This window comes from Cavia porcellus, unplaced genomic scaffold, assembly GCF_034190915.1.
Source record: "Cavia porcellus strain 051 isolate PalLab524CR breed Dunkin Hartley unplaced genomic scaffold, mCavPor4.1 scaffold_30, whole genome shotgun sequence".
In the NCBI taxonomy this organism is placed as follows: Eukaryota; Metazoa; Chordata; class Mammalia; order Rodentia; family Caviidae; genus Cavia; species Cavia porcellus.
Window position 1 is genome coordinate 20,323,349 of NW_026947513.1, and position 72,089 is coordinate 20,395,437.

Here is a 72,089-nt window from a genome sequence, read left to right on the forward strand (position 1 = left end):
CCAAGGACCTTGCTGACCACTTGGTTTTTAAACGTGCATACCCACGAACATCCTATCCCTTTCTCAGCTTCATTTACCTCATCAGTAATTAGCACATTGTAATTTACATCACTAGATGAATTAAATTTCTTTTCCTAGTGGATGTAAATCAGAGGGCAAGTTAGTTTTTTTTTAAGAGTAGGAAAAATTATTGGATAGCAGGAAAGAGGAATGAGGAATAGGAATACTCCTGAGAGGCAGGAGGGGCCTGCATGGGCTGCCTGAGAAGGCCACTTTTGTTTTTGTTGTCCACAGCGGTCTCCCTGGCATAGTATTCACTGAGCAGCATAGCAAGTTGCTGGATGAAAGAAAAGGACCGGTCCTTAATGATCTTAGTGTTTGCAGTGTGCTGAGCCAAGGGCCTTATGAGGCATTTCTGAAGATTCGGTGGTGCCCTGACTGTGCGTGAGGAATCCTAACAGCAGAACTTAAACACGTCTGGATCCTTGTAACTCACTAAGACAGTAAGCACACAGCATCACTTCCACCAGAATTTGGGCCCTGGCAGTGCTTCTCAGATCTTGCAATTTACTCCTTATTTAAAGAGACAGTAAAGGTGTAGAGGGAAAATACCCCTAAAGGCAAACATTCTTACCCAGAAATGGCAATCATAGCCCCATAGCCGCCATGTGCTGTGTTTTAAGTACTATACTGTGTGTGTGTGTGGTACTGGGGATCAAACCCATAGTGCACTGCCACTGAATGACTTTCCCAGCCCTTTATTTTTATTTTTATTCTGAGACAGACTCTTAAGTTGCACAGGTGAGCCTTGAACTTGCAGTCCTGCTGCCTCAGCCTCCCAGAGTGCCGGCATGACGGTTGTGAACCACCGCCCCGGCTCTGTTTTGTTCTTGACCCAGGGTGTTGTTTTGTGATCCAGGTTGACCCTGAGCGTACTATACAATCCTGGATGGCCACAAACTCATGATCCTCCTGTTTCATTCCCTGGAGTGCTGAGGTTATAGGTCTGGACTATCCCCCAGATTTTTTTTTAAATTAAAGTTCCTCCAAGGCAGATAATATACCGGTACTTATTTGGCAGATGGGATGATCAGGGCCTTGTTCTTAGTAGTAAGTAGAGCTGGAATTTGAATCTTGCTTTGTCTCAATCCAAACTTAAACTTTCTCCAAAATTTCAGCTTGCCTTTGTGTATAAGCTTTACTGGCTCCCTCCAGAATTATGTAGATCTTTTCGAAAAGATTGGGAAGTTAACCCTCCGCCTGCTCTGCCTTATAACCGAAATGTTTTTAACGCCTGCTCTGAGCAGATGTGCCAGGGTGCAGTTACCCTGTGAAGTCTGTGCTCAAACTGAAGATCCCTATCAAGGCAACGAGTAAACCCTAAGTGTGACAAGTACCAGCGGTGATCCTCTTCATCCTCTTTTCTTTTAAACAAACCAGACTGCCTGTATCGTGCAAGTGTTGTGCACTTGACTGTAGTGTGCAGGAATTCAAGCGCTTGGTGCAAAAATGCTGCTCTTACTAACCTCAGATCGCAAACTCCTCGTCTGGATTTTCTCTCAGGGCCTGCAGTACTTTCTTTGCAAATCTCCCCAGTGATAACGAATCTCTGTCCTCGTGGTGTGGATTTGATTTTAAGAGAGGCATTTGGAGCTGGTGAGTGAGGTGGGTGAACAGTTGGGTAAGATTTTGAATCCAGTGTAATTTAAGAGTTGAATGCAGGGATGCTAGCTTTGCTTCTGTAGTTTAACTGTCTCAGACAGAAGGTCTCTAAAGAAGGTTCTAGAAATGCTTTGATCAATGTCTGCAGTGGTGGAAAAGTACATCAAGTTTTCAGGGACTGTTTTGGAGGGTGATGGTCATTTGAGCATATTGCTTTGTCTGACGAAGGAATTGAACTGTAACCCGAGAGCCCTGGCTTGACTGAGCACTTTGGGTGCTATCATCTTTCGAAACCAGACCCTGCATTGTTGTGAATTATAGCTCTGCAATAAAAAGAACCAGGATGTGAACATTTACTCAACAAACACTGTTATACAAGGCAAACGAGGCAGCATGAAACAGCCGCCGGGGATCTGAGAACCTAATATTCATGGAAACGAAAAGCAATATGCTGTGTTACACTAAAAACTTAAGGCGAAAGTACATGGTGAGAATAACAGCAGGGGAAATGATGTTTTTATGGTTATGGCTATAGGAGGGGGGTTAGGAGAGTCAAAATGATATTCTTATCTGGCCAGAGAGCTCATGCTTGTCATGAATTAGAATGTACAGGAAGGAAGTCATTTCTGGTATTCCTAAGCTATTTTAATATTATAACTTTAAAGTGCATTTTATCTTTCTCTTTTTTAAAGTATATTTTATGTGGACATATTTTTACACTGGAAGTGACACATCAAAATTAAGATACTTCTCTTCGAAAAAGCTAACATTTTATAATCTCATCGTGAAATCTCTCAATCAGAAGGAATGGGTATTCTGTTTTAATTCAGTCATTTGTCATTTAGTGTGGAGCTGGGTAAGAATCATTACAATGTGATTAATGACCTGGGTTTAAAACCAAAAGCATTTAGACAAGATTTCAGTACAGATTACCCAGCTCCACAAGCCACTAAAATATTTTATTAGATAGTATATCACACAGGAGGGTCTGTGTAAACATTAAAAGCTACCCAATAAATCTAAATCATTTTGGTTAATATGAAAACACATAGTAGAGGAGGGAGCCATTGTAGTAAGTGATTCCTATCTCAAAGTTTTCAAAATTTATCATTCATTACAAATTACAGTGTCCATGAGAGTTCTCTTTAGTATAAATTTGCAGTGAGCAGGGGTAGTGTAGGGCTTAAGCATGAATTCAGATATAGACAGTTGTCATATTATTTAAAAACCCTCCATAAAAGAGGTCCTTGATCTTAGACTATTAAAGAGTAAATAAGCTCTTTTTTTTGCTCTATCAGAGAACATTTCAAACTTTTTTGTTGTTGCTATTTGAGACAGGATGACCTTGAATTATCTATGTAACTCAAACTGACCTCAATCTTGAAATCTGTTTTGCAACCCTCCTGCCTCTCTCTGCCTCTGAGTGCTGGGATTAAAAGGGTGCACCACTCACCTGGCTCAAAGGGTACTTTTGAGAAATGTGTGTGAACATTAAAATCTGGACATGTTGGTTGTATTTGCTTGAGAATCTGAAACAAGAACCCCAGGCTGCAGAAGGCAGACCTGAGGTGCTGGGGTGCAGACTGCCTTTCCCTCCTGGCCAGAGCCCAGCTCTTTGGGGGTGAGAAGGCAGAGCAGATAGATTGAGACAATCTTGGTTCCGCTTTTCATGGGCCTTATGGTTTCATGCAAATCATTCAACCAGTTGAGGTCTCTGTTTCCTTGGCTGTTAAAATAGGTTTTAAAATGTTTACCACTTTTTGCTCCTTATTTGCGTGTATGTATTTTGAGTGTCTCATCTACGAGAAACCAGGTACTACTGAAGCTTGTGTGTCTGACTTATCTCACTTAACATTATGTTCTCAAGTTGCATCCATTTGCCTCAGAATTCAAGTTTTTCTTTCTTGAGGATAATAATACACAGTGTATTAACTTTTTTATTACTTTGTAATAAAAAATAAAATGTTCACTGTTTGGGGCAGCTGGGAGGATTAGATGGGAAAGCCAGTCTGTTGGTCCACCTAGTGTTTCCTGAGTGACTGTTCATGCCCGGGTGAGCTCAGTGAGCAAGATCAGGCCTGGGGCCCCGTCCGAGCGAGGGACACTGCAGCGTTGAGGGCTGAGAGCGTGATTTCTAAGGGGGTTTGATTCCCACCAGGGACGCCATGCCCATAACTTCCTTCCTGTCTGCACCTCGAGGTGCCCAGCACTTCCCTGCCCGAGCTGTGAGACCCAGCCCAGGGGCACACTGGGGACTGTGTGCGTGCGTGTGTGCGTGTTTCTTAGCATGTGAATTTTTTTTCTCAAGATGAAAAGAGGGAGAACTTTTACTTTGTTTTGTTTTATTATTTAAAAGAGAAAAATAAAATTTCAAAACAAGATAATAGGATAACAATGGTTACTACATCTTTGTTATCTTTAAATTAGCTACTCAGAGTATAACATATAGACATTTAATTGTCCAAACAATATTAGCACAAACCTTTCTTTTCAATGAACTAAGAGAAATTAGTACTATAACTATCTTAACTATCATATATATTCATATATATATATTTTTTTTTCCCTCTTCCTTCTTTTTTATTCCTTCATCCCAGTTTCTCTGGCCTTTTGAAATTTCTTCGCATTTTACAATATCTATTGTACATTTGGGATCTCACTTATGCTTTCAGCTTCTCATACTAGGGAACAATACAATGTGTACACATGTGTGTCTGATTTATTTCACTTAGTGTGGTCTGGAGTTGCATCTTTTTATATATAAACCTCAAATTTGTCATTCTTTATGGTTGAGTAGTACTCCATTGTATAAAAAGACCACCTCTCTCTCTCTCTCTCTCTCTCTCTCTCTCTCTCTCTCTTAGAATTGAACTGAGGACCTTGTATTCTCCAGGCATCCATTCTTCAGTTGATGGGCATTTAAGTTGTTTCCAAGATCTAGCTATTACAAATTGTGTTGTTACAAGCATAGATGCCCATATATCACTGTGGTACGATGTTTTTAGTTCTTTTAGGAAGATACCAAGAAGGGGACTAGCAGCTCAAATGGGACTTCCAAGCCTCGTTTTCTGAGGAAGCCCCACACTGATTTCCACAGTGGCTGCACCAGGCTACACTCCCACTCACAGTGGAGAAGGGTTCCTTTTCCCCCACAGCCCCTCCAGCATTTGTTATTACTTGATTTCTTGATAATAGCCATTGTTTCTGGAGTGAGAGGGAATCTTGGTGTTGTTTTAATTTACATCTCTCAAATGACAAATGATGTTGAATTTTTAAAATATATTTATCTGCTGTTTGTAATTCTTCATCTGAGCAGTGTGGATTCATCTCAGATGCCCATTTTTGGCTTGGGTCTTTAAATCTGGGAGGACTAATTTTTTTTTTAGTTCTTTATATGTTCTCAATAGTAATCTTTTGTTGGAGGTACAGCTGGCAGACATTTTCTCCCACACTGTGTGTGATGTCTGTTCACTCTGTTGGTGGTTTCTCTTATATGCTGAAGCTTTTTAATAAGATGAGAACCCAGTTGTTGATTCTTTGGGACAGTTCCTGTGTGATCAGGGTTTTATTCATGAAGTCTTTGCCTGCCAGCATTTTCAGGAGTTTTGTTACTTACTCTGTCTTCCAGCATATTTAATGTTTCTGTTTTAATCTCTGATCCATTTCAAATTTAGTTTAGTGTGTGGTGCAAGATATGGGTCCAATTTTAATTTTTGGCATGTGCAGAGCCAGTTTTTCCAGTACTATTTTTTAAAGAGGCTATCTTACTGAATTTTTTTTTTTTTTTGTACCAGGGATTGAACTCAGAACCTTGTATCTGTGAGGTAGGTGCTTGTGCCACTGAACTATATCCCCAGCCCTTTAAAGAGGTTATCTTTCTTCCAGTGAATGTGTTTGGCCTCTTTGTCAAAGATAAGGTGACTAGTATGTCTGGAGATTTTTCTGCATTTTTAAATCTGTTTCACTGATCTTTGGATCTGGGTTTTTTTTTTCCCCCCTGTATCATGCTGTTTTTATTATAGTAGATTTATAGTATAATTTCAACTCAAGATTGTGATGCCCCCTGCCTTGCCTTTGTTGCTCAGAATTGCCTTTGCTATTCTAGGTCTTTTCTGGTTACAAATGAATTTTAGGATTGTTTTCTTTAATTCTGTGAGATGTGCTATTGGAATTTTGATCAAAATTGCATTAAATTTGTATAACAGTTTTGGAAGTATGTCCATTTTCACTGTATTGGTTCTTCCTACCCAAGAGCAGGACTGTCTTGGCATTTTCTGATACCTTCTTTCATCTCCTTTTTCAGAGTACTATAGTTTTCAATGCAGAGTTTGTTTACATCCTTCATTAGATTGATTCCTAGCTATTTCATTTTTGATGCTAATGTGAAAGCTGCTGTTTCCTTAATTTCTCTCTCCGTGAGTTCGTTATTTGTGTACAGGAAGGCTGTTGACTTTTGAGTGTTGACTTTGTATCCAGCGATGCTACTGAATTTGCTCATTAAATCTAACAGTTTTTCAGTGGAGTTTTTGGCGTCTTCTACGTACAGTATCATGTCATCTGCAAATAATAATAATTTAATTTGTTCCTTTCCTTTTCCTTTTCTCATCTAATTGCTCTGGTTAAAATTTCCAGGACTATGTTGAGTAAGAGTGGAGACAGTGGACATCCTTGTCTTGTTCCTGGTTTTAGAGAGAAAGCTTTCGGTTTTTGTCCATTTAGTATGATGTTGGCTGTTGGTTTGTTATAGATGGCCTGTATCAGAGTGAGATAAAGACCATCTGTTTCAATTTTCTGTAGGGTTTTTATCATGAAGGGGTGCTGGACTTTGTCAAACGCTTTTCTGCATCTGTGAATGTATTTTAGGTCATTTGCTTCCTCTCCCCTTACTAGCCCTCCTTGCTACCCGTTTTAACTCTGTTTAAAGAATAAGAGGCAGGGAGGGGGTGAAGGAGAGAGAGCTAGTGAGAGCAACCAGCCACCAAAAAGAGACATTTCCAAGAAAGGAAGACAGATAGCTGTTCCTTCCTCTCCCCTCCTAAGTAAACCCCCTCTGAGATTCAACCCTCTGCGAAGAGCAGAAGTTTTCAGCTGGGCGCTGGAGGAGGCCCAGCCTGGCTCCTGGTTCTGCATGCAGAGAAAGTGCCCTGCTGAGGGCAGGTTGGCTGCGAACCCAAGCAGCGGGAAAGAAAGGTGTCACAGCTGAGCATGGCAGTCCCCACCCGGGCCTTTCCAGGTGGGGGTGGAAAAGCCAGGCCCTGTGGACACCCCAGTCCACCCTAGAGTCACCGACCCTCTGCACAAAATGTGTGGTGACTGAGGCCCTGCCTGAGCTCGCAGATCAGGCTGTGGCCCTCTGGCCCTCGGCCTCTGCTGGAGGCGGAATCGTCCTTACCTGACTCTGATGCTTTTCTAAAAAGTGACAGAGGCTTTTGCCGAAGGTGCCACCCCTTTTGAACTCTTTGCCACCCCAAATTTTCTGGAAGCCTGAGTCAGAAAAGTCTTTCATCCTTAATTTGCCAGGCACATCTGAAGTCAGTCTTCACGCTGGATGAAACTGGCCCAGGACAGCTGGCCAGGTGCCCGTGGGCTCTTTCGTGAGAGCAAGACAGCCTGACCTTGAGGGGCGACGTACGAGGGAGCACCTCACAAAATTGTTCTGGCTGCATTTGGCCTAAGGACTGTGTTTCGCTTTGGCCTGCCGTGTCCTTTCTGGGACAATCCAGGGCAGTTTCTCTCAGTGTCACACCAGAGGCCCGGGAGGCTCTCTCATCTTCAGCTAGGTTCGTTTTTATCCAGTGAGCACTGAATTTTCTGGTTTGCTTTTTGCTTTGTGCCATTTGCCAAACAGCTTGAACCACAGAGCAGACATCTTTTCTGTTAACCCTCCTCCTTATTTTGACATAATTTTTTACCTTCGTTTTTCTTGACCTATTTTAAAATCTTACTTTAACTCGTTTTGTCTGGCTAAGGTGTACCCACCATTATAAGCTAGTCTAATCTCTCTCTCTCTTTTTCCCCCAGTAATGGAGATTGAATCCAGGCCTCACGCTTGCTAGGCACGCTGTCCCCCATTGAGCTACACACCCCAGTCCTGGTCTAGATCCTTTGATAAACAAAAATGGAGGTAAATGAAGTATCCAAAAGGCCATAGGTTCTGCTTACCTAATAACAACACAATGGTGATTTAGCTTTCCGCAGAGTATTTTATGGAAGATAATACATCCATCTGAGAGCTCAGGCATCTTAGCTGGCAGAAGTTTCTACTGTATTTTAATTAGTTGATAGTTGAGTTCATGTAAGACTCTCTTGTGAGCTTGGTAACTTAAGTCCATCGATGAGACGATCATCTTCACACCATTTATTCTCCTGTCACTGTGCTCCAGACACATGAATATCTTTTGATTTCTTTGAACATGCCAACCTGTTTTCCCCTCAGGGCCTTTGCACACACTGTTTGTCTCTGTCTGGGATGTTTTCCCCTTAATCTCCCCAGGCTGTCTCCTTCTTATTTATTACAACAGTAAGGATACAGCATCAGTGGGGAGTTTAGAATAATAGTGACACCCAGGCCTCAATGTAGGCCAATTAAGTTAGAATCTTTATGGGGAGGGGTCCAGGTGCTGATACTTTTTAAAAGGGTCTCAGACAATACTAATTTTTAGCCAGGGCTTAGCGACACACTTAAGTCTTGGCTTGAATGTCAGGTGCTCAGAGAAGCCCTTGTCGGTCACCCCCAGGATGTAGATGTTGTTGAGCTGTGGGGCTCAGCTGCTTCCTCGGTCCTTCATAATACTTGCCATAATCTAGAGTTTCTGCATTTATTTGAATGTTGTTGCTTCTGTTCCTCCCCCTCCCTAGAGCTGGATGCTGGAAGGACAGGAAGCCGGCAGTGTTAATCTTTGGGCTTTTAGCCCATGTACAGTATTAGCTAGAACAGGATTCTGAGTTGAGTGTGGCCCCACCCTGCCCAAGCACTGAACACTCGGTCACAGCACACAGGAGCCCTGTAACGTTTGCTCACCTGAATAGCAGTGACTTTATTCTTATGGCCCACAGGCATCTGGACCAAGGTGTCACCCTGGCAGAAGCATTAACGACTACCCGAACATTCAGACACAGGTGGTGGTGACGACACCTGGAAAGGTGCAGGCAGTTTGGCCGTCTTCTAGATAACTGCAGATGGGCTCCACACCTGGACCGTGGAGGGGCAAGACAAACTAATTGTGTTTTCAGGCAAATAATGAAACTCCGTGGAGTCTGAAAACAACTCAGAGTCCAGTACCTCCCTACACAGGTGCAGGGCGGCTGCTCAGGATCTCACTGTGGTTGAGCTCATTTTTTCCAAATTATTGTCTGGTAATTACTAACAGAGAAAAGTCACACCAAGGTCCCACCCTGCCGCCTTCCCTCACAGCTCCCCGTTCACCACGCTGATGTGCAAGCTCCCAGGAGCCTTCCCCAAGCTTCATCAAGACCATCAGTGCAGCGCACCCCCAACTTCTTCTTAATTTTATTTTCTTAAGGAATCTTCCTCATTTTTCACTTTCTGTTCCCAGAGTGTACACAGGAGATTTGCTGGGGGAAAGTGGGGGTACGGGGAGAGAAATGATCCGTGGGTGGGAAGGGAGAGATACATGAAACACAAACGCAGCCATGCAGCAAGGGTCTCATTCTGCCTCTTAGCTGGCTAGGTTTCTTGTTCTCATGGGGGGAAATGCACGTGTACACTCCCTCCCCGCAAACCCACACAAAATGAAACCCCCTCTTCAGAGAAGCCAGCTACAGGAAATTGACTGATGCACAGGAACTTGCTAATCGCTTTTGTCACATTCGGATTGTTCCTGCTGTCTCGGTCACTTCGCACAGGCTAAGCCCAGCTGCCTCTGGTTGGCTTTTCCACTGGTGCAACTTCGTGGTTTTAGCTCTTCCAACGTGAATCAGTCCTGTCTTGGATGGACAGATCAGCACACTCGCCACACTGAGGAGGCGCGGGCTGTGTTTGTGTTTGCCTACCTGCATCAAGCGAACTCGACTTCCGGAGTCAGGCATTTTGGTGGCAAGACGTTTTTGGGGGGCATTCTACAACTGGTAAGATTTTTCACCTTTTACAAATATTTCTTCAGTGTCAAAAGGAACCTTTCTAATTGTGTTTAGATTTTATTTTAGGCCCAAAATGGTAATTACTGTGTTCCACCTTCTGTGAAGTAGGGAACCAACTTAAAGAAGGAGTAGGAGTCCTTTGCCCTCCACCCGGTTCCCTGGAGTCTGAACAAGACATACATAGGTTTCTGAAACATTAAAAATGATAATAGCTGGCTTTAAGATGGTTTTCTAGATGTCTTGCTAGAGAATGCATGGGGTTGTAATTGACTGTCACTGAGTTGAACTCTATGGATAGTTTAAAATTTAAACTTTAAATATTATCCAATATATGATGAGTAAATCTAAACATCCTTTAATGTGTGCAGACATCACTTTAAAAATATTCAGGAGAGACAGAAACAAGAATCAAAGTCATGTAGATTTGCGTCTTGAATTCCTAGCGTGATTGTTGTACGTATTGCCAATCACACTTTTTAAAAGTAGCCTATGATATATGTTGGGAAATTACATTTCATTTTTTGAGGTGGTTTGATTTGGAGACATTCAGTGGCCTTGATTGTAACTAAGTAAATTTGGGGAAATTGGTGGTTTTTAGTGCTTTGCTAAATTAAAACTGCCACTGAGGTATTCAAGCAAGCAGCAGATAGACGATGACCCAAGTATTGATTCTGAGTTGGTACTGTTAGAGCATGTAAGACAAATATAAAGAAAACTCTACTTAGAAGGAATTTAGAAGCTAGTGGTTGTGTGAGAAGTATAATCAAGTGTAATCATGATGGGACTTGGTGATGATGGGGTGGCAGGGGTTTAGGGCTTCTGAGAGTTCCAGGACAGGCACCTGTGGGAGGGAGCTGGCGTGGTCCAAAAGAAGAGAGCCTTGGAAGGGAATAAAGCTGGAGCACACAGAGAAGGGCAAAGTTACTTCAGACTGAGCTCTGTGTGGCCTTTGACCAAGGTGAGCCTGGCTTGATGGTGTGACCAGCCTGAAGAGAGAAGCAGGTTTGTTTTACACATTGCCATAAATAGGATTAGGAAGTTAGCGGTGGACAGATTAAAGGAGTCTGAGGGATGATGGTGGAGAATGGACTCTTGGCAGTAGCTTTCTGCTCTGATGTCATTAGGTTCTTCCTTATTGGCGGCTTCAGCCCTCACTGAGTTCTGTTTGAGGGGAGCTCAGCAATCTTTATCTCTTTATCTTTGGGGTTGTTGTCTGCATTCCCAAGTTGGTCCACACTCTCTTCTTTGTTCTTTAGTGTCTTCCCTTCGTGCACCATTTATGCAGAGAAAGGCGTGTGTGGCTCGGAGTACGTAGAAAACTGTGCTTCTGGTTTCTGTGCAATCATCCTGTAATGAATGTGGCCTTCCTCTTGGGAGGATGAGCTGGCTGGTGGGTCAACAAGTCTGCGTTCCTCAAAAGCCAGTCCTAAATCCCACGGAGCAGGTGTTACTTCCCTTGGACGTCTGAATGAGGTGTTACGGATATACTCTTCTGTCCCTGGACGTCGCTGTAGGTCGTGAGCCTGTCGCAGCGGTTCCTGGACTGTGAAGTATCGGAGTCCACATAATACAAACATACAGAAGGGGAGACAGCTTGCCGCGTGTTGTTGAATCAGTCCTCTTTCAGCGGTGGAAGCCTGAACGAGTCATTTACATTCTTCAATGTTTAGATTTTTTAAAAATATCTGTAACATATCTCTAATGACAGTCATACTAACTGAAAATACTAACCTTAGTAGGTTGCTGTAGAGATAAAATGAGATAAAAACACGTGAAGCACTTAGCTCAGTGCTTGGCATAAAAGAAAATCTCAAATATGTGATTCTCAATATTGTGATGCTTTTAAAAATTTTATCAGTATGTGTTTGCAGTACGTGATGCTTACATGGATCTTGGGGAGGGGGTACATGTGCATAATAAGCCTTGATTCTTTTTTACTCACCTTCCCTCCCCACTCGCCTCCCTCCCTCCAACACTAAATTCCTTTTCCTTTTTCATTATTATTAGTACTTTTACTTGGTGCAACAACACATAATGTTTATATTCCTTGAGGACATTTGGTAAAGACTTGGCGATGGTCACAAATGAAGACAGCCTGATCCCCAACTAGCCACACTTTCAGTGCCAATCTTCCTTTCAAAGAAAACTGGAGATGACAGGTAGAGCCTGGGTATTAACATTTTTTCAGCTCCCAGTATGAACTAGACACAAGAGTGGGTATTTATAATGATAGCACTTTTTTTGTTTTTAAAAAGTCAGATTTTCCATAGCAGTTGCCCAGCTCCTAATGGAACTGTTCTGTGTATCTGCTGCATTATGTGTGGGCCCCTGTGCTTTGAGTGGAATCCTAAAGGTGCTTGGAGTCATGGACAGAGAGAGTGACAGTATTTTTCTGGGATAATTGCAATTGTATTGTTTGCTTTGGGAATATTTTGATTTTAGTCCTAGCAAGGCACAGGAGAAATGCATTCATATTGCGGAGTGGAACCATTTTGATTGCTCAGAAAGCTTATTTTGGTTCTGGATGCTTGGGTCTGGGTGAAAGCCAGGATTAAAAAGCATCTCATTTCCCCTTCCGCTCTCTAGATTAGAAAGGCCCCCTTTAAAAATGCAAGCACAGCTGGTACCTTAATTATTGCAGGAGATTCTTAATATTGTGTGCAGATTACTTTAATCAAATGGCACTATATTTTTGTTCCTGGAGACTCCCTGAGAACATAAGCAAGGGGATTTGGGCCTCTGTGAGTGCGGATGGCTTCACATGAGTTACAGCAGGTGTTCAGTGGGACTGGAAGGCGTCAGTATTGGGGTTGGCTGCACGGTGAGGGAAGAGGTCTAGCGAGAATCGGGGTGTGCCAGAAACACACGGGCCCTGCATGGTGATTTGGTCATTGGACTCCAGCAGCTGCTTCAATTCCTGAATAACTTCTTGGTAACTTGCATAGGGAAATTGTCATGTATTCACCAGATGTGGACAGTAATTCAGAGGTGATGTTAACTGATCCAGTTCTAGTCTGGAAAAGTGTATCCTAAAGTTGGACGGATGTTAAAAGCACCACTTGAGGGTTTTTTGAGAATTAGGAATTCTCATGACTATTACCCTGGGAGGGGACCCAGGAATCTGTGTGGCAGAGAATACAAGCCCTCAAGCTGGAGCCGTGATTTTACAGGTGGGGTGTGGGAGCCATTTATCTAGGGGAACTCTCCTACGAGCACCTAAGATGCTACACTGAGTAAGCTCAGAGACAGGCAGCTCGCTCGCTGGGTTATGGTGGTTGAATCTTCACACAGAAAGTGTTTTGTGTTGTTCTGAATCTCTCCCTTGGGATGAGCTGCTGGGAGCAGCATGCCTTGGTCAGCGGCGTGAGCTGCTGTAGCTCAGTTGTTCTTACGTCTTAACTTGCAAACATAAGGTGCTCCTTCTTTAAAAGCCCAAAGAAAGAACTGTGCTCTCAAGAGAGAAGGTGCCAAACCACTTCCCATCCTTCTTTTCCTGTACAGTAGCCTACTAATGAATTACTTTTGGAAGAAATTTTCAGAGTATCGCTGAATACCCAGGGGCTTCTTAAAGCGTAACTTGGAGCCTTGTCTCTGCAGTTATTTCTCGTAAGACCGAAATCAGCAGTGACCTCTTCCCCATTTCGTAGAAAAGAAAACCAAGGAAGGCAGTGAAGTAACATCCAGTGTGGCTCTCATCACACTTCTCATGAGAACCATCCGTAACAGTCACCCATTCAGTTTATTTTCAAAGTAAGTGTTTGAGTAGTGTGTATACATGACCTCATGGAAAACACTCTGTAAACTACGTGTGTGGATGAATGGGCACACACAGGAGGCAAACAACTCCTGTGCCTTCTGTACTGTGTATTACATTTTATTCATTATTTGTGTAACCTGCTGACCTAAAAACATGGTCATAATTTGTTAAATAGGGATATTTTCACTGGGCTTCAATAAAAAAATGCTCTTAAAATATCAAATGAAATGTTTATAGTCATTTTCTATTACCACTCTGCACTTGCTTGCAAGAGCAGATTGTAATATTTCCAGAAATTTTGGAAGTCTGTAGAGTTATTTACTTCTATTTTTCTGCGTGATGGAAATAATAATATGCCACTACTGAATAATATATGCTATGGGACTGTCTCTTTGTTCAGTGATATCAGGTTGGTAGCTAAAAATGCACCAGAATGGGAGTATTTATGCCACAGAAACCAGCAAACCCAAATCAAGCCTCAGAACTTTTTTCTTGAGAGCCTGTTCCTAACCACTTTGAAGCAAAGAACTGTGTGAAATACAAATACAGCAATTTGCCAATAAGTAGCAATGCCATTAAAATATTCATACACTTGGCCAACCCATTTCATCTCTGGAAATTTATCCTAAATAAATAATTCAATGAGGGAAGCAATAATATGCATGAACATATTCATTGTATTATCATTTATATAACAGCAAAATCTGAAAATAATATAAATGCTAAGCAATAGGAGTTCTCAAAGTACTAACTCCACAAAATATTCTGTAGTGATTAGAAGCCATAATTATGATAATTAAGGGAAATATATTTGATATGATATTAAGTTTGGAAAGCAGGATTAAATTTTTCATTACACTTTGATTTTATGATGAGTAAGAAATATGACCCATAAGAAGTGCAAGTATTGTAACTGGCATATTAGAATGGCGAGATGTAGAATTTGGTTCATTTATTGTGGTAGTGGTGTGTATTCATTTAAAACCTTTGGAGAAGGCCTCTGAATTAGTGATCTGAAGCTGGGCGTGGTGGTGCACTCCTGTAATTCCAGCACTCAGGAGGCTGAGGCAGGTGGATCATTGCAAATTTGAGACCAGCCTGGGCTGCAAAGTGAGCCCAAGGCCAGCCTGAACCTCATAGCGAGACCCTGTCTCAAAAAGACATTAAAAAAAAAGAAGTGATTTGAACTGTTTTATAAGGGAGCTCAGAGGGGTTTTGTGGGCCAGGTGAGGTTTGGAAGGAACAGGGGCATGCAGGCTGTGACCCCCTGGGCAGTCTGGGCATCTGGAGCTGTTGGTGCGAAGGGCCCTTAGAGCAGCAGAGCAAGGGGGTGACGGCCGGGCTCCGAGGTCTTGCTCATGGAGATTGTAGGAACTACTGTTGTCCTACACTAAAGCCCCGGACATTTTCTGAACTCAACTCTTGGATATGTAGACTGAAAAATATCACAGGGAAAAGCTAGCGCCAAAGTGGCGGGGAGGAGGAGAGAGAACGTTTCTGAGGAAGAGACACCGATCTCAGAGGGGAACAAGACGCATGTGAAAACAGCTCCATTTTGATTTGTTTTTTTTTTAAAGCTAGTCAAATTTATCAGTGTGTGGGGGGGTATACCAACTTTAGTGACACTAATGTTAATAAGTTCTGATAACCCACTGCCATCGGACCAGCCCATTTTGATTTTTAAAGTAAGGGCTGACACAAGGAAGGCTGTAGTCTTCTAAGCCGTGAGCTTCAAGTTTATTTAAAAATCACCAGTATACATGCTAACAAACACAGCGCCCTGGGTCCTACCTCACGCTTTCTGGTACAAAGACTGGTTTGGGGTTGGCAGACATAGGTCAGGTCCAACAAGTCCTCCCACCCTAAAAAACTCTCATGCGGACGATGTGTGCACTTTGAGAAACACTAAAAGATTAAAAGAGTAATGATTTGGCTTGGTCCATGGACTCTGAGCGTGTGTGTATGTACATGCGTGTAGTGTGTGTGTGAGGCTGTTACTTGGCTCCATATCTACACATTTCTAATGTAAAGCTGGTGTGATAACAGAAGGGCAAGAAGGGACAAGTTATTTATCTTGGAAGTAAACTAAAAACAGAGCCCGGCCTTGTGCTACTCCACTGAAGGAATATAGTTTGTACCACAAAATTCCCTCCCACAGTTAAATAACTTTCATCAGGTACTTGAACCAGCTGAAAGTAGCCATGAACAAGAAAGCCACAAACACAGAGCGAAGTGGTCATGGGTAAAGATGAGGACCGTAAGCATTTTATTTCAAACTGTTAGCCGGTGGTAATTAAGAATAAACCTATAGTAGAATGTGGAGGAGTTATGGCCAGGAGACATTTGGGGCTTTGGTGCATAATGACATAGCAATAAAGAAGGATAGAAACAATAATTTTTATGAAAATGTAGAGTGCTATATACATACACAGAGTTTAGCACTCCAGCTGAAATAACTGTTAGACAGATATATGCCATACCGATATTGGGTCATGAAATAAACATATTGAAAGTAAGTGACATTGTAGCAGAAACCATCATCTGCTTTGCCTGGCTTGAGAAGTTCTCACATGGCTTTTCATGTCTTGTGTTCTTATTCTGAACACGATCACTTTGTTCATGTTTCCTGTTACAGAGTCTTCATCTTCTTGGGACATAGCTTGACAGACAAGGAGAGGCCCAAGGCCCATCTTTACGTTGGAGGCCGAGTTGAGGGTGCACCGGGAGGGCGAGGGTCTGACACCTGGAGTCAGATCTACACGGGCCCCTGCCAGCCATCCTAGTCCCCACCTGGGTTTTTTGTGGTTGGCTCACACTGCTGCGATATTTCCCAGTCACAAATTCCTTTAAGATCTGAGGAGAGCTGATGCTTTTCTTTGAGAGAAAGCACGTATATAGGAATACAGACATTTGCTGTACACTTCCAGGGGATTTTTAGGCCCTCTAAAACCCATCCATGGACTTCAGGGGTCCAGAGGTTTCATGTCTAGAACTCTTGCCTCCAAGCTGTCAGTACAGTAAAGGAAGCATTGCAGAGGGTGAGAAAATCAAGCTGTGGTTGTGAACGTCACATTAGACAGCAGCCCTAACTCTCCAACTGAAAGGAAGGCAAGATGGCAGATATAATTTTACCACCTCAGATTCTCAAGCTGAGTCATCTATAGGGCTAGAGTTTTAGGGAACATATGGTTAACGCTTTAAGTTCTTAGCATAGAATTCTCTTTCGGGGCTATTTCCACTTTTAGTGTTTTTCTTACTGTCACACGTGGCGTCGGACAGCGTAGCAATGCTGGCAGATCATAAATACTGGGCTGGCCAACTCTAGAGGGTAGTGAGAGAATGGCCATGGGTCATCTGACACGTTTCAGCTGTTGACACCGAGCCAGCCCACTTCAGGGGTGAAGGCATTGGCCGTTATATCATGTGCTTGCTTCTGAGTGCAAGAGTCACTCCGTGAAGCTGAGTGTCTGATGACTTTGGTGACAAGCCTCGCTGTGTAGACCTCTGCCCACGGCAGCCCAGCTGGCCTTAGTCAGTCAGTGGGCACCTGACTGATAATGTGGGAAACTGTATTTTTGATTGAAAGTTCACATCTTTTGTAACCTCTTTGTCCACCTGGCCTGAGATGCCAGGCAGGGCATGGAGACTGAGCCCAGGCCCACCCCTTTTAACTGGTCAGAAGGCGATGAGACCGTGGGGTTATGTCATGGACAGAGAGTGGCTAGATAGGGCAGGGAGGGGAACTGAATCCATCTTCAAACCTCCAGAGAACAAATATTGAAATTGGCTAATAAACTGAGAAATATGAGTCAAGATTCTCTTTGCGGATAGCATGAGAATTGTACCTCTGTGTTTGAGGTAGAAAATGAAAATCTTAAGCAGGCATTCATGTAATAAGTGCAACTCATCTTCGATTACCATTTTGGTTAATATACACCCGTGATTAGTTTTCCTGCCACTTTCAATATATATTTTAATAATAACGTACCACATAACCTCCAGCCATAGTCCTCAAAGCACAAATACGGAAGGCAGGCCCTGATTTATGTCACTGGCCTTGATGAATTTTCAACTCTGTTATGGTGGGTGCCACACAATACACAGCCATTCTGTTTTTTACTCTCAGTACAATACTCAATAAGTTACGTGATATATTCAACACTTTCTTATGATATAAATATCATGTTACATATTTTTTCCCAGCCACAGGCTAAAGTTCGTGTTCTGATGTTTAAGATAGGCTCTGCTTAGCTGTGACATTCAGTAGGTTAGGTGAACAAAATGCATTTTCAACTTGACGATATTTTCAGTTTAGGATATAACACCTTTATGAGGAACATCTGCTTAGCACATCCACTAACAGCCAGCAGCAACTCCTCGTCCAGACACGGCTTCCCCGTGTGACTAGCAGCCTGCTGCTGCTGTGGGGAGCCAGTCCTCACAGTCCTCCTCCATGTTTCTTGTTTCGTTCAGGTAGGAACCTACTTTCCGTCCACCTCGCCCCGCTTCTGGTCCAGCTATCATCCTTGTGGCACCTCTAAACACACATCTGTCACCATGGACTTTTTTTCCTTCTATCTTGTGCTTTGTTTTCAGTTGGCACAAAAGTTTCTACCAGGGTTGGGGATTTAGCTCAGTGGCATAAGCGCCTGCCTGGCAAGTACGAGATCAGGAGTTCGACTGCCAGTACCAAGAAAAAAATTTCTACCCGTGTCCATTCCAGCTGTGAACTGAAAATGATCCTGGCCGTGGTGGGGAAGTGTAAGGGTGGCCTGTGATAATTCCTTCTAGCAGAAAGAAAAGCCACAGATGTGGATTCATCTTTAAATGATGAAAAGCCATCGCCATCATCTACAAAAATCCACCTGGTGTCTTGGTTGTACATGCTTGATGAATCCTGATTTGCCACTCTCTTTTGGAGTGGCTGGTTGAAATTTGTATCAGTAGTTTTTCTTCCTCTGGTTGTCATGAGGGAGGAGAGGTGTGTTGGAGGTAAATACAGGAAATAGGAGGCGAACAGCTAGCAAAATTTTACATATTAGCAGTACCACAATTTCCTATAGCTGCTACAACAATATTGTTAGTTCATTCCTATAGGCAGACTAGTTGGCAGTGTCAGAGAAGTAGAGTAATAATGTTAATTTTTAAAATATAACAGTAAGTAGGTGTATAATGGTAATGTATATTCATTGTAGCAAAAATAATGTATATCTTATATATTTTATTTGTAAATTTTATGCATTAAAATTGCCACCATCCCAGTGTTTTCCCTCCGAATAAATAAAATCTATCTTAAAAGGCTTCAGTATTACTTCTTTGTATAATAGAAATATAGCTAATGGGTAAAAATCATTTGAATTAATGAAGGGCATCTATAGGAATCTTTTGCAGGTCTCTGGCTATCTTTTCTTTCTTTTTATCCTCTACATTTCAGAAAAAGCATTAAAATATAATTGTGTCAATGTTTCTGCTAAACTCTAGAAACATGAGAATACATGGATGGTTTTCACATGGCCACAGAGGGGTCCTATACAAAACTTGATCAAAGATTAAAATCAAACTAAGAGTTTTGGATTTTTACAATGGCTGCCCATTTGACAGGGTATATAGCAAAGACCCATCACACACATATGTATAAGGGAAGAAAAATTAAAGTTTCTCTTCTAGTAGGGGTTAGATGTCTATAGTTTCAGTTTAAAAACTAATTTGTACAAGTATATTTAAGGACAAAAAGTCAATGTTTTCAGCTTAAGTTCATGTTTATTTATTTATTTTTTTGATCTGTGACCAGCCCAGTTCACGGAGTTATATTATCATAAGTCTTCCACCACTTAACCGTCCTTTTCTTTGGAGAACTGAAATAATCTACTTTAAAGCTTTTCCTACATTCATCTGTGCAGTCGGAGTTTAAACATTAGTGCTCTTTCCTTTAAAATTTGGTCATAATTGATTTTATTTCTCCACAGGTATGTAGTTTGTTATTTTATCAATTATAATTATTTTTTGTCTCCTTTGCAAATTTTGAGAGTGCTTAATGATTCTTAATTATTCAAATGATTAATGATCAGGGTGAAATACAGAATAAATACCAAGTTTAGTTGTCCTTAAAGTTGGATTTGAAACCTTTAGATTTTATAATATTTTTTCGTTTCCTATAAAATATTGGCCAAAAATAGAATTTATAAATAATATCACCAGCCAGTCAGAGAAGAGGGCCAAATTGTTCTGCTTGATATGCTCTGTTCTGAACTGTGATTTTGAATTCTTTTAGATAGCTTCAGAAGACTTCAGAAAAATAACTAATAGTTGCGCAGTATGAACAAATAGCCTGTAAATATTAATAGCTTTTTATTACTTCTGAGAATTATTCCTAAGTGAACAGCATAAGTTGTTTTGCAATAAAGGCAGATCTTTTTCACATGATTTTTATCATAGAGAAACTTAAAATGAACCTAAAAAATGCTCAACAGAAATCAGTGATTAAACAAGCTATCTTTCATCCTATTTAATTTTAATTGTGATATTTTTGAAGAATATTTAATAACAAGTGAAAAAAACTGAAATTATAAAAATCATACATGCTTATATATAAAAGGCTTATATATGTGTTTTTATTTATGAGTTCTGAATATGGAGGCAAACAAAGCAGTATATTACGTGATTTTTTGGTGTGTGATAAAGTTACATATGATTTTAAGATGTTCTTCATTTTTTCCACCTTTTTAATAGCTAGCATGTATTATTTTTATATAAAAAGGCCAGTAACTTCATTAAAAGAAAACCAATTTTTGGTGAAAGGTTAACAATAAAACTGACATGAACATTATTTAACATTTTGAAGGAAACTGAATACTTTGAAAGCTCTAAGTCTATCCTTATATGTTTTAAAATTTAGAGGAATGTTAGATTTAGAACAGTTTCAGGTTTCTTGGGTCTTTAACCTTAATAAGCACAGAAATTTTGTTTCTATTCCCATGCTGGGAATTGAACCCAGTGTCCTTGGGCCTGCCAGGCAAGCGCTCTCTTTCTGAGATACTCTCCTAAGAGGAGAAAATGATTTTTAATGAAAAATATTGGAGTTACTAAATATGCATATGAATGGCTTATGTTTTTTAATATGGGAGAATTAGCTTCATAACTACTTTCAGAATTTAAGCAAAATATAAAACTTTAAAGTGACGAATACAGATGAGTATTTCTGAATTTTTAACATGTAAGGGGGTCCCCAAGGGATCTTTTAAGAAGTACATTTTCCTTATGTATCTTAAATAGTCAATTTAGGAATAATTGACTTTCAAATATTTCAAAACACATGCCTGCTAGATAAATCATAAATATATTTATTTTGGTGTGAAGTAGGAGAATTACCTTACGTTTCCTTTCATGGACATTTTTCAACACAGCAATAGCAAATATCTAAAAGATTGTTCATGTTAAGTGCCAAATGCTGAGATGTTATAAAATTCTTTGAAAAGCTGGTTAGTTTAACAACAAAAAAAGTTTCCCGTTTCAACATGAATGCAATCTCCTGTTTGATTTGTGTGGTATTCTTGATTACTTTGTTTTTTCAACTCAAGACCTTTTGTTTGCCGGGCAGGTGCTTATGCCACTGAGCTATATCGCCAGCCCTCCTGATTACATTTTTTCTTTAGGCATGCTCCTTTCTGGCTTTGGTTTAAAAACTCATGGTCATGTTAGGACCGTTGTTTCTGAGAATACAGTGTCTGACCAACACTTTCACTTGCAAAGTTGTACAGTACCCTGGATTCAGGGTTCTGTGTAACGAGAAGCCTGAGGCTTATGTCTGTGTGTTTGGCCCGGGACTCAGTCAGACGGTCTACAGTCTTGTCGTTCCTTATCCTGGTAGATGCAAGGTAAGAGCTGTGGCTTTTAGTTCTTCAGTCTTTTTTTTTTTTTTTTTTTTTTTCCATTCTGGAGCATGAGAATTGAGAAAGGAAGGTGAGTTCGCTGTGGCTGTCTCTTTTTCCAGGAAAAGTAGAATTTTCCCAGAGATTTCCTAACAGTGACATTACCTTCTGTGTCACTGACTGGATTGCATTATCTAGCTTGAGGAAGATGAAGAAACAGAAAGTGAATTGTAATTCCCCTTTACAACATTTTTTTTTTTTTTGGTGGTGCTGGTGGTGGTACTGGATCAAATCTAGAGTCTTTGCACTGAGCTAAATCTACAGTCCTTCAGTCCTTTTAAAATTTAACTTATTTTTTTAATTTTAAGACAGGGTTTCACTAATTTGCTAAATTGATAAATTGGGCTTGGATTTGTGAACTTCCTTACTCAGCCGCCCAGAGCACTGGGATTATAGGTTAGCATCACTAGCGTAACTAGACCATGAATTCTTAAAGATAAAGTATAAAGAATGAAAGGAGTGAGGGGTGGAGGTGTGGGGCTTGGGGTGCAGATGGGAGCTGGAAGGTCCTGCTGATGTCATCTCCAACGGGAAGAATATTCTTTTGTAGAATAAAAAAGGCAGGGAAAGAACTTTGTTTTTACCCTTAGACAACATAAAGTACAGATATATCTAATAGCACATAAACAGATATTTAGTATATCTATGATATGCAATTAAAATTGTGATAACTTAAAGGAATGATAATGAAAAAATGTTGGGAAACATTGATTTAGATGAAATGTGACCTGCTGTCCAAGGCTTTGCATCTTGTCTTACAAACAAAACTTGATTCTATTACTAAGGACAAAGAGAGGCTCAGATAGTGGATAAACAGCTAATAAAGCCTGAGGTAGATCATGTCACAAACTAACTTAAAGGACAGGTAACAGGCCCTTGTAGGTGTTAGTCCTCTCTTATTGGACAATAAGCATCATCACAGGAACTTACCTCCTTTGACATCTGTCTTTATACATTAGCACACCAGGCCCTCAATGTGTGTGCTTTATAGGGCAAATGAAACAATTTCCCCTAATATACATTTTGCAGCTTGACCAATCACCTAATATCGATTTTCACGTATTTCTGTCCTTGGAAACCTCTTCAGCAGCCTGTTAGTCACTTTTCAGTTTATTGAGACAAAATACCCAACACACAAAGTTAGAGGAGAAAAAGTTTATTGTAGGTTTCAGTCCCTAGTGTGCTGGCTCCCAGGCAAGGCGGCGTGGCAGAGGGGCGCTCAGAGGAGAAACAGCTCAGGGTGGGCAGAAGTCAGCAAGACAGCAAAGTGGTGAAGAAGCAGAAGCAACAACAGTGACCTCAGCAGCGCGCTTTCTGTCTCTTGTCTTCTCTCCGGGCTACATGCCCTTGGGGTGGGCGCAGCACTAAGATCAAGGTTGGACTTCCCATTATCCACACTCAGAATTATGCCAGACTGATCAGTGGGCCAATTTAGTAAGCACACACCCAGCACCACACACTCTAATCCAGCCAGCTCTGAAAAGTACCACCCATGACTACATGAGGCTTTGGGGGACATCTAGACACAGCTGTAACAAGCAGCTTCTAGTACCATGCAGACACCAGGTCCAAGACCCTCCTTTCCTATCACATTCTTAGGTGCAGCCTGTGTCACGACATGCTGATTCCTCTGCCCCTGGATTTAGTCCTCTGTGCCTTTGCACCATGCCATTTTCCTATTTTTGTCTTGTCAAACTTCCTTCCTCTCTAAACGCCACTTGGTGTCACCTCTTCTGAGGCTTAGGTGCATCCAACCATCCAGAATACTCTTCTTTGTCTCCAGCCTTTTCGAATCTTCCCTTCATTGCCTGTGTTAAATCCTGCTTCCTCCACCAGGTCTTTGCAGTAACCCCAACCCTGGCACATCTCCACTGTCTCTAAATCCTACTTGTTTAATGTATCCAAAGTCTCCACCTGTTATTTACCTGGTCCCAGCATCTGTATTTGTATCTTGTCTCCACAATAGGTTGAAGTCTTACATTGCCCAGCTCAGTGCTGTGTGAATAGAAAACAATTAATAAAAGTTGGCTGACTAACAGATAAAAATGAATTTTAAATGTCAATAGATAAAATGAGCGACAGTAAGTTGATGAAAATTGTTTTCCTGGCAGTTCTAAAATCCATTGTATCCATATTTTAACATAGATATACCCAGCACCATGGGGATTCACTCACAAGAGAAAAACCTAAAGCCTGATTTAGAAGCCAGAACCGTCCACCTGCCCTTCTGGGTCTACCAGTTCCTGCCCCTTGCTGCACGAGAGGGCTGGAGAGGTGATCCCAGGGCTTTGGAGCCAGCCCTGCATGCAAGTCAGCGGTGGCTCTGCTACAACTAACTGTAAGCACAGGATGTGTTGTCTTTTCCTTGGTGCTCTGTCACCAGGTCTGTGAAATGGGGAACTTCTCTATCGTGCTGCTGTGAGGGTGCAACCAGGTCATGTATGAAAGCACTTGCATCACGGCCTGGTACCCCACTGGCGCTCCGGAAATGGTGCACGGTGGTTTGGCTTATCTGCCTGATGTTTTGAGAGCAGAATTCTTTTATTTTCTGAGTTTGCTTCACAAGATTCCTGTGAAGAAAGGAGGTCTCTTGTGTGAAGGGTGAGACGTGTCATTAGAGATAGACAGAAGGTCCGAGAAATGCATCCCAGGCAACTCTGTCACTGTGTGGCCTCATGAGGATGCTCACACCAACCAAGACATCTGTGGTCATAGGTGACATAATCTTACAGAACCCCTGTCACCTGTGTGTCCCTCATTGACAGAAACATGACCATTCAGTGTGCTATTCTGCCTGTATCTCAGGAGCTGGAATAAGAGTCATATTCACATTTCATAGTATTTTGAGCTGGAATGAAGCCTCTTGTTTTATGAATAATGAAACTAACGCCCAAAGAAGATGAAAAATTTGTTCCTGGTTACAAAGTAAGGGACAAAAAGGAAAACTTTAACCTACTTCTCCTTACTCTTGACTAGAGCTTAAGAAAAAATCTTGCTTGATCTCATAAATGAAAATAACAGATGCCAGCTAAATGTTGAATTTCAAATAAGCAAATAAATTTAGTTTAAAAGAAAGAAAGACTTTGTTTGGAGAATAAATTAGAAAAAAAATAGATGTGTAGGGGATACTGGATATGTGTTTATGCTCGGGCTTGCTGTTTCAAAAGGCATCGAGAATGTGCCTTTAAGAGGGAAAAGATGTCTAGGCATCCTGCCCTCTGCTGAGACAGGAAGACTGCAAGTTTGAGCTCAGCAGGAACTTTTTAGTGACTCAGCAAGACCTTTTCTCCAAAATAAATTGGAGAAGGGGCTGGAGACACAGCTCAGTGCAAAGGTCCCCGTTCAATCAGTTCAATCTCCCGTACTGTGAAGACAGTAAAAAGGTAGGGGGTTCCCTTTGGGGAAGCTAGGACATTGATTGTTTTAAAAGTTACTTTACTTAAAAAGATTTTGAACACACCCAGAAAAAAAAATAGTAAAATGGATCCCTAAATGCCCAACACTCAGATTTAGCAATTGCCGGAGTAATTTTGAGGATCAAATTTGGGGAGCATGGGCTTCTGTCTGAGGCTGTGAATAACACTCCAAGGGCCATGAGGTGGGAAGAAATGCAGTGCATAAATTGCCAAATGCTTCCTTGCATCTCACTTAATTTTGTGTGTGGGGGGTTACTGGGGATTGAACTCACAATCTCGTGCCTGTCAGGCAGGCGCTTAATGCCACTGAGCCAAATCCCTGGCTCCTCGCCCCCCACGTCTGATCAGTGCTGTGAGCCAGCTGGTCCTGGCCCGTACCCTGGTCTCTGGATCGCAGTTCCTCAGCTTGCTCCAGTTCCCATTACAGCATCTGCGCTCTGCCACTGTGTCACTGAGATGCAATGCTTGGTTGGAGGTTGGATTGCATCATTGCTGTTACTGAGAGTTCTGATGAATAACACGATCAATCCAGAAGCTGTAGGAAACTGGTGACTACTGCAGTTCAGGAGGGTCCCAGACTTAAATGAGGCTGGCACAGAGAATGGGATTAATACCCCCAAAATTTCTTTTCCAATGCCTCACTTTTGTATATGGATGTGTTTTGTTTAATTTTGAAACTTCCTCTTCCTCTAATCAAAAATGGCTTTGAGAGAACAAGACTAGAAACATATTCACATAAATGTGGAAAGTAGTTTTTTCTTTTTTTAAAGGCTTGACCTTTCAAGGATAATTTGCATTTCAACAAATGTGGAGAAAGGAGGGACCCGCTCCCTGGTGAATGACTCTGGTTGGGAGAGGCTTTTTATTTCCCTTGCTGCCACCACAGGTGGAAGGGTTCCTTCTGCAAGGCTGTCCCCTGCCAGACCTCTGTTGTGCCTACTGGCTCCAAACTCTAAGGATTGGACTTCCTTGGTTCTTATCCAGGAACGGCGACAGCTGCTAGACTGGGAAGCTGATGCCAGGGAGCTGCTTCCTTGCCACCTCCCTGTTGGGGTGGGCTCCCTCAGTCTGGGCCTCTGGATTCCAGATCACGGAAAGTGCTGTGAGGGTCTTGACAGGTTTCTAATCTGCAGTTCTGAAAAACGAGGGATTCAGAAGACTCTTTCACGCATAAAGAGAAATGATGACTCAGTTGAGAAGACACTGGAATTCAGCCAGGAGAAAATCATTAGATGGAGAAAAAGAGATAATGCACTTTCCATGTGATGCAGAAAGGCAGCTCTGTACAGCATCACGTGCAGGGAGGAGGGTGTTTTTTTACCCACAGACAGTTAATTCCATAGTTGCAAAGTGTCTTCGGACCTTGAAAAATACTAAGTTGTGAGTCTTATTCTTCTAGTTTCTGAAATTATAACACACACACAGACACACACACACACACACACACACACAGACACACACACTCACACACTCATTTTGCACCAGGCTAGCAAAATTTGGGAAATGAAACACTCACTGAAGAGAGAAGAGGTAAGAATAGTTGCTCTCAACTATGTAATCCTGGGACAACCGCCTCTTGGTTGTAGTGTTCTTGCCTTTGGTTCTCTTGTTTTAAAAGTCTAGATGCACAAAACACAGAGCACTGTGAGCTTTTGCTGGGTGCCATGCAATTCTTTGGTCTCCTGATTGAACTTTGGTCAGTGGGTGGGGCTAGGGGTGGTACTTTGACGGTGGTGTATTAGTCTGTTTTCTGGTTTTGCAACAAAATACCCGGGGCTGGATACCTATAAAGGTGGAAACTGCCTGGTAAGATGACCCATTTCCTTCCAAACTGCAGTGTGCATAGTCACTGGGGTTCCTTTCATTAGGCAATGGAATTTTCAGGCGTGGGGGTCTGGCTGGAATCCTGAGGGTGGTGGAGGAGGAGACTACTGATTCTGAACACCAAAGCAATCTCCCTTCCACCCTGGTCACTCCTGCTTTAGGTGGTAACATGTACCGTAAGATGAGAAAAATAGTGGCTTTGTGGGCTCTGTAGTGTCCTTGACAGTTTTTGCATGGGCTTCAGGTACTCAGGTGCACCAGCATCTTTCAAGTACAGCTTTCCTCCCTCTCCAATAAGGCCTCTCCAGTTCTTTGGGGTGGGGAAGAAGTGGGCTTGCTTCTCCCTCTCATCACCCTGGTGGTGTGCCCCACAAGGTCCCAGTTAAGGTGCATAAGTTGGGCACTGTTCGCTTCTCTACCCTGGGCAAACTGCACTTCGACGTTACCATTCTTGGCCAGGAAGCCATCAGAACAGTAATTTATTTATTTTTTTCATGTTTCATCCCTGTTACTTCTAGCTTACAAATGTCACTTGTCTCACTGAGTTCTTTTGTCATAGCCTGATAGTTCTTTGCTATGTTTTTAGCTTTCTTGACATTTTTAAAAGGATAGCTTTTAAAAGTATATTTGAAATATTTTTTTTTTCCTTCAGAAGGAAGGTTGGGGTGGAAAACACAGCCTGCTGTAAGTGGATATTACCACATGATCATAGAAAATGTAGCTTTTTTCCTCGCTAGACCAAAGCTGATTACTTGGAATCTCAAATATTAAAAACTTTTAGATGTTCTTTAAATTTGACTTTGAATGGTCAAAAGATGAATTTAGAGTAGTTTTGTTTACTAGGTAACGGTCTAATTTTTTGCTATCAAAATAGCAGTGAAGTAAAATTACTTGGTATTTTTTGTAAAATAAGAGGGAAAATGTCCATGAGCTTTGTTTATGGAATTTTAAGTGATTGATGAGATGGATCATTGCATGTTTTTTCAGTAAGGCTTTTATTTGTTTCAACAATAGATAATATTAAATTGGCAGTGGCAGTAGAGTATGACAGAGCTTTATTTTGGCAAAACAATATACCAAGGACCACAAAACAGAATGCTGCCTTTATGCAATAATGATTCATTGCTACTACATCTTGGTATCAAGAGATGATCATCAAACCTCATGTTTTGCCTCCATCAACACATGAGAGCAGCATTAGCCTACCTCAAGAATTATTTGTCTACTTACTGACACTCAAGCTGAATATTTTGTGGAAAGACCAGTAAACAAAAGAGTGAAAGTGGAACAAATTAAACCAAAGGAGACAGAAGGCCTTCCCAAATGCATCTGAGTCTTTAGGGAACAGGCTTGTTTCTCTGGGTGTCAGTTTTCTGTTCTGGAAACTCGAAGATTGGATTAGACCTCTATTTCTTAAGCACAATATATATCAATGGTGATAGGCAAGACTTTTTTAGGGCAAACATTTAAAAAGCACTAGATTTTAAATTATTACATCTTTTTTTAGTGGCTTCAGAAAAAAAATGAAAAAAATCTACGATTTCATTCATTTGATTGCTTAGAATAAGCTGTGTGAGTTCATTTAAGATTGATTTTTTTTTTTTTTTTGGTCATTTTTCTTCTTTTTGTCGGTACCGGGGATCGAACTCACGACTGCCTGCTAGCCGCTGAGCTAAATCCCCAGCCCCAAGATTGATTTTTTAAATCAAGTAAATAAGAGTTTGTTAGTTTGGAGATGTGGCAAAAGTGACTAATCTGGTGGTCAAGCGACAGAAATCTGGGGGCAGAGTTAGGTGATCTTTAAGACTGCAACCAACATGATTGTTTTAGTTCTCACTGACAAGACGGGAAAAGTTTTCATAATCAAGCCCAATTGTTTCCTAACAAAGGGCTTAATTTCTATTCCATAAGAGACCACTTTTGTTGGAATTTTTCTAGCACACTGTACAGTTTGATCAGCGCACAATTCAAACTGTGTGTCTCTGTTTTAAATTGTTGTGGGTTTTTTTTTCTGTTTTTAAAAATTTTGAATGTTGAAAGAGCTTCACTGGTTAGCTTAGTAGCACATTGCCTGCCTGGGAAACACAGGTCCTGAGTTCAATTCACAAAACAAACAAACACACACCCAACTCTGCTGGGAAGATTCCCAGATTAAGAAGGAGCTTTCCAGACCCTGTGAGACCCGCTCACCTTACAGATGAGGAGACTGCAGTGGGGCGGGGGAGGTCCTGGACTTACTTGTTCAAGGTCACGTCATCAATCAGGGTCCATCCTGACCTCCTGCTCCATTCTCTCAGAAATGACTGTCTCCCCCCCCCCCCGCCCTAGCGTATGTTTCTTCTTTCCAGGATGCAGCTACAGGATGAATTTATATTTTCTTTTACAGAAGATCACAAGATTTTATTTTCATAATTTTTTGTTATAGAAATACTATATATTTACGAAGGAAATTTAGAGACTATAGACAGGCATAACAGAAAAGGCTTTCCTATCAGTAGGAGAGTGGTCAGCACCTTGTCGATCTGTTTTCTTCTCTATTTTTATTAAGAAATCAGGATCATATTATTTTGAACTTGCTCTCTTTTGTAGCGCTTGCCCCTCCAAATTTTTTTTTCCTGTGAGATTTAACTGAGAGGGGCTGGGGATTTAGCTCAGCGGCATAAGCGCCTGCCTTGCAAGCAGGCAGTCGTGAGTTCGATCCCCGGTACCGATAAAAATGAAAAAGACATGCACACACATACACACACACACACACACACACACACACACACACACAAAAGAGATTTAACTGAGAGCAAGGTAATTGATCTATGGAATGTTGTTTTTCTCTAATTTCGGATTTTATTCTGTGAGGTCTCTGCTGTGCGGGGTTTTATTATGATGAAGTTCTACAGTGCACCACTGTGTTTCCATGTGGTCTTTACTTTACTTTGCCCCATAATATGGTTTCTTTTATAGAGAAAACACTGAGTTCCAAATTTTGAAAAATTGTTCAAAAGCCTCAAAACTTAGTCTAAGCTGTATGAAGATTTTGTTTAGTATCTTTTGTCTCATCAGGCTTTTAAAAAGTAGGATTCGTTTAAAGCCAATTAAAGGTGTATAGTCTGTCATTTTTCCAGACTTCTATGAATTTGTAATTTACTGTTTAATCTGCTTAGGGTACATGTAGGCTGACCCTAATTCTTTTTAGTACTATATTAGTCTCTGTCAATGAATGGAGCATAATTAACTTAAACCACTGCCTCTTAATGGTCCTTTCAGTTATTTCTAGTTCCTTCTTTGCTGTTATGACCTTTGCAGTAGTGGTACATCTTGACTGCTTGTGTGTTAGGACAATATGTTCCAAGAATTGGAATTGTTGATTGAAAGACACGCGCATTTAAGATTTTGGTAGATAATGGTTGGGCATAAAAGTTGGGGTGGTACCTGACAATAAGGGAATAATATCACTTGTAAAGAATTTTAAAACAATAGCAAAACCAACATGTATCTGTTTTGCATTATTACCATGCACTGGTAGAGGTAAAGTGAGAGCTGAGTTCTAACTGGTATGTTTAGATTCCATGACAACTTTGGGGGCAGTTTACGTCTCAGCCCTAAGACCCTACACATCCTGAGTTGTACGCTCAGTTAGAAAGGGATAATGGCACCACAAAGTCCCTGGACACCACGGAACAGAACTCAAGTTTCTCTAATACTGTTGTTCTGTGTGACAGCTTAGGGTTTTGTATTTCAACAGTGAAGCAAATATAGACTGAAAGGTATAATTATTTGAAACCAGCAAATGCAAACTTCAGTTCATACATGAAGTATTTTTATTAATTTGAATAATACTTTTAAATTTAAGATTTGTCTTATAAATTGTCACTTGCTAAAGATTGAATCAGGAAAATAAGGATTGTTCCTGAAAATATTTTTATCATACAGACAAAAGAGGTTTAAAAGTAACCAGCTCCTGCTTTCAAAAACATGCCACTGGATTCTGTGGAGTCACTCTCTACCCAGAGAGAGATCTTTTACACATCTACCACTGGTGTATGCAAGTGTTCCAGGAAGAAGTCTTCCAAATGCTGTTAGAAATCAGCTATGTTGTAACAAAGACATCACAGAGATCACCTGTCAGATGAAAAATGTCTCCTTCCCTCGTGCCTTTATTTTTGAAGTGCTTAGTTTTATCGAGATTAAAGGGCAGGCTGGCTTTCTCAAGAGAGGATGGGGCAGGAGGGAAGGGGCTAATGGTGAGTTCTGACCCCATCTTGTCATAGCACGCAACTTCTTTGTGCCTTCAATTCTGCAGCCATTCAATGAAACAGGAGTGGTGCCGACCATGTAGTGTGGTCATGATGCAATGAGATCATCTTCACACAGCATTTAAAGCAATATCTGGCAAAGGCAGTGTTTACTGGTGCCCTTACCCACACATCCTGCGGATTGTAAATCACTGTGCCCACTTTGCCGCTCCAGTTCCGTGACTTGCCAGGGTTGTATTGCTGGTTAGTGAGGAAGATGAGGGTCTCTCCCCCGTCCAGCTCTGACTCCCTCTCAGGGCTCTTTACCAATCAGCAGTCTTGCTTGCTGAGACCAGCGCGAAATCTTCTCGCTCCATTCATTGCTCTGGGTGACGTCTACAGAACAAAACACCTTGACTGCTTCTTATCATTTGAACAAGTTATAAGCTGCAGGTTTACCCTAATTCCAGAGAATGTTGGCCCGCTTAATGGCTGCTCCTGAAGAGATGGTCTCTCTGGAAGAAAGCAATGTGAAATGGAACCGTTGTTTGAAGAACACAGATACGTGAAAGCCAGGGCCTGCAAAACTGATTGCTATGCCGTGGTAATCTGGGAGATCTGCTCGTAGGGATGCGGGCTTTGTGCTGCCAGTCTTGCAGAGATGAAGTGTAGGCTGTCACAGGGAGAAGTGCACGCCTCGGAGAAGATCCTGTGGGGACGGAAAGTGTGCTGACTCAGCGGCTTCCATTTCTGGGCCTCCAGTTGGCCCGCGCAGGGAAACCACTTCTCTCTAGCTTTTGGTTTCCTCACGGGGAAATGAGTGGGCTGGGTTAGATGACCTTTCAACATCTTCACAAACTGAGTTTCTTTCCACAGCCGGGACAGCTGCTTTACAGATTGTTTTGGGGGTTGCTCTGAGGTAGGGGAGTGCCAGGAATATGGGGGATTCCCAGAACACATGGGCAATAAATAAATACTAAAAATTTCTGAAACACATTCAACCCCAAAAAGATTAACATCCTTAATCTCTATTTTTAATTAGGCCTTGTTTTTGTTTTTTTTTGAGACAGGGTCTCTCTAGGTATTTCAGGCTGGCCTTGAACTCACTATGGAGCCCAGACTGGCCCTAGATCTTGCAATGATCCTCCTGTCTCTGCCTCCCCAGTGTTAGGATTACAGTGTATATTATCATGCCCGGCTTGATCTTTAAGCTCTAAAAAGATTTTTAAAAATCATTAGATTATGATGGCCATCTTGTGAGAAAAGTAGGTAAAACAGATGAGTTGCAAAAGAAAAAAAGTAATACCTGATAAAGAAAGAGAAGAGATAATTTGAATTTTTACCAGTTGTAAATGAAAACAAATCAAATTGGCAAATATTATATCCAGTAATAGTTGATAAATGAATGTGATGAAATGATAAAGTCACATGCAATTTAAATACATTGGTCCAATGTTTCTTCTCTTTTCATCTAGTAATTGCATTCATATCTATTTATTCTTGAGAAATAGTTATTACAAAATCAAATGGAAGCTTTTCATTTAATGTTATAGTAAAATTAAGAAAAATTAAAGTGCCCAGTGTTAGGCATTTGGTTAACTATATGGTATTGCATTCATATAATAAAATGTTATGTAATCAGGAAAATTATGTTGGAGGAATTTTGATACAGGAAATGTTTACAATACAAACACTAAATGAAAAAAGCAAGAAACTGCACTTACATGAGGTGTGGTTTAGTTTTGGAGAAAAGTCAAGTACTGGAAAAAAAAACCCAACAGGAAAAAGCACATTAATATTTAGTGTTTGGTAGTAGGTGGCTTTTGCCTTCTCCTTTAGACTACTATGTTTTTGAGATGTTTTGTAGTGGGGATGTACCATTCTTACATCAGGAAATAAGGTTTGAAGAGAGGGTTCAGGAAAAACAAGCAGAGTGGTTAATTATCCGGAATGGGGAGGTCACGTTCCGTGTGATCAGCCAGCAAATGAGAGGGAGGCCCTGTCCCCACCCAGGGCTCCCCGAGTGATAAGTGAGGGAGTGGGCTCTGGGGAGGGGCCGGGGAACCCCTAACTGTGGTTTTTGCTGTCATAAATGGTGCTTTAGAGCTGGGAGGCATCGTGGACTCGTGGCGATCAGTCCAGGCCTCAGACAGATTTCATGTTTACATACCAAGATCAGGCAAGAAGCCACTTTTAGTCTAAGGGAAAACATTAAATCCTAAAACAAAAACTCCCCATTCCCCACACCTTTTCAGAAAAAAAGAGATTACCACCCCCACCCCCCAGGCAGAGGGTCTCCTCACTATTGGAGGTACTTTGGGTTGAGAGCTAGTTTCGCGTGGTTAATACTACATTTTCACTTTTGAGTTCCTTTCCTTTTCTTTTTATTTTCATTATGACTTTTTGCTCTTTTGCAAACAGCTAATTGTGCAGAATTAGAGCAGAGGGCCAAGGCAAGTTGGTGAAGCTAAAGGCACCATCAGGAAAGAGTTTAGGTAATTGCAAAGTAATTGAAGAGCATCCTTGGACAGGAACTTGTTGTACAGGTGGCCGTTCCTTTTCGGGAGTAGACACCACGTCTTACTGAGGTGCAGGAGACTCGGCGACTACAGCACAGTTGCTCCTTTGTGATCCTTACCCAGGCTGAGGCTTGTCTTTTCCAGGCAGGCTCTATTCTTCGTTTGTTACTATTTGTTTGCTTGAGATAAGGTCCCATTAGGTAGTTCAGGCTGGCCTTGAACTTGCTTATGTAGCCCAGGCTGACCTTGAACTCACAGTGATCCTCCTGCCTCAGCTTCTCCATCCTGAGATCCCCTTCCTAAATCTACATAATCTGCATAAAAATGTCAGATTTTGGATCATCTTAGATTCGGATTTTGGATTTTTCAATTAGTATTTAACCAGTGTCCACAAAGTGATTGTCACCTAACATAATTCGCAATAGTTTCTTAATGTCGTTTAATGCCCATGATGTATTCCAATTTTTTGAATATTTAAGAAAATATAAAACACACTTAAAAAAAACTCTTGTATGAGAAAGAAAAAGAAAGAAAAGGGGTGTTAGAGCTGAAGATAACTGTGTTCACCTTCACAGGAGGCAAACTTATCAGCTTTGCCTGTTTCTTTTCCAAAGAGGAGAGGGTGAAATGAATTTTAAAAAATGAACTGAATGTGTTAGTGCATGCCTGTAATCCCAATACTCTGGAAGGCTGAGGCAGGAGGATTGCAAGCTGCTTGGGTAGTTTAACAACTTGGTGAGACCCTGTCTCAAAATTTAAAACAGATAAAAAAAAAAAAAAACAACTGAGAATATAACTCGGTCTGAAGGCCTGGAGTTCAGTCCTACAACTAAGAAAACCAACTGATAAACCAACTAACCAACCACCAACTGCAGAAAATGCTATGAATTTTAAATGAACGCAACTTATCAGGACAGAAAATTTTGTCAAAAATCCCTATGTGTTTTCACAGAAATCCTCTGCAGCTTCAAGGGACCTCCTCAACCATCTCCTTTTTTTTTTTTTTTTTTTCTAAACCAAACAAAACGCAGCATGCTTGTTGTAGACATCTTCTTAAATGCACATAAGCAAGGTGAAGAAAATAAGAATCCGCGGGACCCAGGGACAAGCCACCTCTGCATGTCGGTGTAGCTTGCTAGGCTTCTGCATCTGCGGAGTTCTGCGGTATGCACCGCACCCTGGGAAACCTGCTGCCCCACTTAGCCCAGGAAACCCTTTCCTGTTTCAGTTAACAGATTCCTGTGCTGTTTTTTTAAAAAAGGATTTTGATCAGAATCACAGTTGATATATGCAGTACCTATTCTTAGCTTTTGTCATAACTTAGAAAAGGACACATTTCCAGCTAAATATTCCATGGTAAAGCTCATGAAAGAGGAAGACAGTCCTTACTGCCATCTGTCTGCCACCCCCACTCCTTGGGGAAGGGATGACCTTGTCATAAGGTAACCTCCCCTTTGGCACACCTGAACTCTGCCTGGCTCTTCTGCCAGCACCATGGGAAATACCCAGCTCCTCAGGGGTCTTGCTCAGGTCTGGGCTCCTGATGAACAGAGGGGAAGGTTCCTGTCTAGGGGAAGCTTTGAGGTTTGGAAGGCTGAGATCAGGGAGGCCTCAGAGTTTACTGAGTGATGCTCTATTTTAATTCAACCATGATAGGGTTAACTGTCTTCTAGGCTGAGGGATACAACTTAGACCCTCGACTCTGGAGAACGGTTCTTAAAAGTTGCAATCAGCGTCTTGCAAGGGAACATTCAGAACAAGATTTTTGGCACAGAGATGATCTATGTATAAAAATAAACCAACCAACATGGCTTCTGTGATTTTGAGGGGGAATTTCATGATTATTTGTAGCAGTTAGCAGTTCACTGGGGGAATTATTAAAGTGGGACTGAGAATCAGTGAAATTGCAAAATAAAACAAGAAAAAAATTACTCTACAGAGATCTACAGTGAAGGCAGTAGCTTATTTATTTTGACTCATGGTCTCGTTGTGTTGTCCAAGCTGGTCTTGAACTGCTGGGCTCAAGTCCTTCTCTTGCTGTAGCCTCCTGAGTAACTGAGGCTGCAGGCATGTGACCCGCATGCAGCTTCAGTATCTTACTGTTAGGAATACTTTTTACTGAAAGTTAATACACACACAGAAGCCAAACACACCTCAGGTGTACCCCTTGAAGGTTTGTCCCCAAACTGAACACACTTATGGAACTAGTACCTTCTCTAAAATACCAAGGACAGGTTTATTTGTAGGAAGAGAATAGGAATAGGTACCTGGTTGGAGATAAGGGCTAGGAGAAATCTTGAAGATGGCTCTGTCTGGGGAGCCCTGCAGTATTTAAAGGCCTTGGAGAGGGCCCTGGGATTTAAGGATGTGGGCCATGCAAGGAGCTGCCAGTGCTTCGGGGTCAGGCTCTGGCTCTAAACTTTGCCTCTGTGATTTCTTCTCTGTGTGGCCATGGGCAAGGTTCTAGGTCCTCCCAGTCCCTGTGGTTATCTCCCTTGACACAGTGACTTTTATTTGCTAGTATGTTTTCTAGACCACTGAAGAATGCTATCTCACAAGACACCGTAAAGCAATTTAAAAAAAAAAGAATTAAAAAACCATATATTTATATATGTGATATAATTATATATATGATTAATATTTCATATATTACCTGAAAGGTGCTTAATAAGTATTAAAAAAAGTCTCAAAAGGGTCATTAACCCTATAATAGTACATTTGTGAATATGTTCCCTAAGAAAATCATCCTGCATAAAAGTAACTCATAAATGTACTTGTAAACTGGTGCAATGATTCTTGTCTATAATCCCAGCCACTTCAGACACTGAAGTAGAAGAATCAGACATTTTCAAAATTGCCAATCTGGGCAATTTAGTGATTTATGGGCTTCCTATCTAGAAATTAAAAAAAAAAAAAAAACTGGCTCAGTGTGAAGGCCCTAGGTTCAATCCCAGGGACCACACAAAAGTGTATATATATATATATATATATATATATATATATATACACACACACACACATACCTGTGCACACATGGATACAGTTGGTTGTGGGAAAACCCTAGAACTAACTCCAAGACTCTGCTCACAAGGAGGAGTAGCTGAGCAGTTATGAACTGAAACAGGGCAAAGCAACTCAGCCAAGACCATCCAGGGTACAGACTTCCCTGAAATAAAAATTTCTCAAAAAAATCTGAAAAAGTGATAAAGTAATATATATGCATTTATTATAGAATGAAAGCTGAGAAATAATTTGGAATGATGAAGCTGAGAGCTGGTTATACTTTTTTTCTCTTATTAAGTTGCTTGAGAGCTTTTGAATGCTCTCTCACTTGCGGGGTCACTGAAGGGAGGAGCTGGCTGGAGGTGGTTGTGAGGAGCCAGCTGGCTTTCTGGTCATGGAAATGTGATCAGTTCAAGACAGTATCACCTTCCTTATGGGTGAACTGCCCACTGCTGGTGCAGGACCTTGGTTCAGTGTCTTGAGTAGATACCATGTAAACATATTCTCTGGTGTTGACAGGCCATCCTTGGCTGATGACTGCTGTAGGTTCATTTGTTTAAAAAGATGGCTGAGAATTCTGTCAACATCTTGAAGTACGCACTTCCACTAGGGCCCAGTTACTCCCAAACCTGCTGTGATAATAGCCACCTGATCGTATTTTTAATTACCTCAGTTTTATACTATGTTCTATCGCTTAAAATGGCTTTCTCTCAAAATAAACCAGAGAGCACGTCCATGCATGCAAAGTATTGTAGCACTAAAAGCACAAGTGACTGCTGTAGTATCGTCTCCACCCTCTTCTCATGGCTCCCTGTGAAGAAGCCAGAGCTTTACAAGTGAGGGTGAAACACAAAGATGCCCCATTCCGCACTTGGATGGTGACTCTGTCAAGTACACATGGAGGGACTTAGAGGGACACAGTAGGGGCTCCAGTGTAGGGCGGGGCCAGTGGAGTGGAGCTTGGAGTTTGACTGAAGAGCAAGATGTGGGGAGCAAATCAAACAGAATGGCTGTGGAAATGGTCCCAGTGCAGAGTGGGTATCTGTAGCATGCGCTGAGATTCACGCCTAAGGGGAACTAGGTTTCCCCACCCCACAGCCCTCAGAGGCGGCGGCTAGGAGGTCTTCTTCACTAAGCCCTGCCTCTGTCTACCTTCGTCCTTTTGCAAGAGTGGGCAGAGGTCCCAAAGCTTGTTTTTGCCCCTTGGTGTCTCCTGTGCCCTCTCTGTGTCTCTGTGTCTGAATGGTGGTGGCCTGTGGCAGTGCCTTTTTGTGACAATGGCAGAAATAGGAGAAAGGGCAGAAGGAAAGGAGTTACTGAGACTCCAAGGATCTGGGGCTTGAAGGTTTACCAACTCCAGGCTGATTCAAGCCCCGGAGCATTAGCCTGAAGGCTCATTCGGTGGCACTATTCGAGATGACCATGACTCCATCCAAAGACTCTGAGATAATTCTTCCCTGGGGGGGAAGGTGCCACTGGGGCACCCTCCTAGTTAGCTCCATGTGAGGCACCAGGGAAAACCTGCTTTCACTTTGTACCCAGAAACCATTTAAGGGAGAATATCTCGCTTTAGGAAACCCTCGCCCATTGACCTTCCGCTCCGAAGGTGTGGCCCAGAGCAGCTACCTTCCCACATCTTCTGGGTGTGGATCCATGTCACCGGTTGAAGAGTAGCTCATGCCTGTGTAGGGTGTCGCTCAGCCTGGCTGAGGTTCCCCTCTCCTCTCCCTCATCTCCATATTTGGCCATTTGCTGAGAGCTACATAGGTCACCAAAGTCATCGGCCATCCCTACTGCTGGGGAAAAATGCAGTGGCTTCTGCTTTTGTATATGTGGAGGTAATGAAGGTCCTCCTTGTGCTTTGGTCTTAGCGTAACACTGAAAGAGTTAATCTCCTATAATACAGTCGGGGGAACTGGGGCCCCGACTGAGTGAAGGCTACCTGACCAAGTGTTTTTCTCTAGTCTGGCCCCTTGGAACTCACTGAGTGTCAAAATGCAGATGGAAATTTTGCTCACATAATATCTTATTTTTATGTAGAAATTCTCTGGGAGTAAGATATAAAGAGCACTCTTCACCATAGAAATCTATCTCTTTAGTGCTACTTCAAATCTTACACCAAATAATTAATAATTATCATATTTGGTAATTATCATTTAACAGTATTATTAATAAGGACTGCTTATTGTATTTGGCTATGTGTTTACTATGTACTTGTAGGCACTATGCTAAGAGTCTTGCACATTTAAGTACCCTAAACACTCTCAACAGCTCTGTAGTGTGAATTTTATTATGTCGATTTGTAGAGGAGGAAACTGAGGCATAGGAAGGTGAAGAAACTCTTTAAGGTTATCACAGAGGTAGTTGCTTGGAGAGCTCAGGTTCAGTTCCAGCTCTACTGACCTTTAAGCCCCTGTTCTTAATGCGATGCTTATTAATACCCTTTCACAGGTCCTCACTCAGGAAATACGGCCTTAGTGTAAATAATTCATCAGAAATATTTCATTTAGATAAGCAAATTCTGATACATGCATATTTTTCCTACTTTTTTTTTGTCTTTTTCCTTTTTATCAGTACCGGGGATGGAACTCATGACTGCCTGCTTGCAAGGCAGGCGCTTATGCTGCTGAGCTAAATCCCCAGCCCCTATTTTTCCTACTTTCAATCTTGATACGTTAGGTAAAAATAAAATGTAAAAATGTCTTAACGGATCATGGCTGAGTCACAAATGCATATATTTAAGTTGTCCCTAGTCTAAGGAGCTACAGACTGAGACCTTATGGAGCCCCTTCTCAAAGGCTTCATGGCAGTTGATTGTCTAGGGACACTGCGTGAGAGGAACCCATGTGCGTTCTCAGAAAAAAATCCATCTGAAAATTTGTCTTCCCAGCTCCTGTGCTGTGTCCATTGTCTACTTGGGATTTTGAATAAAGTATACTGAAAACAGATAATGTTACGGCTTCCCATGCAGCTTAATGAGGAAACCAGGACTCAGAAAGGTTAAATCACTTACCTAAGGTCACTTACCTGTGGCATATTTAAAAGAATGAATTCATGAAAATCATGTGAATTATTTATTGGATGAACTCATTTGCAAAGGCTACTATGTATAATTAAATAGACTGAGGGTTGACAAGGACAAAAATGACTTGCAAAGGCACGTGAGGATTGGGGGTGTTATTTTAAAGAATTAGGTCTCTCCCACAGGGCTGCTTTCTGTGTGACTGGTCAGGAAGAGGGCCAGTGGAGAAGAACCTTGAGTAACCTTTATTCCCGGTGCTGATCCGCAAGACCTCCCCTTCCCAGTGCAGCTTGACCTTGTGAAAATGTGCCACCACAAAGGGGACACAGAGCTCTCTCACTTGTACACAAATGAGACTTTATTTGGTCCATTAGCTATGCAGTCCTGTGACAGGGGGTAACTACAGTTGTCTTCATGCAAGTTATTTAGTTTACCCAGTAGCCTAACAGAGTTCTTGATCCACAACTGGCATTCTAAAATGCTAAAGAATGAAATACTTTAGTCCTCGAATCTCTGAAAAGTGGTCCCCAAATTTCTCAGTTTTACTGATGTGTAAACTGAGGCTCAGAGTTGAAGCAATACACTGAAAGTCATTCTTTTATGCAGGGGTAGGCCTGATTTTGAGATGCAAAACTCTAAGGGTAGCTCGGGGTTTAGCTGAGTGGCGCAAGCACCTGCCTGGCAAGTGTGAAGTTATGAGTTCAGTCCCCTGTACAAAAAATAAAATAAAATAAAATAAAATCCAAGGGTACCCATTCCATGTGTTGTCAGTTTTGGGAAACTCTCAAGGAGAAAAGCATGGCCAATAACCAGATTTCTACTTTCTGGCCTCCATATACATTTCTTTGTAAACCTTGGACTGGGCGATTGATGGATAATGAAGGGAAATACACATAGCGCCTGCCTCTCGTTCCAGTTCTCTTTTTTGCAGCTCCCAGTGGGCCTGGAATCTGCCAAACTGCAGCCTGGGGCTGGGGGCTGGGGTGGGGAGAGCCCTCAGCTGCCTCCCGACTATGTGGAAGCCCCTCCTCCACACCAGCTTGCAACTGAGGTCCTTTTCATGTGGCAACTGAGCAGTTGCTTGTTTTATTCTCACCAGACTGATTTGAAAGATAAAGTCAGCTTCTTGACCAGCAGGCACTGAGGGTGAGAAAGTGGAGAGACCTTCAGAGACCTTTGCTTATTTGGTGAGGTGGTAAAGTTGGGTGGTGAGACTGGGCGGCTACTTGGAGATGGGCCCCCCATTTATAACTAATGAGGAAGCTCCCTGCTATAAAAAGAAGAAAAAAGACTCACTTGCCCCTTTTCTTTCTGTTCCAGTGGGAGAACAGGTTTGCAAGTAGACGTGCTTGTCCCTTGGTGAAGAGGGAGAAGTGACACCCTGAGGATTGCGCCGGAGGTCCTGAGAACGCCTTGGTCTCCATCTCCCTGGCTGAATGGCATTTGCTGCAGCAGCCCACTGACGGCTCTGTCCCTCAGATCCTGGACTCATAAGCAGGACTCCAGACTGGGAAGATGCTGAGTTCCATCAAGTGCGTGCTGGTGGGCGACAGCGCTGTGGGGAAGACCTCACTGCTGGTGCGCTTTACATCCGAGACCTTCCCGGAGGCCTACAAGCCCACGGTGTATGAGAACACCGGTGTGGATGTCTTCATGGATGGCATCCAGATCAGCCTGGGCCTCTGGGACACGGCTGGCAACGACGCCTTCAGGAGCATCCGCCCCCTGTCCTACCAGCAAGCAGATGTGGTGCTAATGTGCTACTCTGTGGCCAACCATACCTCCTTCCTCAACTTGAAGAACAAGTGGATCGGGGAAATCCGGAGCAACCTGCCTTGCACCCCGGTGCTGGTGGTGGCCACCCAGACTGATCAGCGGGAGGTGGGGCCCCACAGGGCGTCCTGCATCAATGCCCTGGATGGCAAGAGGCTGGCCCAGGATGTGCGAGCCAAGGGCTACCTGGAGTGCTCTGCCCTCAGCAACCGAGGGGTCCAGCAGGTATTTGAATGTGCCGTCCGGACTGCTGTCAATCAGGCCAGGCGGCGAAACAGACGGAGGCTCTTCTCCATCAATCAGTGCAAGATCTTCTAAGGTCCAAGACCCTTCACCCAAGCAACACTCAAGGACTCGGACACCCAGCTATGGACATGGGGAGAGATGGAGAACAGCAAGCTGTTTGTGGCTTACTCCACATAGACTGTGCTTTTGGATACAGTTGCTGATGAGACTGGATGGTATTTTCACTAACTTATATCTTTGAGTGAACTCCTGGCCCAACACAATCAGAGGACTTCTTTGCAAAGCTGTAATGAATATTTCATCTTCAATTAAAAAAGCTAAAGTGGCCTCCATAGTTTTAGACTGTGAAGTGAGTTTCTCAAGTGCTCCATATTTAAAGACACATTTTATTTAAATAATAACCAAGTATCTAGCTCTTGTATATAATTCATTTTTGCACTTGAAAAGACTTTTGTTACATACTTGCAAACAAACCTGCTGTCAGAAGGATGTGACCAGGTTGAGCTCTGCATTATGTATGTAGTGTTACTATTTTCCCCTGAACTAGGAATTTGGTTGAAACCACTTGCCTGCTGGATTTTTCTAGGAAATCAAATTTTGAAATGGCCATGAACTGATTCTTGTCATTCTTATCTGTTATTTAGAGTTGTATATAAAATACAGTTCAATAACGTATCTTAATACTTTCCAATGATTTTAAACAGTTACTGTTATATTTGTCTGTAATTACAACAAAGCATTTCTGGCATATGATATTACTTTTCAAGGAAAGAACTTCAGTTACACACTAAGTATTCCACACTCGTTTGTGAAGACCAGTTGAAAGACAACCTTTCTGGGAGGAGCTCACCTTCCTATACGTAATCGAAGCAGACCTTGGATCAGAAGTGAGAAACTATCACTGTCACTTTAGAAACCACTGCTCTTAGCCTGTGCTTTCTACGAGGTGGTTGCCAGTGGCTGCTGGTCTTGTGAAGGAGGCAGGCTCAGAGTTTTGCATGATGAGTCCTCATTCCAACAGGATGGCAAAATAATTCGTTGATCTGAGGATCTAATCAGAATAATGAGCAAGGTGCCTACATTTATATTGTGTGTGAAGGGGAAAAACAATTTTATAGATTTTACTCTTCGAAGAATATAAAGCATCTGAGCGAAAAACAAAAATCACTAATCCCAAGCACAGGGAATAAGAAAGCTCTGTAGCAACCACTAGCTAACAAGTTACCAGACAAATACTGAATAAATAGGGGCACATGCACGCGCGCGTGTGCACACACACACACACACACACACGCAACTCTTGTTCTACCTAGTCGCTTAAAAGCAATGATGTTGCTCATCTGTTATAAATGATTGTGTAACCTGAGGAAGAAGTTGGGAAGATACATCATTTATTACCCTCAGATGTATCTATTCCCCCAATCAAATAAAGCCCAGATCCCTCGAGCTGCATTTGGGAAAGTACGCTATTATTCTAGGGTATTGTGGCATTTACACACAGGACGCAAGGCAGCTGCCACAAATGACCAAACCAGGTTTTCAGACTCCTTGTTTGATCAGTTCTTTATAGTTCAAAAATCAGATTTATGTTTTCCCCACACACCTGTCTTTTCTTCTCCCCCACATCCAGTAAAAGGCCTGGGATTCGGGACTAGGCCCCTGGTGGGAGGGTTGTTTGATGCTCTGGGGTAGATGGTCAGTCATTAGCTGGTATCTCAGGCCCTCCCCCTCCATCTCAGCCTCACAGCCATGTGACTGTCCTTGCCTCTGTGTCACCAATGTCTCCTGACTGGAGAGCTTCATCGCCACTTCTCAGTGCTGGGCATCCGAAGGGCTGGAGAGCTGACTGGGCAGGGGAGAGATGAGGTTCAGCCCCCACCCGGACATCCCCGAGAGCCTCTCCCTGTCCCCAACACACAGGTCTTTAACAACGAGCACAGTTTCAAGACCAGGGTGTGTGTGTGTGTGTGTGTGTGCGCGTGTGTGTACATACAAGCAGTGTGTTCAGTGTGTTAGGCAAATGCAATGCTGCTTATTAAAACTGAGTGTCCCTTGTGGTTTTTCCTTGTTGAAGGAGGTGAGAGTGCACAGCTGAACGTGCGAAGGGCCCCGTGTCCTGGTTTGAGAGGAGCGAGTTCCATGTGTGAGCCAGGGAGGAAGGGGTGGCCACAGAGGGCACGGTCAGATGGCTTTGCCACCACCTCAGCAAGGCCACACAGATGAGACCGTGCCTGTGGCTGGTAGCCAAGTTCCTAGGTTCCCTCTGAGAACCCTGGTGCCTGAGAGCAAGAGTCTATCCCACCCCGGAAGAGACCTGCTAGAAATCGTTCTGCTCAGTCTCTGTCCCCTGCTGGGCTCTGAGTTCCTCATGGCAGTCTCCTCCCTGTCATCTCAGTTTGAGGGAAGGACCCATAGCTAAATCAAATTGCACTGAGTTGAACTGGGTAAAGACTGCATTGGGCTTCTGTGCCACAGAGTGGTCCAGGAAGGGAGTGGGGCTTGGCTGTCTCGAAGCAGTAAGGAGGGAGAATGGGTCACCTTGTTGAAATTCACGCGGTGTATGTCCTAACCAAGCCTATGTTATTTTTGCCTGTCTAGACCAAAGAATATGTTTCTTTCTCTTCAATACTTGTGATACTTTTTGTTGAGTATTGTATGTCTGCTCTTTGCCATTCCAAGTAGCAAAATTAAATATGCTCTTGTTTAAAGAATGGATTTGAGTGGCTGAGTGATTCATTTTTGGCCCATTCAGTCTGGGCTGCTGCAGCAGATTACTGAGTTTGTTGTGGCTCAAACTACAGAGCTCTGGAGGCTGTGCAATCTGAGGACGGGCCAGAGTGCTTGTTTCGGCCAGGGCCATCTTCCTGCTGTGACCTTCGTGAAGGAGTGGATCATCTCTCTGGAGTTTCTTCTCCTGAGAGCACTAATCCCATTGTCAGGACTCCACCTTCACGTCCTAATTCCCTTCCTAAGGCACCACCTCCTAAGACTGTCACTTTGGGGGTTAGGCCCCCACATATGCGTTTGGGTGGGGACACAGCCTCCCATCCTTAGGAATGTTCTTTGTCACTCTTTACTGACCAGTTAAATACAGCAGCAGTATCCCGCGAGTGGAGTCAGGCTGAGTGACCAGAAAGCACGCTCCTGGTTAAAGCTGCCTGAGTGCTTCGGATGCAGGGGGCCCTGGGTGCTCAGCGGAACATCATCGCAGCCCGTGGTGGGTAAATGGCTCACATTGCATGAAGTCTCCTCTCACACAAGGAACCCAGCTCAGCGCGGTAATGTGACAAGTTTAAGACGCACAGCAGGTGAGCAGCACTGCCAGGAGCGCAGGCAGGTCCGTGTGACTCTAAGGCTCTGTGCAAAACCCACTTCCTCCCAAAGCAGCCCAGTAGGGCGGCTCCGGTGTATTTCTAGCTTGTGTAGCCCACAGCCCTCCCCCCACCAGACCAAGGGCCCGTGTTTAAAAGATTATTTTTACTTTTTGTGTTCTAAAACATTATTTTTATGTTTTGGGGGGGGGTCTAACCCTGGGGTGTGTGCATGTTGGGCAACTATTCCTCAGCCCTAAAAACTTTTTTAAAATAAAATATTCTGAGCGTGACTGTAACCCTTCCCTCTCAATTTTCATTCTGGCAATGAGAAACGGACTCACCTGGCTCACAAACGTCATCGTTTGCAAAGCTGTCTATTCCACCCCGTGGCCTTTCAGTGTCATTCCATGGGTTGATGGCCTATGACTTGACAGATGGAAGTCATGATGAATTGATGTTTTAGAAAACTAGGACCATATTCTGTATCTCACGTTTCCACCCTCAGGTCCTAGTTGTTTCCTTTGAATGAGGAAATGGAAAGGAACAGAAGAGCCTGGTCCTTCCCTTTCAACCTTTTGGTAACCCAAAGTGTTGTTTAACCTAGAATGGGGCGGGAGAGAAGAAGGACGGCCCATCTGTGGTTTTGGTTCGGCCAAGGACATAGGTCCCCTGTGAGGATCTGCTCCCTCCTCAGCGCTGAGAGGGCAGATGTTTTTGAGTGGACTGAGATCAGCACAGCTCCATGGTCAGGACCTCCTTGTCTTCAGACTTGCTTTCCTGAAAAAGTGAAGAAAGGTAATCACTGGACAAGATCTTAAATGGTTTTTCACAAGAAAAGATAATCCACAGAAATTACTTGTGATCTAAGTTCATAAAGAGTACTTGATTAAACCTAAAGTCTGCCTTAATTTTTGGGTGGAGTTCTGGTTTGTGTTTAGCGTCCCCCACCCGAAAGCCTCACGCAGTCATAGGTGGGGCTTTTTCAGAGGGCGCTGGGTTTAAAGTGTGTGATGCTGGGATTGATTCTCGGTGCAGTACTAGGATCAAGTGCACCAGGATTAAGAGGGTGAGTGCTACCTGCCCAAAGCACCCCTTGTCACTTTGCTACCATCTGCTTGCCATGAACTGTTTTTCCTCTGCAGTGCCCCCTTGCCTTGGAGTTAGCCAATTACAAACTGAAACCTCTACAAACTGAGCCAAATAAACCTTTCCTCCTTTAACTTTGGGTGTTAGGTATTTTGTCTCAGCAATGAGAGAAAAGTAATTAAGCCAGGTTGATTGTGGTATTCATTTACAACGGAGAACTACTCTGTCATAAAGAATTGAGTGATTTATAGGAAGATGGATACACTTTGAGACCATAATGCTAAGTGAAATAAATTAGACATGTGAGCTTAAACATTGAATGCTTTCTTTTATATGAGGAACCCAGAGGAAACTAAAGATAGATAACAGGAAGCAGGTAGATTTTTTTTCAAAGGGATGATGAGATGGAGAGAGGGGGAAAAGGGGGGACTAAGAGAGGATGCAAAAGGAAATAATATGTGTTATGCACATGTACTAACTCCACACAAGGAATGTAACTTACACACTGTAAGCATGTCCTGGAGCCAAGAAATACCACTCTCCACATCTAATTGTTGGAAAAGAAGTATGTTGATTAATTTTATCCTGAATAAGCAAAAGAACAGATCTAGGATAATAGAATTCAAAAGTTGCAGGTCTTCTCATGACACATCCATGTTTAAGAAGCACTGTTAATATCCACAACATGTAAAGAATGACTATGAACCAACAAGAAAAACCGCCCAGTTCTGAAATGGATCTTTGTCAGAAGAGAAAACATACATGATCGGTGAACAATAGAAAATATGCGTGCTCTTGCGTGTATTGGAGAAATGCAAGCAAAACTCACCAATAAGATTTTCTAACTACTATTTGGACAAGAGAAGTAAAAAAAGTATGGCGATATCAAGCACTGACAGGGATATAAAATAATAGGAGCTCTTATTTGCTGTTCATGCAAGTGTAAATTGGTATGTTTCGGCATTACTCAGTAGTGTGTATCATACACCTTTATCCTGAGATACACTTGCGTGGAGTTCCTGGAAGGCACGGCTGAGAAGGACCTCAGTGACGCTGTAGGTAATCGTAAAAACTAGAAACAACCCAAGGCATAAACAAAGAGGGGGTAAGCAAAATTTGGTGCAGTTACACACAGAATACCATGCAGCAGTGAATATGAACACACGCTATGCATACCCACATGCATACCAACATGGTTGCAGGTTGGCAACATTGAAGATCATAAAAGCAAGTGGAAAAATAATCAGGCAGTATTATTCCATTTGTATGAGGTTCAGAAATGTGAATAGAATGTAATGATACAGTATTTAGGGTTAAAACACAAGAAGGATTAACACAGCATTTAAGTGGGTGACCGCTTCCCAGGGAGGAAAGTGTGTGACTGAGCAGAAGTGTGAGGGGCATTGATAATGTTTGGCTCCTCAATTCGGGACATCAGCAATTGAAGGTTCATTAACTCTTTCCTATTCTTATTTATTCCTCAAGATATTCTTACACATATGCTTTTTGGTGCGCAGGATATAATTTATACAACCCTTTTAAAAAGTTCAGTTTCTGAGCCACATCACCTGACCTTGCCTCCTGTGTCAGTCACTCCCTGGCTCTGTACCTTGAGTAAATCAACGGCCGGCTCTGTGTGTCAGTTTCCTTGCATGTAAAACAGTGAAAATAATATCAGAAGGGAGTAAGCATTACAAGAAAGGATTCAGATAAGGCTGTATTATGTCTGATACACAGTAAGTACTCAATAAATGGCCCCTATAGCTTTTGTTTGTTTGTTTTGTTTTCAGTATTGGGGACTGAACCCAGGGTTTTACCCTGACTTGCATCCCCACTCTTTTTAAAAAATTTTTAATTTTGAGATAGAGTCTTAACTAAATCACTAAGTTCTCAGGCTATACTCAAATTTGTGATCCTCCTGCTTCAGTCTCCAGAATGCTGGAATGACAGATGTGTGTCACCCCGTCCAGCAGCTGTAGTTTTTGATTGTTGCACCTCAGAACTGCAAGGACTCTTAGATGAAGACACTGAGGTCTTGAGGTCGTCAGCAGATCTGTCCAAACCCTCCCAAGCCAGTGACGAAGCCAAACCACCTGACTCTTATTAGCACTTTTACTTGGTGTTATTTCTCTAAGTTTTCTAAGTAGAGAAGATCTTGGGTTCTTTGCTCGTTCACTTCTCATAAATTAGTTTTTCTCCCACAGGAATCTATTCTCCATAGTTCTCCTGTTAGCACAAACAGGCGCCAAGTGGCACTGTACGGAGAGGACCACTTATCATCAGGGGTGACCGGTCTCTGTCATGTTTACCAGGCTCCTTAGCTCTCTACGGGTTGGTTTAGTGAAGCAGAACACTCAGCCGGTGCTGGGACAAGGGCTGGGCTCATTTCTTATCTCCAAGTTGGCACTTGCCACATTGTTTCCCTTCCCGTGTCCGTCTCCCTCACTGTGCCTTGGCTTCTTAGCCTCTAACTCTGCAAAGAGCCAAAGCTCGTGCTTCTGTGGATCTTAGAACCAGACAGAGACAGGTGTGCAGGTGATTACTGTATAAAGAAACAAATAAGATCAATGTGGATGAATGCTTAGTGCTAAAGGAAAACCAGAGAAAAGGAGACAGAATATTTGGTAGCTGGAGAGGAGCAGGGGTGATCTGTTTGAGGTTGACTGAGTGCATCTGTGGGCTGCTTTTAACACAACCAATCCTGTGAAAAAGAAAGCAGGCTTCAACTTTTCCCTCCTGGCCAAGATAGCACTCGCTTTGCACAGTGCTCAGGGTTCCGTGTTACCCAGACGCCTCCAGGAGATGGCTGGGGAGTCCATCTGTCTGTCCACCTGTCAGAGATGACTGAATGAAGCTTGTTTCAGGAAACAGACGAGCAAACTTGCCTGGAATACGAAACGGACTCGATTCACAGAAGCGGGGTAGTAATGAGGTGAGTGGTTTCCAACGAATTCTGGATAGAAGGAAGGAAATGATTAGAACTTGGGGTCTAGTCAGGGTTCCAAGTCAAAAGCTTGCCTGTCACAAACTGCAGAGCGATTCCAAGAATCTGTACCTTGCATGTTCCAACAGCCTGGACCTGGAAAGCCCTGGTTCAGTAGCGCCCACCCCTCAAAGCAGCTGGATGTGCTGGCCAATGGCCAAGCTGCCAAAAAAAACAATAGTAACAAAAAAGCATCTCGAGGTGCTCCCATCTGCCTGTAGAGCTTTCACACTGACTGAAAGAGACAGGAGTCTGATCCAGGCGAGGCACCAGCATTAACCCTAGAGCAGCTGTTGCATGGTGGACCAACAGTCTGGGAACTGAAAGATTTACTGAGGATTTGGACTGAAGATATCTCTGAAAGTTTTCAGAGAGCCCCAGAAAAAGCATGTGCACGTCTCACATACATTCCTCCTCCCCTTTCACCTCGGCTTCCCTCAGTCTCTGCAGCCTGTGCCGCCCTAACCTGTCTTTGTAAACGTGGGACATTTCATAAGTGAAGCAACCCTTGTGGTCATTGTCTGCATGATGCTGTGAGGTTTTCCAAAGTGCTTTTCCATGTCTTATTAGAACGACTGCCGTGACCTCGTGGTGCTGTCTCACATGACACAGCACAAAGCTCTGCATTATATCTGATTATATTTTGCAGGTAAGGCAGCTAAGGCTCAGCAGGCAAAATGATTCATCCATATGCACGCAACTCACGCTGTGGGGTGAGAATTTGTGCTTGATCAGGTGGCTGCATGCTCTCTGTTTCCTCTTCACCCTGATGTCTCTGGGAAAGAGTAAAAAGTAGGTAACTTAGATTGGCCAAGTCAAACACACTTCAGGTTACTGACCTGAAGTGAGTCTTCCTATTCCAAGCCCTGGCTATCACTATTATTCTTGTAATGAGAACAATAAAAAAAAAATTGCACCCATTAATGTAGTAGGCTAAGTAGACGATGGTCTGAATATGGGTATCCCCTCAAATTCATGTTAGACTGTAATGTAGTGCACACATTAAACAGTGAGGTCTTTCAGAGGTGATTAAGATTAGCGTCCTTATAAAAGAGGATTAAAGAAGTCTGCCTCTTTTACTGTTGCCCCTTCACTGTGCAAACATACAGCAAGAAGGCTCTTCTATGAAGAATAGACTCTACCAGAACCTAGTCTCAATCAATGACCTGGATTAAGATATCTTGTTATAGCTGTGTGACCGACAAAGCACGCATTAGGTGGATTGGATTATATGGATATGGATTGTATCTCTCTTCAACAAATGGAAAAGATTGAAGGAAGGGAATTTCTTTTCTGTTTAGGAAAACTTTTACTAGTGTGTTAGTATTTTAGCAAAGTTATTGCAATTGATTTAAAAGGCGCACAAACACATTATTATAGGTTATAAAATAACAAAAGAGTTTTAAGTTTTATATAATTAAACTATTACACAGGCTTATGGGATTTATTGAGCTACCACCAGATCCAGAAAAGAAGTTAAATCTGAAAAATTAAATCCAGAATTAGCATCTACACTATATTTGAAATAAAACTTCTAACTGCTACGTCCTTTTATATACATATATATATACATAATTTTTTTGTACCAGAAGTTGAACTTAGTGCACTTGTGCTGCGGTTATATCCCCAGACTCTATCTAATATATTTCTTAACTTTCTCTCAAACACAATGCTCTTAAACCCTGCAAAGAATAAAGGATATCAGAAACACAATAAGAATTGCTGTAGTCAGTGTTTGCAGGAACAGATTTAATGCAGGGCACAGAAATTTCCAAGACTAGCTTACAGTATTTGCCCACTGAGTCAGCTGCGGAAGCATGCAAGAGATCTGGAGAATCCAGCCGAGGGTCTGGGTCCCCTGGTGATGTCCTGCACAAGTGCGTGTCAGGAGGCCGAGGAGCCCACACTGGAAGACTGAAGGGAGGCTAGGAGCCAGGCAGGCTGAGAGGCTGATGCGGGAAGCCCAAGAAACTGTGCCAAGAACCAGAAGAGAGGCTCAAGGCAAAGGTGGAGAGCAGAGCTCCTCGCACGAGAACACAGCTATCTTGGGCAAAGGCCAAGACTGAAGCTTCTCTGAAAAGCAGCTGTAATGCCATTCAGCAGCAACAGAGCTCTTCCGAGGGGAAGCAGCATAAAATTGTTTCCTCTCGTTCTTTCACGGCATTCCAACAACTAGCTTCAGTAAGTGGGTGTTCCACACTCAGAAACTTGCTGACTCAGTTCACGGAGCGCTCCCCAATCAAGCTGACCATTAATTAATTAACCACCCCAGGAATATCCTGACCAAAGAAAAGCCAGAAATATAGACTCAGACTTGAAGGTTTAACTTGGAAATCACTTAACTTACATTACTTTAACCAATCATAAGACTTCTGTGAACTGAGCACTATATATGAAGTCTGTAAGGTCTACTAGTTGGATTAAAAATTAGCAACATCCAGTATCATTCCTGTATGATTTATCTGGCATAACAAAATTATAATTAAAATATGTGTTATACTTGCTTACTAAGATTCGGGGACACAGCAGGGACATTTGCATGTTTGATGATTTGCATCCACTCTATGTTTACTTATTTGTGGAATGAACAAGAAAACACATACTATATTTTCCTTCCCAACATTCAACGTAATGCAATAATATAAAACTCTCCAAATAAAAGTTAGAAATTGCATAAAACACTGCTTTAATTAGGAATAATTGCTACTAGGAAAAACATACATTATTTTCTTCTATGAGCTTCAATTTGAGAAACTGAACAACAGAAATCAATCTTAGGATTTGAAGCAGAGCAAAAGGAATACCACAGACACATGCACCATTTATTAATTTGGGGGAATCAGAATGAACACTGGCTTATGATGTGACTTGGTGCAGTCAACAGGCTCCTGGGAAACTGGCCCAAGGAACAAAGTGGTACTGGTTACAGCTGAAAAACGGGGCCTTGCATTGGCTGACCAACTGCCTCTTTTACTAAATGGCTTTGAATTAAAACTGTGAAATGTTTCACTGTGTCTTCTCAGATGCTGGTCAAAAGAATGAAATGAGTCCTACACACTTTGAGACATAAAGAGGCTACTGAGACCAGATGTCACCCAGGTGTGGAATCTGGGAAACTTGGTCCTCAGTGTAGACGGCACTGCGTCTTGGGCAGCAGACCCAGAGGAGTGGTGCTCTGGAGGGAGGGCAGGAGCCTGTGATCAGCCGGTGCCGAGATGAGGGCCCGTGGGAGGCGGGAGCTTTGGATCCATGGCTTCTCTTCCTCTGTGTGAGTCTCCAGCCCAGAACCGGTGATGTCAATAACTCCAAGTCTCTCTCAACAAGATCTGTTAAGAGAAGCCCCGGGAGCAGCTCTCTTTTCCCGCTCTTTTTTGGAGACTTTCTTCAGAACCTTCTCATAGTAGGATTCCATGTGTAAGGAGATGGTCAATGCTGTGAATAAACAAGCCTAACAACCTTCAAGACAGGATTGTCCCCAAGCTCCTCTACTTCTGTATAAAAGTTATTCAGGGCTCAAGCAGTTTTTCAAACCCTGCCTATCAACCCGGTTCTTCCGCTCTGTGGGTGCCACTGCTGTGGTCTTGCTGAATGAACAGTTTCCTGGACTTCTTGTTCAGGCTGGGGAAGCACCATACATCAGATCCCTGGACTGGACCCAGAACTCCAGCCTGCCAGTCCCTCGAACCCACCCACCACCCAAAGGCACCCACAGCCTGCCCCTACCACCGCTGCCTGTCACCATCCTGTGGCACCGGGTCTTCAGAAACTACTCCTGCCCTGGCCCCACATCCTTCATCCCGGTTAGGCCTGGGAAGCACTAACCTACTTCTGCCCTCCTGAAAGAAGGAACGTTTCTGTAAACGCAGGCCCCAAGCCACATTAACTCCAATTCTCTGGGCATAGGCAAAATCATACTAATTTCTTCTCTCTTTCTAGTAATGTCAATTCTGCCCTCAAGGGCCTAATATCTAAATCCACACAACTAGAACACTTTCTTCTGCTACGTTGTTATTTACTAGATGACATTTTTGGAGTCAGAGGGGACTTCAAGGAGGATTTAGCCAGACTGTTGACTTTACGGATGAAGAGACTGACTCTGTGGGCAGCCCCCAGGCACACAGCGGGCTCACCGCCAAGGCCAAGCCTCCAGTCCCAGCTGCTCTCGACTTTCCTGCAGGCCCCCGTCCTTCCAGCGTCCACCCTGGACCCTTGGGTTGTAAGCCTTTTTCATGTAGCCTTCTATGAAGGAAATGTAAATATCTACCCTTTGCTTAAAACACTGAGGGCTTTGGCAGGTGATTTTAAAAACAATGAAAACATCAGAGGCAAAAGCAAGCCATGAAACCAGCTTGAGAAGAGGAGGAAGAGGACAATCAGGAGCACTGTGGTCAGCAAGCTCCATGGCCAGAACCTGAATTCTCAGCAACTTGTCTTGGGGCTTCATGGGCTCTTGGGCGCTTCGGGAGCCTCCGCACCTCTCTGCCCAAATACTCCAAGGCAAATCTGCATCTGAGCCTGGCTAGGCACGGGTTAAAAGAATCATAAAGGACGAAGATGCTTTCTTCAGAAGTTTCCTCTCTTGGTCCCTCTCAAAGGACACAAGTGCTGCATGCTGATGGCTGAGTAGGTAGGAAAAGGCCGTGATAGAAAAAGACAACAGTAAAAATCACTCCGATAACCAGCGCTACCTCATTTTCGTCTCCACTCTTCTAGGCTTTTTCTCACCCACATATGTGTGTGTTTTTTCTGAAATAGGATCATATGCTACAGTCTGATTTGCAATCTGCCTGAGGATATTGTGACCGGCTGTTAAGGTTGGCATGTTAATGAGCGCATACACTCCTATGCTGTTGTGTGTGACGGCAGGGTGGTAGCTACTCCACGCTTTGCTAAGGGCTGTGTAACTACACTTGTTAATTGCATCTATGGGCTTCTATTGAACTTTGAAGTAGAAAGTGTTTGTGTGTGTGTGTGTGTGTGTGTGCGCGTGTGTGTGCATGCATGCACACACACACGTCACATATGTATGGTCTTGCTTAGAGCCATAGTCATCCAGCACGATATGCTTTTCACATATTCATTTATCTACTTCTCCTAAGTGCTCAAGATAAGGGTTCTTTGTCATCCCCATTTTATAGATGAAGAAACTTGTCAAGGGCAGACACAGTACAGGGCGGCGTGGAGATTCCTTTAGGCCATTTGGACCAGCACCTTCCAGCAACTTCCAGTGATGACTCATCCTGTGGGGTTTTCTCTCTAACTTCTTGATTACATGAACTGGAAGAGCTGGCAGGGATCATCCAATCCCAAGAGTCTTAGTTGGACAGGCGTGAAGTCCAGAGATGTCTTGACCTTCCCGTCAGGTGCCTGTAAACTGCTTAGAGTTCTTGACTGAATCTGTCCAGCTCTCCACCCTTGCTTTTCTGTTCCCTGTCCCCACCCCTCTGGCTTGACCCTTCCCACCTCCTCTGGCCATCCTCGGGGCTGGCTGCATGTGGCAGCGCTCTATCAGATTCCCTTGTGTTGAGGAGATTCAGTCGCCTTAGCAACACAGCGTAGGGCAGATGCGCCTGTTCTCGTTGCACCTCTCAGAACACAGCTGTGCGCTGCTAGGGGAGAGCGACTTCTTTGGGCTTCCTCCCAGGAAGGGCTGGGAGGGGCTGGGGGAGGAAGAAAGCCCTCATCCTGCCACAACACAGAGCCGGATTTTGCTCTGCTTTGATGTTAGTCTCTGGTTCTCCCTGGTTCGTTCTGAAGTTTGGGGGTCAGGAAGGGAGGGGAACATCTGAGCGCTGAGCAGCTCTAAGAAGCCGCAGGTGAAGAATCCTGGAAAGGCGTCTCTAATTTCCCTTCTTTCCAAAGACCAGCGTCCTCAGGTGGGGCTGCTGTTAGGTTTTGCTGGAACTCAGCATTTCTTTCTGTGCCAGGACACTTTCCAGTCTGCTCTTTCCCGTGACTCTGGGGTAACCTGACTAAACTGCTATAGTGAAGGACTTTTTAAAAAAAGTTTCTAATCATTGCAGGTCAATACTGATGAAAAGCACAGTGAATTCTGGAAGCAATGGATAAAGCAATAGGAAAAACAAAGTAGGAAAAAAACAAAATAAAAAACAAAGACATATAAAGTTCAAGCCCTTTTAAAAAATTACTAGTAGATTCATTGGAGATTGTTCAAAGGCTATAAAAATTTTTGTGTTTCATGCTGTTTGGGTCATCTTGCCATGGTCCAGTCATAGTTAACAAACTTTCCTCAGACTACAGAGCAGTCTATTCTGGGCAGTATTGACCTAATTCATTCACTTTTCTGTTTAGGAAAGTTCATTCATTCATTTTGTAAACAGTCACTAAATATCTGTCAAAAGCCAGGGATTCCAGGGACTTCAAGTGGTTGCTGTGACACCATGGTCAATTGTCATCATTCCATAATTACGTTTCAGATGCCACACCGCCCATCAGCCTGATGTCATGTTCACCATAACAGCACTGAACAGACAAGTTATCCCAGGACCGAGTCTGGGCAAGGCCCATTTTTGTGCTTAATATAATTTGCAGTCTCCTTCTGGGAACTGTAGAAAATCAGTGCTCTGGATAAAATTCCCAAGCCGTTTTCTGACAGGTGATAATGAGAATAAGCCTTACTCTGGGGTCCAGCGTTCCACAGCAGACTGTCCGGCCTGATGTCTATAGATTTCCTTTTCTGTCGGTGTCTATTCTCACCATGATGATCTGGTCACTCCCTTTATCTATAGAATGCCCTGTCAAGTGTGAACTTTTTAAATGGACTCCATGAGGCCCTTTCTCAGGTTGGGGGTGCGCAGGCTGTGATGGTGGTGACTGGTGATGGTCACTAAATAAGTGGCTGGAGCTTGTGGCAAGGAGCTGGTAGAGGGGGTCAGTGGGAGAATTTTCATCATTGAAATAAAGGCAGCAATACTTCTGGGAGTGTTGTAAGAATTAAATGCTGAACAGTAAGACTGGGTCGCCGAGCCTGGCACATAGCAGTCACACCCTTCACGGTCAGCCATGACAATGAGGTGAGTGCAGGATGCTGGTCTCTGAAAAGTGTAAGCATGTACTGCCCACAGCGCGCTACTGGGGCAGATTAACTCCCCCAGTCAAAGGCTCTAGAAAAACAGCAGGTGCAAAAAGAAAAAATCATTTTTGAGCGCGGTAGTTTTTCTTAAAAGGCAGGAAACAAAATTTCTAAGTGAAGATACAACATTCTGAGCTTCCAAATTGAGATGTAGCAACCTAAAATTCTGTGCACATCTTATTACAATAACTCTTATCTTTTAAACCGTCTTGATAGAATTGTGGGGCAGCGGCTGAAAAGATAAGAAGTATGAAATATAAATGACCTTTATTTTAAGAATGCGGGGAGAGGCCCCCCATCCCCTGGGGTGCAGCATCCCCACCCCCATCTCTCCGTGGGACACGTGGAGTGAAGGCATACATGTAGCTTAGGTTTGGGGTGGATCCTGAGGGGGCATTAGGGATGCACAGGTATCTCATTGGCACTCGTTTGGAGCCAGGGACAAATTCCTAGGGGTGGGAAGATAGGGCCACAGGTAAATTCCTGGGGGGGGGGTGGACATGGAGCTCCTTGGTTTTGCCCGAGGCTTTACGGGCTATAGTGTCCTGTCTGGGCCAAAACTCTTTCATATCCCACATAATTTAATCGCTTCTTCAAAACAGTTCTGTGTCCCTTTCAGTGTATGCATAATCAAATCTAACTGCTGTTTTGGGTCTTCATTTCCTTTTTACTTCATATTTTATTTCTTGAGACAGGGTCTCCCTATGTAGTTCAGCCTGGCCTTGAACTCACTGTGTAGCTCAGGGTGGTCTCCAATTGGTGTCAATTCTCCTGCCTCAGCCTCCCTAGTCCTGGGCTTACAGGTGTGTGACAACAGCCTCAGTTTGGGCCCTCATTTTCTGATGAGGGCTCCTGTGCATGTTAAACACTTATTAGGTAAATTTTGCTCACTTTTCTCCATTAACTTTTCTAACTTCAGCTAAACTCCAGGGTCCAGCTGGGATGCTGTCTCTTCTACGGTACAGTCCAGGAGCCCTGGGTTATTTCTTTGCATCAAACCCAGCTCTAGGCCTCAGCTTGCTCTGGCAGGCCCAGAGCACAGGAAGCAGCTCCACTGTGGGGTCAGGGAAGCTGCTATCTGTAGACTTGGGTACCTGGTCCCCCAGGGCAGTGAGAGGCTGTCTGAAGCAGAAGGTCAGCAGTCAGTGGGGTTTGCATGGGGGTGACACAGCTCCTCGAAGAGCTGTGGGGGTGGGGGTGGTTTGGGGCCTGTTCTGGAGGAGGGACTTGGCTGGAGTGGGGCCTCAGCAGGCGTGTGGCCTGGAATCCCACCAAGGGCATCACCTCCTGCTTGCCTTGCCTGTGGTTTGGCCACTGTGGCTGTTCCTAAGCTGTCCTATAAGCCCGAGGCTGGGGCACTGGCGAGGCTGTCCTGTTTGGTCTGGGTCTGTTTTCTTCCTGCTACTGCCAAGGGACTCACACTGGGCAGCAGGGCGAAGCGGAGTGGTGTTGGCGGCTCTGGGAGAGGGGTGAGGGGGAGAGAGGTGCAGAGGGAATGGAGGGGAGGCAGGCAGGGCATCTGGCCTGCTTCACCTCCTGCAGACTGACAGAATTGTTCTCCATCACGGCCTCCTGTGGTGAAGCGACGGGAAGGACCAAGGAGAGGAGGAGCCCAGCACTGGCAGGGGCAGAGTGAGGGTGAGAAAATGCCGCACAGGCTGCCACTCTGCTGGAGCCTGTTTCAGTGACTGGCTTACACAGCTGTGACCAGCTGTCCAAACTGGGGGAAGGCATGCTGTGAAGGAGAGGGCTCAGGAGGAACTGAGGTAAGTGAAGAGGTCAAACCCAGCCTGGTTATGGCCACACCATTTTATGGGTGTGAAAATACAGTCCATCTCCAGAAAGACTCTCTGCCAGGCAATCAGTCTACAGTCAGTGAGCACAGCTCTTTATTCTCGCCGCCAAGGTATCTATCAAACCTTCTGTGATCTAGTTCACTTTTCCTCTCCTTTTCCACCAGACTTGGGCTCTGTTCTGGTTTTCTCCTCTGTGATGTTTCCTCTTGGGTCACCAGGACTTCAGAGGAAAATTTCTACCTCCAACTAAAAGGGAAAACTGTACTGGGAAACTTTGTTTTCTAAAACTTTGTTCTCTTTGAAGCTGCCTAGCTCTGTAACTGTTTTGTGACTTCACAATTGCTTTCTTGACCCCTATAACCACGAGAGTGTAACCAAACATACAGGATGCTTGACTCTAACCAGCTTTGTGGTCACTAATCTAGCTTTGTAGCAATGATCTCACCCTACTAGCTAACCAGAAGGACTGCCAGCTGCCCGTCACCCCTGCTTATGCCTCATATAAAAATGCTGGCTCACAGACGCTCACTGCCTGAGTTGTGCTGGAAGTTATTCCAGCCAGGACCACTGGTAGAAATGAAGTTTCTGCCTCCTGACTTCCTCTGGGGTTGTTCCTTTCCCCGACTCAGTTTTGCCACGACACAGTTTATAACAGGGACTTAGAGGATGGGCCTATAGATATCCAGGGGGCAGCTAAAAGCAGATGGAGCTTGGCATCTCTGCCTCCAGTTTGTTTCTCTGATTACCTTAGATCTTCGGGTCGGATCCCTACTTAGCTGTGCATGTAGGCGTGTTAATCACTTAACTCTCTGTTCCAGGGTCAATTAGCCCAAAGTTTACCAAGTTTGTCTCATCCCCTTCAAGACTGAGAACACTAAGCTAAAAATAACTAAAGGAATGTTCAAGATTTTCAGGGACATCTAACTGCCGGCTTTCACAATGTCCAGAGACCCTGAAGCAGTGCCCAGAAATCTTGAGTCATTGTCGTTAAACCTGCAGCCACTTGAAATTCCAAGAAAAGGCAGCCTCACAGACCCCCCATAATGAGGCCTCCCCTAAAGTGGGAGGAATCACTCCGTGAAGGGAACTGGGGTTGCCTCAGGAGGCACCGCCACCTTGTGATGGGAACCAAATGGCCCCTTCCAGTGAGAATGGCTCTTCCGGGATCACACAGACCCAATTCTGAGATACAGATTAATCAGATCATGCCGACTGGTATTATCTATGCTGTGCAAACCCCCAACCCTTGCCTTTGCTTCTCTTTTCTATAAAACCTTCAAGTTTTTATCAGCTACTTGAAGACAGAGCCTGAATCCCTTTATCTCTGCTTCCCAGCATGGTTATCCTGGTTAAAACGTCTTTCCTGCCCTTTCCTGCTGCTTGGCCTCTTGATTGGCATTATGGGATGGGTGGCCAAGGTTGGTCTGTTGGGACTTCCAGAGCCAGGACTTTTACCCCAAAACTCTAATAATGCAAGTGAATCCTGCTGGTATTCACTGCCTCTTAAAGGATAGTGCTGGTGTTTAGTTCTGCTAAAGTAAGATTTTATTCTTCCCTGCCCATTAGATGTTACCTTTTTTAGAAAGGAAAAGAAAAAAAGGCTAAGGGAACATGAGTGCAGAAAATACTGCATAGCTACACAATTTTTTTTGCTTTAAGTCATGTATTTATTGGAGAAAATATCTAAAGCTTACATCAGATTCTCAAGAATCACTGATCTCAGAATTTCAAGAGCTCCTCCTATAAAAAGATTTATGAAATACCCTAAGGAAAGGGCAGGGAGAGTTCAGGGAGAGTTTATTCCATCTCACTGTGTGGTTTTTAGCAGGTTATCTAATTTCTTGTAAACCACGGTCACGAACATTGCTGCTGATTTTCCTGCCCGGCTCTGATGGTCCTCAGAGTCACATTGTTCTACTGGCCAGTGAGCAGGCCTCCCAGTCTTAGCCCCGTATCTTCCAAGGTGTGCCCCACTGTGCCACCAGAGTTGTGGCCCTGAAGTATTTCTCTTTATCCAGTCGCCATCAAACTCCAGGCAGCTCTGTCACTGGAGGGAAATTTCCCCTCCTCACCCATCTGCCCCTCTGTTGCTGTTCTCCAGCCAGACTTCCATGACAGCCAGGTTGGTCAGTGTACTGACCACCATCAGGCACCGTGGTCATCTGCCTCCCTCTAGACATCATTCATAATGTCCTTGTCACCTTTCTCCAGATCCTTCCAACCACTGGAGACCAGCTGTCCTGAATGAGGTCCCTGCCTCAGTCTCTAATAGCACCCCTTTGTCCCCCATTAGAGACTCATCACTGTCTCCTTGCCTATCTCTGCACTTGCCTATGAGGTTCCTTAGGACAGGGGCTGGATCTTGTTCCCTGGTTTCCACTCAGTGTGCCCTGAAATGCCTTGAGCACAGTGCAGAGCACTCTATACTGGTGGGTTACACATACATGGATTCTATATGCAAAATATTGCTTTACTATTAAACATGGACAGGCATTTTACTTGTTATGATTGTCTGATCACACAAGGTAATAATCTGCCTGGCATTTGTGTGGAATTAGATATGTAAGCAAGTACACGGGAAGAACTCCTGTAAGTTACATGCAAAGACTATGCCATTAGTCCCATCCATGATGCTGTTATCGATAGGAGGGCCTGGAGCCAATCTGTTCAGATGCCGGTGACAACTCTGTGCCTGATAAATCTTTGGCAAATACCTGAAACCTTATCTGAGCATTGTAATGCATTTGATCCTGTATTTCCTCAAACTTTTATTATATTTGTTGTCGCTACCTGTGATTTCTGATCTGATGAGAATTACTGGAACAATTCTAATAAAATACAGATTCTCGAAGTTGTAGTTCAGCTCTGGAGGACAGGGGCCCGTCATCCCCATTTTCACAAAGTTTCCAGGTGAGCCTGATGCTTTGTTTGCTTTATGTATTTTCATTTTATTTTATTTTGTTTTGTGTTTTGAGATGACTATTGCTGTGTTGCCCATGCTGATCTTGTGTTTATGAGCTCAAGTGACTCTACTGCCTCAGGCTCCCAAGAAGTGATCATAAATCCATTAAAGGTTAAAATAATGACACATTCTTTAATTAAAAAAAAAAAAAAACATTTTCCTAAACAAAATGTTGACAACAAATGTTATGTTGAGAAGAGTTCCAGTGCTGTATATTTTTGCAAGTCTAACTTCGTAGATTGTAGCTAAATCTCACATCTGTTTCTGTATTCAATTTGATATAATCTGCAATTTGTTTTAGATGCCTCACATAAGAAAATCCAGCTCACTCATATGTGTAGTCAGAACTAAGCGAAGAATAATTGTCAGATAACTGTGGATGTTTCCCTTTGACAGTCCAAAAAGCTGTACTAAGTTTTTAAAGATTAATTGCAATATGGACTATCAAATAATATTAGTAAACTTTCTGAACTCTGTATGCTTGTATAAAGAGTGAAAATAGAGTAGATAAGTAAGGTCTTAGTATTATTATGAATCTGGTTTTCTTCTAATCCCCTGAAAGAGTCTTGAGGATCCTTACAGATTCCTAGACCACATACTGAGAAGCTCCACTATATTCTACAGCATTCAACACTTAGAGCTTGTTCTCAGGTTCAGATTTATTAATTCAACATATATTTATTGATTGCTGCTATGTGTCAGTTGCTGGAGTTCTAAATGTAATGGATCCCACAACGAAATATACAATCAATGTATGTTATGTACATGCATGAAAATGTCACAACAAACCCAAATGTTTCATATAATTGATATACACGGACACAAATTATATTGAAGACAGAGGCCCCAATTTCAGGTTCACCACCTGAGAAGCCAGTTTCAGAGTTGCTGGATGGCCATTTGGCACCTTTGTATAAATTAGAAGTCACACTCTGGGAAAAAAGTCTCCTGCTTTGGTGACCCGTACCTTGCATGGCACAGATGGCTTCTTGGCTGAGTACAACTGAGTAGTAAATAAATTATGCAACTGCTCATGAGGGTCGTGTACCTTATATTTTGAATTCTGGCAATGAGGTCTCAGAAGTTTCCAGTAAGTCTATGACCCTGGTCACTAGACCATGCAGTCCTGCGCACAAAGCATGTGTGTGAGTGTGTGTGTGTGTGTGTGTGTGTGTGTGTGTGTGCAGTAACTGATAACACTCAGGCTTAGCCCACCCCAAAGGGCTTCTCTATACCCTTGACACAAGCAGTACTTCCTAAAGACAACAGGAACTCTAAATGGAGAAGGATGGAGTCTGTTCCACACATGGATTTATGCACGGTCCCCATCAGCAGTTTTCTATCATCTGTGGTTTCACTGACCCGAGGTTGACTGAGGTCCGGAAATACAGCACAGCACAGTTAGATATTTTGAGAAACATGGAGAGAGCCAGGAAACCAACACACAGAATTTTTATTACAAAATACTGTTGTAGTTATTCTATTTTATTGTTACTGTTAACTTCTTACTGTGGCTATGGATAAATGAAACTTTATTATAGCATGGATAGCTGGGCAAAAACACAGTACATTTATGTGACAATGTTTTGGCCAGTGATGGACAGACATGAGATGGTGGCTAGCCCGGTCTAGTCTGTTGTTGGCTCTATTATTTTGATTTGTGTGAATACTTTCTACCATGTTTTCACAACACCAGAATCACCTAATAATGCAGTGCTCAGGAAACACAACCCATGTGAAGCCACACTGACTTTCTATACAGGGGTCAGTTGTATCTATGGTCTTAGGTACTTACTGGGGTCTTCAAATGTACCTCCTGCATATGAGAAGGGAGACACGATATACAGTTAACACAAGCACAAACACTTCTATATGCAGGTAGCATAAGCACACATACATGTCACAGACAACTATGTAGTGAAGACAACATCATTCAACAGCCATGAAGAATACTGGTTTATTTTGGTGTTAGCCACCCAAATCTTTGTCACTGATAAATCCCTTAGCCAAGTGATGATATTATCTAGGAATCATCTTTGTCTTTCATTCTGTCAGATATTCCTGATGGTTGAGGAACAAGAGCTGAGAATTGCCTAATAGATTTATCAGCAAAGCAGCAAGCTTGCTACTTCTGGAGAGCTTCAGAGAGAGCAGTTTCAACAGAAGAATGTAGGCAAACGTGTAGAGGAGAGGGCTCCTTGCAGAATTTTTAGTCTAACTCAAATGTCAAAGAATAAGTCCTATAAGTACCACGCACTAACTCACTGTGCCACTTAATGGAGTACTATTCAGGTCTAGTGGGTAACTACTGGTCAACTTAAACACCAGCTGAACTGCATCAGCATGGATGGCCCACCTGAGGACTGTTGTCAGCGTAAAAAGGAGACCTAGAGAGGAAGCATAGCATTGCAGGTTCTTCTAAGCCATTGGTTCTCCTGGAGGAGCTCAATTATGCTGGCTCCCCTGATATGAACTCAGCTCTTAGCATCAGAGGAGCTCGGGACTTTGTTGCTGAGAATGGTTGCAGTTCACTTTGGGGGAGCTTCAGTCCTTACTCTGAGCCTTGCTTCCTGGCTCTGGAGGAGAAGATGTGTGCGGTTCAGTCTCCAGGAGAAGTTTGTCATGCTGGCTTCCTCATATGTACTCTGCTGTTCTCATCGTTGGAGGAGCTCAGGACCTCCTTGTCACTGAGGATGGCTGTGGTACTTTTCAGGGGAGCCCTGGTCCTTATTTTGAGAGGCACCTTCTGGCTCCTCTGCAGAACCCTCAGCCTACTGGCACAGGTCCTTCACTCCGCTGGCATGGACTTTTTAAAGCTTCCACCACTAACCTTTGGGCCTTCCCAGTGTAGAAATAGACTTGCATGGGTCATTGTTGTAGGGTCTAGGTTTTCAGCTGAACTCATGCAGGTTATTGCCAAGGGATCCAGGCCCTTGGCTGGATTTTCTAGGTCTTTCTAGTGTTGTGAACAGATTTCTTGTGTTTGTGTGTATGTGTGTGTGTGTGTGTTTGACTCATTGGGTGATCATTATAAACAATGCTATAAAATATTGTGTCCTGTATTGTCTTGCTCCTTGTAATCTCTAACTACAACATCAGGTATAAAGAAAGATAAACTTGAACATTTTAAGGTAAATGGATGTAACTCGACACCATCCTCATAAGTAAAACAAATTAGACTAGCATGTATAAACATTGTAGTGTCTCCTTAGTGCAAGAAACTAAAAAGTAAATAAGATCCAAAATCTATAACAGATTTTGTGAAAGAGACAGGAATTGCTCAAAAGGAAAGAACAACTGGCATGGAGGAAAGGAAGGATGAAGGAAGGGACAAGAAAAAATACACACATAAGATAGCTAAATTCTTGCGGCTGGGGATTTAGCTCAGCAGCATAAGCGCCTGCCTTCTTGCAAGCAGGCAGTCGTGAGTTTGATCCCTGGTACCGATAAAAACGAGAAAGACAAAAAAAAAAAAAAGATAGATAAATTCTTTTAATTCATTGAAGAGAATAGTTTGTAACTATATGGTTTGATCAGTTTTGCATGCCTATATTTTATAATCTGAGCAACTATTTTGAAGATAACAATATGCAATATATCAGCCACTGTTAATTTCTTATTATATTCTGTATTATTGTTTTTGTTTTTTTCTTTAAAAAAATAAAACAAAGAATAAATCCTTCCTTAGCTATGCTTCTATCTCTGTATTAACTTCTATCGCCGTATTAGTTTTTTTCTTTTTGAGACAGGGTCTCACTCTGCAGTTCAGGTTCACTTTGTAGCCAAGGCTGGTCTCAAACTTGCAACACTCCTCCTGCCTCAGCCTCTCACGTGCTGGGATTACAGGCATGTGCCACCACACCTGGCTAGTTATTCTTCATTTCATTACTGATGCGTGGATCTGTGCGATGACTGGAGATGCAGCTCTCCACCTGCTTTGTAAATATCTCGACTTCAGTTGCTTTCAAGTGTTTGGTGGGGTGGGAGACCCCCTTCTGTTGTAGACTGAAGAGGTTGGTGCATGCTGGGCTGAGAACAGCCTGGGTTTGGAGGGGAGCTTGTAGCTCATTAAAACTTACATCTGCAGGCCTTCCTGCAGGAGTGCAGGGCTCTGAGACTGCCGTGTCCCTGCACGCAGAGACATGGAGGAGGCCCAAAGATGTGATTGGCGCAGGTGGGGAGGGGGGCAGAGAAGGAGAGAGGTGGAGAACTACATGAGGCCTGGCAGAGTCAGGCCTGGAGTGGCTTGATTCCAGCTGACTCCAGCTGACTCCATGTGGCTTTGCCAGCTGCAGTGTCTTCAGTCACAAAAAGTGACAACTGGTCACTACACCCAACCTCAACAGTCCATTCTGGTGCTGAGCCAGTACAATGTGAGTGTCAGTTCCATGGACTTAGAGAAATTTCAAGTTTTTCTTGCTCTTTTCTGATGTTGTACCAAGTAGAAAAGAATGTTTCAGAAATTAATTTATTTTGGAACTCAGTACTGTATACGAAGAATAACAGGATGTAATGGTGCCTTTTGGATATCTAACATGTGTTTCCGTAATGTTTTATGAATGTTATAATTTTGCCTCCATGCAGTGTGATGGTAGAAAGCCAGCTTTAACATCATAGGATGGTTCTGAGTTTCAGGGTCCTCTGGTCATTTATTAGTTGTGTGACCAAAAAATCTTAAAACCCTGATTTCTCAACTATAAAATGAAGACCATACAAATACTTTTTTTTAGGATTTTTCTGGGGACTGTGTGCGATAAATAAGTATTAAGAGGTTAGCATGAGGCCTTCGCAATTAGCTGTTGTTGTGATCACAATCTGGGAAATAGAAAAGGGAAAAAGAATAAATCTATTTTATAGCTAGGGAAATACGAGCCTGTATTCAAGTGGCAATAAACAGGAGGGGAATCGAGTTCACTAGTTCAGATGTTTGTATCAGCAGAACTCTTCTTTGGTAACTCAGGTCACCAAAGTTGCCACCTCTAAATAAATTCTTCTCCTCCTTTTGAGAATGCCAGACTGGAAGGAAGGTCTTCTACTCAGTGGCAGCATCAAGGAGGAGGAAGCTGGTCCTTTCCACCTGCAGCCTTGGACAGGCTGAGCACCACATGCAATTGTGGTGGCCCTGTGTGATGCCGTCAGGGAACACAGAGCTGGGGTTGCAGATCCAGCGACACCTGGGGTTGTGTTGTTCCACCTGGTTGGCTGAGCACAGCATCCTCCTGTCATGAAGAGCAGTGGCCCAGGACCAAATCTTATTTCCCCTGATGCACTCTGACTTGGAGCTAGAGATGCTAGAATTCTGTTTGGTTTTTAACCACAACTTAGGGATTGATGTAGATGTGGGAATGAGGGAAGGAACCTGGGAGTAAGCATTCAAAATGCAGGTTAAAGAGAGCACAGATTATGGGTTTATAGGAAAGGAAGAAGTTAAATTATCATAATTTCAGAGGACATGATGCTGTACACAGGAGACCCCAAAATCTCCACCAAAAGACTTGTGGATTTTATAAGCAAATTCAGAAGGGTAGCTAGATACAAAGCCAGTACTCAGAAATCAATAGCATTCCTGTACACAAACAACAAACTCACTGAGACAGAAATTAGGGAAACCACCTTAATTGCATAGGGTGGTTCTATTTATAAGTCCTTTGTCTGAGTGAGAGCTGGCTACATATTTTTACCACTCTTGACAGTAGCATCCAAAAAATGAAATACTTAGGAATCAATATAACAAAGGAAGTAAAAGATCTAAACACTGAAAACTACTCCTGCAGCCTAAAAAAAATACTGTGAAAAAGGTTGAAGAGGGTATCAGAAAATGGAGAGATAGTCCTTACTTATGGTAGGAAGAACCTACATAGTGAAAATGGCCATACTCCCAAAATCGTTATACAGATTTAAACAACATTAGCACACCTCACAGATATAGAAAAACCATTCCTAAAATTCATCTGGAATCAGAAGAGACCTAGAATAACAAAGGCAAGCCTGGGCAACAAAGGCAAGGCAGAAGGCATCACAATTCTTGACTTGAAATCATACTACAATGCTAAAAATCCGCATGGTACTAGCAAAAACAAAACAAAAGCAAAAAAAAAAAAAAAATCAGACCTGATGATCAGTGGAACAGATTAGAAGATGAAGACACAAATCCAAACATACTCAGCCATCTTATTATTATAATTTTTTTTAATCGGTACTGGGGATCAAACTCATGACCACCTACTTTCAAGGCAGATGCTTATGCCACTGAGCTAAATCCCCAGCCCCGAGCCATCTTATTTTTGACAAAGTGGCCAAACATATTCACTGGAAGAAAGATAGCCTCCTTAATAAATGGTGCTGGAAAAACTGACTTTCTATAGGCCAAAAAACTAAAACTAGGCCCATGTCTATCACCACACAGTAAACTAAAATCAAAATGAGTAAAAGATCCAAATAGTAAAACAGAAACACTAAATCTACTACAAGAGAAAGTAGGTGGAAATCTTGAAGATGTAGGTATAGGCAGAAAGTTCATGAACAAAACTTACCCTGCATGGGAAATACTTCAAAGAATCAATAACTGGGATCTCATCTTAATAAAAATCTTTTTCATATCAAAAGAAATCACCAACAGAGAAAAAAAGACAACACGAATAAGAAAAAATTTTAGCCAGCTGTCACTCAAAGGACTTTAAATAGAACATATAAAGACTTGAAAAAAAAAATCAAGCCTGGGGCTGGGGATTTAGCTCAGCAGCACAAGCACCTGCCTTGCAAGCAGGCGGTTGTGAGTTCAATCCCCTGGTACCGATAAAAAGTTAAAAAAAAAAAAAATCAAGCCTCCCAAATTTAAAGATCCAATCCAAAATGAGCATCTAAAATGAATAAGCACTTCTCAGATAAATAAATACAAACAGCAAATAAATATATGAAAAAATGTTCAGCATCATTGGTCATTTGAGAGATGTAAATTAAAACACTGAGATTCCATTTCACTCACCCCTCAAGGCTATCATCAAGAAACCAACCAATCACAAATACTGGAGGGGCTGTGGGGAAAAAGGAACACTTCTCCATGGTTGGTGGGAGTGTAGACTGTGGAAATCAGTATGGATATTCCTAAAAAAATTAGGATTACAAGTCCCATCTAACCTAGCTATTCCTCCTCTGTGTATCTTCCTAGAAGAATTAAAAAACATCATACAGCAGTGATATATGTGCTCTCAACTTTATAGCAGCGTAATTCATAATAGCTAAATCTTTGAAGCTATCCAAACACCGATCAATTGAGATATGGATAAAAAAGATGTGGTCTATTTATACAATGAAGTATTAGTCATAAAGAAGGATAAACTTGAGACTCACAAATAAGTAAATAGATGCAACTAGAGACCATACTCATGAGTGAAATAAATCAGACTTACATGAAAAAATACAAGATAGTTACACTACTAGTTTCTCGTACTTCACTGAAGAGAAAGTTTTGTGCTAATGTCTTTTGGAGAATATTATAAGCCCACATCTGGTAGGCTGATAAACTACTTTAAAGACAACAATACTCATTATATTAACTATTGTTATTCTTTTATTATTTGGTTATGAAATTTTGTTTTACTTCTTTTCCATAAAATAAAAAATTTAAAAAATTGTGTGCTTATGTAATAGCTTGTCTTTATATTCCCACTAAAACACATCAATCCTCTACACTAGGTTGGTAAATGTCAATAAAATAATCTACCGACTTACATTTTAACTAATGCCTTACAAATACTTATACTTTATGAGAGTATCGTATAATGATCTATTTTCAAATTTTAAGATGATATTACATTTAACAGTTTTATTAAAATCTTATGAGATGGTAACTATATGTTTATTATCTTCCATTTATTTTCAAATGTATAGCTTTATTTTTGTCAAATTACAATTAATGCATATATACTATTTTGTTTTTCTTTCATGTAACATATATTTCTGGAACAAATTTCCACGTTTTCTCATGGCAAAATTTTGTGGTTAGTTGGATATTTCACTGTGTGAATGGACACTGTACATATGTATTTTGCTTGTGTATTACAGTCTTTTCTGAAGGTTGTTATACTATGAGCAGAAGGAATACATTGTAATTATTATAAAAGTTATTTAATATTTAACAAAAATGGGATTCTCTGAATTCCTAAGATATTTCTTAAATAATAACCTTTAAATTTAGCTTTGATTAATAATAACTTCCTGGGCCAGCATAAGGACTAGAAAAACTTTTTACAGACAAAAGTATCTTTGTTGAACCTCTAGCAAGGACAGTAGTAAGTATGACAAACAGACTCAGTAAGTGATAAATGTGGGATTTAAATGCTGGCAATCTCTCTCTGGGCTTCTGCACTAAACTACTATGCTATTCTGCAAAACCTAACTCAGTTCTTAAAGATCACTTTAAGGCATAGAGAAAACTGAGTCACGGAGAAAACAGAGAGAAGATAACATAGAGTTCAAACTGAAATGTTTATGAGGGGTCACTTTTAGAAGATTTTTCCCCACCTACTTGTCCATTTTCCTGTTTGGATTATATAGATCCCAATCTCTTTTGGTTTACAAGTCTTGATATCCACAGTTCTTAGAATCATTTAAGTGTACTTTTAATCCAATGATGAGAAAAAACAAAACAAAACTCGATAATGACAACTGTCATTCAGCTACTGTAACAAAGTCAATAGAGAGTGTCAGGAAAAGTGGGGCGTGTCAAAATTCATGCCTCATCTCAAGAGGCTACTCAGCACCACTAAGTGTTGTACAGCATGCCAGGATGTATCAGTTAGCTACTGCTATGTAACAAATAACCCCAGAACACTGTAACTTAAAACAGTAAGCATTTTTTATTGTTTACAATTTATGGATCAGGAAGATGGTTCTAGGCTTGGCTGGATTTATTCACACAAGTGTGATCAGCAGGCAGGTGAGCTGTGGATTGACTTTGCTGGCCTTGACTATGCTCTGTTACACATCTGAGGCCAGGCCTCAGCTAGCACAACAGGGACAAGTTGGTCTTTCAGCTTCCAACAGCTGAGGCCAAACTTGTTCACATAGGGTCTCTGTAGGTTTCCAAGAAAGAGGAAGAAAGTATTCATGTCTTCTGTGATCCACGCCCTGAACTGTCACACTAATTTCTGCTGGCTAAGGCAAAATAGCAAGACAATCAATCCAGAGACAACAGGTAGAGACACGAAACTCCACCCCTCTATGGGAAGGGCTGTAGGCACACTGCAGTCTGTGCAAGGCAGGGGAATAACTAGACCATTTTTGCCCCAGTCCATCACATTATGTCTTCAGGAGAAGGCACAAACCCACGTCTTTACGTGGAATGTCTTGAGTTTTAAAAATTTCAACTACTTTGCAAACTTTTTAGACACTGGCAGGCCAACATGGTGTGCACCAAACAAATCACGACTGAGCTGGATGGGTTTTGTAAGTTATGGCTTTGCAATCGCTGGTAATTTGTTGAAGTTTCCACAGTAATTGGCTGAATGGGAGCTGCAACTGCATCTGTCTGGGCTGGAGGTCTGTATCCCTTCAATGAATATTTGTGTGTCATTGGAGCGTAAGACAGACAAAGATCAACCCTGTCTCTCAAACAACTCAGGTTCTAAGTGGGAGACAATATGGAAATCACCAGCGTCTTGGCAGGATTTGAGGCCACACATGTTCGCACTATAGGCCAGATGCTTTCTTCCTTGATTAGTATAATTCTTTGCTCTTTCTCTATTTCTCTGTCTCTGTCTTGTCTCTCTCCCCATTTACACATCCCCGTACCATGGAGTGAAGTCACTCATCTAATCGGCAAATGTAGGGAAACAGTTGTTCAGCCCTTTGTCCTCTTTGAGATCAGGACTTCCAGGGACAGCATGAATTCCCAGAGCAGGAGTCCCTCCCCATATACCCCATCAGCTGAGCCCCTGAGAATGACAGGAAATCTATCTGGCTCTGGGCTTCAGGGAGCAAGTTCATGTACCCCTTACCTAGTGTCATCAGTACTAATGGTGGCATCTTGACATATGGCTTTCTGTTATATTCTTTTTTTTTTTTTTTTTGTCTTTTTGAGATGAGGTCTTGCTATGTAGTTCAGGCTGGGCTTGAGCTCCCCTTATAGCCCAGGCTGGTCTTGAACTTGCAATGATTCTCCTGCTTCAGCCTCTCGAGTGCTGAGACTACAGGCATGAACCACCATGCCTGGCTTATACTCTTAACCTGTTCAAAACATAAGTAATAAATATAAAATGACTGATTGGGTGGCTGAACCTAATGCTAAGGTTAGGCTTTGAGTATATGCGCGCGCGCACACACACACATACATACAGAGGATGTCCACATATTCACATGTGGTACAATGAAAGCCCTGACTGCTTCAACCCTTTAAATGCTGCTTCAAAATTCAACTCTGAGCTCGAGCATACCTAGGTGGGGATATAAGTCACAACTCGAGAAAAGGCAAAAACATGTTCTTAACTCAAATGCAAGTTAGCAATGAAACCACGGAATAGAGCCTCTGTCACATTACAAAATCCCCCGTGGCAGGGTGGCACTCCTAGAGATAGGAGTCTCTATCTATAGCACCTCAAGGTCACTGTGCCTGGGGGCCCCTCATCTCGGAGCATGTGCTTTCATAAGCCCGGGGCAAGTGCTTCCCAGGAGGAGATGGATCCAGCTGCACAGCACCTTTGGGGCTGCCTCTGGGCTGAGCTTTGGGAGTTCATTCCCAGAAGGGGCCTGAGTACCCACGCTGAGTGCAAACCGAGGTGCATGCTGGGAAGTGGTGGGGCAGGGGCTGCATTCCTGTCCTTGGAAGGCACCAGCTCGCAGAGAAAGAGATACCAAGCAGGGGAAGAAAGGAAGTGCCCCCATCACGTGAAAGCTTATGGCCAAGGAAGACGAGGTCCTGGGGTTTCTAGTGAGACAGAGGCTGAGAAAAAACAACAAATGAACCTCTTATTTCTCCTAACAAACTCTACTTCCCAGAAGAATTAAAAACATCATATCATAGTGGTCTATGTGCACCATGTTTATAGCAGCACAGTTTGTAATAGCCAGGTCTTGAGAACAACCCAAATGCCCATCAACTAAGGAATGTATAAAAATATTGTGCCATTTTTATACAATGGAGTACTACTTAGCCATAAAAAGGATAAACTTGAGACTTGTATAGGGAAGCAGATGCAACTTGAGACCATACTCCTGAGTGAAATGAATAAGACTCACATGTGTAAACATTGCATTACCTCCCTAGTATAACAGTAAGCTGAAAGGGTAAACAAGATCCATAATGTACAGTAAATATTATGAAATGGGAAGAAACTTCAAAAGGAAAGAGAAACTGGGATTGAGGAAAGGAGAAAAAAA

At 42.6% G+C, this 72,089-nt stretch overlaps 1 protein-coding gene across 5 annotated transcripts; it reads left to right on the top strand.

The window, feature by feature from the left end:
* The first annotated feature begins 1,361 nt into the window (after window positions 1-1,361).
* Window positions 1,362-44,192, top strand: Rhoh (ras homolog family member H). Of its 5 annotated transcripts, XM_063240720.1 has the most exons (4): window positions 9,286-9,750; window positions 11,019-11,921; window positions 23,593-23,785; window positions 40,781-44,192. In XM_063240720.1, the coding sequence occupies exon 4, from the start codon at window positions 40,976-40,978 to the stop codon at window positions 41,549-41,551; it is 576 nt and encodes a 191-aa protein (XP_063096790.1). In that variant the 5' UTR covers window positions 9,286-9,750; window positions 11,019-11,921; window positions 23,593-23,785; window positions 40,781-40,975; the 3' UTR covers window positions 41,552-44,192. The 5 variants fall into 5 exon arrangements, 4 of the variants coding, with proteins under 4 accessions (XP_063096792.1, XP_063096790.1, XP_063096791.1 ...); XR_010044721.1 differs by lacking the exons at window positions 23,593-23,785; window positions 40,781-44,192 and adding an exon at window positions 16,155-23,586 and having other exon boundaries at window positions 9,280-9,750; XM_063240721.1 differs by lacking the exon at window positions 11,019-11,921.
* Window positions 44,193-72,089: the final 27,897 nt, after the last annotated feature.

Coding starts and splice junctions, on each gene's coding strand:
- Rhoh (XM_063240722.1), top strand. CDS start 40,976: ATGCTGAGTTCCATCAAGTGCGTGCTGGTGGGCGACAGCGCTGTGGGG.